Below are 72,089 nucleotides of genomic sequence, written 5' to 3'. Positions count from 1 at the left end.
GTGATATCTCAGCCGATGAACCGGATGAATGGGAAGAGGATGGGGAACTTGAAAAGCACGATGAACCGGCTTGGACCAACCTTCCATCTTGTTGGGCCCAGACTGGCGAGAATGGTTTTTTTTATTTTTGTATTTTTTGTTATGGAATTGTGCCTCTACGAAAAAGAGAAATCCTAGTTCAGATACTAAGAGTAAATTTTATTTGAAAAAAAACTTCCAAAATCAAACAATCAAGTTCAAGTTTTTTTTTTATTATCTTTTTTTCCTTTTTTTTTTTAATTTCATTTCATCATTTTTATTTTCTTTTGTATTTTATTTTTATCATTTTTTTTTGTATTTTATTTGGCTCAAGTAATCGAAGTTGTTATCAAAACTTCTGATATTGTAGAAGTTCTCTCAGACCATACTTCGAATGCCATCGTCACCAAAACATTTTTTTTTTTTTAGAAACAAAAAGAAGCATACAAAGAAAATAACCTAGTTGTCGGGTTCCCTGATGATCATTTCTTGAGTTAATACGAGATGCCATTATTTCGAGGGACACGTAAGGTTCCATCTCATGGAAGTGGGCTTCCATTTTTCTTCGAGGGACCATCGTGGGACTTTGGAATTCCTTACTTTGGGCGACATCTCGCACCGAGACAAGATTGATCTTCAAGGGACCTTAAACTTGGTCTTTCTTACAGCTAACAAGGGTTAGTTTGTGTCGCACCCTAATCGTATATGGTCTATTTTCCTATATGATGCATGTAATGGGTAGGCTTAATAGGACAGAACAAGGTCACCCTTGACAGAACCGATATACCTATTGCTCGTGGACGCGAATTGCAGGTACGTGGTTCTTTTAATATACTTGGCGAGTAGGTCACACAGTCTTAGAGTAACCAGGCTAGTGCCTTTTTTGAGTGGCTAAAGCACCCCACAGCACACTAGTGAATACCCTCGCTGGCGATTCTAAACTTGTACAGTAAATATCAAGGGTTGTAGCTTCACCACGAATTACTCATGATTACTCATGGGGTCCAACGACTAACTACGGGGGTAACAGGGGTTCCCATGCAGTGTGTGTGTGCAAATAAGTGGTACAGGAAGCGGCTATCATCCGATCTCAGAGTACCTAGTATGACGTGCCTCACCTCCCCAGGGGTAAAGGCACAAGGAGTACCCTCGCCGTTTGATTTCACTTTGAGCACTATGCATGATGCAGTTAGTACACATAGGGATTAGCCAGACAAATATATTATTGTATTATTTTTTTTTTTTTTTTTATATATTTTTTTTGTTTTACACAAAAATTCGGAGAGAATATTTTAGCATTTGTCGGTAGCATCTATGTTAGAAAGCTTGACCTCAAGTGGATGTCGGTCCACTCAATCCCCAGTGAAGTCGCCACTGTAAGTACCATGGTCCTTGCGGTCTACGAGGTTTTCGCAGCCTCTTTGGCGATAGATATATTAATATGGATAATATTGTCAATGTATAAGAATGATATCTGGGGATTGGGATCATGTATCAAAATATATTGAAATAATGTGAAGTCGCCACCTAAAGTCGCCACCTAGGGTTAGGGCCTAGGACCCATTAAGTGTAGCCCTACCCATTGTGAATAGAATCGGGCTGCGTGACTCCATATGGTCTGATCAGAGATTTGGGTAAGGGGTCAGGTTACGAGTGTGGGAAGGCGTTAGGCACCCACCTCGCCCGGCCGAAACTGGTCTCTCTGTAATAGATGCTACAAAATGATAAATATTTTCTCTTATTTATTATGGGGGAAACATCATGTGTACTACATTATGACATCATGAACTACATTGTATCTATAAAATATGCAGTAAAATGATGAAACGATGAAGAACTACATTGAATCGATAAAAATGCAATAATTTTACCTGTGTGGAGGTATTCCCTTGGCTCAGGAAAGACGGATGAATGGATCGACGTCGATTCCTTTTGGGCAGAATAACGGCTCTTTTAAGAGGCTTGGTGGTGAACAAATGGACAGGATAACGTTTGTCATGAAGGGTTTCACTTGTTATCCGTGCACTGACGGGATAACAAGCTCCAAGAGCGAGATCGCTCTATTATCGAACGGATAATCGAAGGATTTACCCACGCCCAAAGACTTCACTCACTCACATACTCACAAGAGGGAAAAATGGGGAAAAGAGGGCAAAAAAGGGGCAAAACGAGCTCTGGAGGGTCTCCCTACCCGAGAGAACTGCTTTTGAGGGGATGACATCATCTGGCTGACGTCGAAAGTGGTCTCGACACCATGGAAAAGTACATATGTGCCGTAGGACCCCTCCACAGTGCCGTGGGACACTGTCCACGGCGTTGTGGATAGTGTACTTCCCCTCATTTAATTTTTTGGGCCCAAATGGGCCATTTTTGGGTTCCAAATGGTCTCTCGGCTTATGGGTTAGGTGATTTAGGATCTAGAAAGGGGGAAGGTGTTTTGCCCATCGTCCGTGTCCCGTTGTCATCCTCGCCAAAGGTGGTGACAAAAATTGGTGTCTACAGTATGGTTCATAGGTTCGTAGGTTAAGATTAAGTATTATATTTAAGTTTGATGGCTTTTTATGTTCCTTCCTTATTTTTTTATTAAGGGTAATTTACACATACCACACCTGAGGTTTAATGAAAGTATAATTATACCCCCCAGTTTTGGATAATTCTGCGTACCCCCACCCTGAGGTTTACAAACGTTAATACATACACCCATTCCGTCAGTTTATGATTTACAACAATAAAAACATGGGATGAAATAACAAAATTGCCCTTGCAAAGAAAAAAAAACCTGCAACTCATCTTCCCCAATCGATTTGGGAAGATGAGTTGCAGGTATCTTGAAAATCTTCACTCTTCGTTGGATATTATTGATTTCTGAAGAGGAAGGAAAGACAGGTATGAACTCGACCCATCTTCTAACCTATCTTTTTAATCGGAGCTGAACTGTGATTATTATTTATAGATTGGATCATGAAGAACTTACTCTTACTCATAATCGTAATTGGGCTTATCCTAACATCTCTGAAAGCGCACGGATGCAAAATCTGAAAGGCACAACAAGAACCCTAGTTCATCTGGAGCTCAAGGAAGGAAGTTAGGAGGCCATGGCATCAGATTTGGCTGAGTAAACTAGTCAGTCAGAAGATCCCACAGTTGGGTATCCGGTGGTAGTAGGAGGAGATTTAGTTGAATTAGGGTTCTTGAGAGAGTCCAAATTAGGGTAATAAAGAGGCGAGATGTAAGAGAATGGTTAGGTATTGGGGTTAGGGTTTGTTAGGGAGAAAGAAGAGGTTAATGGGGAAGAAGAAGATGGAAGAGAAAACAGAGGAGAAGAAGAAGTTGAAACAGTAACATTGGCAAACTTTTTTTTTCTTCTTCAATCGCATCTAGAAAAGGCTACAAAGTGAATCTGATTGAAAGTATACTCAGTCAAGTAAGTCATGACCGACTCTTTCTTTCTTTCTTCCAAACAAACCTGAAAATTTAGAAACATTACCTCATTGACAAAATGAAGCACAATACCTGAAATTTTACAAGGAAACAAAGCATTTGTACGGAAATATTCATGGACGGATCAATTCAAAAACTTAAAATTCAGAAACATTTTCAAAATTGAGCGGATAGAGAGAAAAAGAGAGGATGAGGCCAGGTTTTACCTTCAACATTTTTGGATTTTGGTGCCATTAATTGATCGATCAGGGTTGCGTGATTCAAAAGTTGCAGAGGAAGGAAGATGGAAGAAGAGGGAATTTCTTCATCCACTGGTTTTCCCCTCTTTCCTGCACCTCTCAAAACCCAATCCCCATATTAGCCTTCAAAAACTCGAACAATTCAATATATGGAACAAGGACAAGAAGGGAAAATAAAGAACCCATTAAAACTTGACAAGAGGGAGATGTTAGAATTATATTTTAATAAGGATTACTATTCTACCTAATTATGGACTCATATTAATTATCCTAAAACTAGGCTAACTTCATTGGTCTAATAAAGGGGATTATTGAGTTTTATTAGGAGTCTTATGTGGACTGGCTTTAGTGTGGGCAGACAGATTTCTATTGGGACTATGATGAGTGAGGCCCTATATAAAAAGAGCTAGGTCTCCCCTCTATCCATCACAACTAATTATTCTCAATCTCTATTGAGGAGTGCATTTAGATAGGGAGGGAGATATCCAGTGTTCATCATCCCTGTTCATACGGTATTCTCATCAAGCCAATTATCTGGGAATAGAGGGGAAGCACCTAAATCTTTGGTCTTTATTTTCCGCTGCGATCATCATCACTATAGATGTGAAACAAGGTTAGTGGTTCTACCCCTATTCTCTATTATTTATTTGATTGTGTTCTTGAACACCCTATGAAGATCTTGGCTTTTATTGTTTTATCCCTATTCAGATCAAACTATTCTAACATAAGGTATCAGAGCCTCCATAGATCCATTCTTGAACCTATATGGATTCAAAACTAATAGATCATGCTAAGGGAATCGAATTTTTTTGTTTTGAATCAAGGTTTTTAGAGTTTTTTTCAATTTTGGGAAAACCCATACAGACTTTTTGGACATTGCTGGATATTTTATCTGATGAAACTCAAAATAAATTACATTGTCGCATAGATCTCGGAAAAATAAAAATTTCGGTGGGTGGATCACCGACGACGGCCTCCGGACAGCAGCGGGTGATCTCACTCTCTGGTGGGGTTTAAAAAAAAAAATTCCTGGGTTTTGCTAACGTGCACCATAATCGTTCAAGCCTTTACTAATGTGCATCGTTGGGTCGACCCGTTTAATGACCTGGCAACCCGACCCGGTGGCCTAATTTAGGCCCACCTGAACCCGATCGAAGCGAACAAGCTGAACCGTAAATGAACCAGATCGGGTTGAACCGATTGGCCCATACCAGTTCCTGGCCAGAACCGAACCAACCCAGGCTAGCCTGTCCAAACCTGGCCCAGACCCAGCGCGTGAGCGAGTGGGGTTTGACCAGGGCACGTGATTCTCACGCCCCACCATACCTACGATCTTTAATCGACACGTGGAGCGTCGGATGAGGCTCTGGTTTTTTGTGTTGATTCTATTTTTTTGAGATCTACAATATGGTACAAACTGTTTTGATCAAATGTGCATATTGCAATGTTTTTTTTTTTAGTATTCTTATCATGCATACTTTTTGCGATTTGTCAGTTCGATCTATTGGGAACCGAACTGGTTTTCTGACTTGCTGGAATACCTACCTTGATGAATAGAATTATTGGCATTTTGTGTTAACTTTGAGACATTTAAGCTCCTTGTCATAGATTATAAATAGCACAACTTGTTTAAGGATGTAAGTAATTTTTGAAAAATCCCAAGAGAAGGTTTCATGGGTTCACCAGGATGCAATCGCCAAAGCGACCTTCCTTGTTGGATTTGTGAAACACCGATCTCATACAGTTGTAGAATGTCCTTCAACTCTGATGTGTGATCATACACCCAAAGGTGGTGATCATGTGTTTGTACTTGAAGGGGCACATATACAATATGCATGTGAATAAGCCGACCCTAGAATTTTGCACACCCAAAGTGGTGGATTTTAAAAGTTGAGTTGTATTCCCATGGCCGCTGATATGTAGGGATTTTTACAATTGCATGTTGGGAATTCAGCCCAAAGGTGTTTTCACAATGATGTGTGTAAAATTCTCATTTGCTTATAAGGTTTTAAGCTATACTTGCATCATGCTAATTATTGTACTGTTCATTGTTTATAATTTCAGTCACCTTTTCTCTCAATAATAACATGGTCACTATTAAGATTCTTACTGAGTCAAACTTTAAGAAGTGAAAAGAGGACATTATATTTACCATGGAGATGGCAGATGTGCACACGTCCCTTGTATGGATAAACCAATAGATCTAACTGTTGATAGTACTGAGGATAAAAAATTCGTGTATGCTGCATGGCAAAAGATTAATCGACTCAGTATACTATCCATAAAGAGTCAATATTGGAACACCTAAAAAAGTGGTCTGCCTGACCATTGTACTGTCAGGGAATTGCTAGATACAATTTCTAAGAGATTGGGACACTTCTGCAAAGGCTTTTTAATATGGAATATGATGGTTCTGGGGGTGTTAGGGATTACATTATTAGGATGGTTGCTTACCAAACTAAACTCAAGGCCTTGAACATTTCTCTTCCTGATGCCCTAATTGTCCATCAAGCCCTTAATACCCTACATTCTGAATTTGGCACCATCAAAATCAACTACATTTCCCAAGATGGAGACTGGAGTATTAATGACCTAATTTCTAGGGTTATGTCTGAGGAAGAGAAACTAAAGAAAGACAAAACCCATGCTGCCCTTTTTACTTCCAAATCCCATAATAGTAAAAAGTCTAAAAATCATACTCATAAGTCTGTCAATAAACAGTTTGATCGGACTAACAATCTGGGAGCCAAGAAAGAGAGTGATCGCTGCTTCTTTTGCAAGAAGCAGGGTCACATAAAGAAGGACTGCGAGAAATACAAGGCTTGGTTGACCAAGCCCAAGCAACCATCAGGTAATGATTTTTTGGTTTTTGTTTGTGAATCCAATCTATCAGAAGCCTCATCCAATTCTTGGTGGTTAGATAGCGGTGTACCTAACCATGTTGCTTTTACCATACATGGGTTCATAAACCGGAGGAGACCAAACAAGGATGAATCAAGGATGATCGTAGGGAACGATGGACATTCTGACGTAGAGTTCGTGGGAGATGTCATTTTATTATTAGATTCTTGTTTTAAATTGACTTTAAAGAATATTTTTTACGTACCGTCGTTCAGGTGGAATTTAATTTCGATTTCAGTTTTGGACATTAGTGGTTACCATTTTGAAATAAAGAACAGTATGATTAATTTATTTTTTAATTCAAGTAAAATTGGTTCCTGCATTATGTCCAATGGATTGTACAAATTGTGTTTATCTTCCAGTGATATCTACACCTCCTATAATATTGAAAACATTGTTTCCAAAAGACCCTTACCTAAATAACGATCTTTCACATTGTCGCACAAGAGACTAGGTCATATTTCTAAGCAAGAGTGGAAAGGAGGTCATATTTCTAAGGCAAGAGTGGAAAGGCTGATAAAGTCTAAAATCCTACCTATTCTTGAAAGTGAACTCAAAACTTGTGCAGACTGTTGTAAAGGAAAGATGACCAAGATAAAGAAGAAAACTGTAGTCTGTAGTTCTGACCTGTTGGAGGTCATTCACACTGACATCAGTGGTCCCTATTCAGCCACATTGTGTAGAAATTTTTATTTCATCAATTTTACAGATGACTATTCCCGATATGGCTACCTGTACTTAATTAAACAAAAGTCTGAATCTCATAACAAGTTCAAGATTTTTAAGATTGAAGTTGAGAAACAATTAGGGAAAGTTATTAAAATTGTTAGATCTGATCGTGGAGGTTAGTATTATGGTAGACATGCGGATGCTGGACAACTTAAGGGCCCGTTTGCCAAATACCTAGAGGACTCTAACATAGTTGGCCAGTTTACTATGTCAGTAAGTCCTAAACAAAATGGGGTCGCCGAAAGGCGTAACTGCACCCTTATGGACATGGTGAGGAGTATGGTTAGTCTGACAAATTTACTGAAGTTTTTATGGGGAGAGGCTTTGAAAACTGCTCTTTATCCTTAATCATGTATCTACTAAAGTCGTTCCACTTACCCCTTTAGAGTTTGGGGGTGCCCTGCAGAAGTGAAGTTATATACTTCGACTTTAAACAAGTTGGATCCCAAGACTACTCGTTGCTACTTTGTCAGCTACCCAGATCACTCGAACGGATATAAATTTTATAATCCCTGCGGAGGCACTAGGATTGTGGAGTCACAGACAGCGAAGTTTCTGGAATTTGATGTGGCCTAAGAGAATGATTGTTCTCAGACTGTTCAAGATAATGGCATGACTGGTACAATAGTACCTTATCTTCTACCTATTCAGACGGATGTGGGGCTTACTACGCCATTGGTTACACCTGCTGGAGTTCAAGAGTCTGATATTGATATGGTCCCTGACATTCATGCAACATCTGATGAGATTCCTTTTAATCAAGATGCGGTTCAGGATCCTATCATTGATGCAGTTCCAGCTGAGATTCCTCAGATTCAGGGTGAGACAGTGGTGGCACCATTACGGAGATCCACCAGAGAGAGAAAGTCAGCTATACCATCTTTCTATGAGGTCTATCTGAGAGAACATGACTATGACATTGGTTGTATGGTTGATCTAGTTACTTATTCATGCACTGTTTCTAGTCCTCAATCAGATTTGTGGTTAGATGCGATGAGACATAAGATGCAATCGATGAAACATAATTATGTTTGAGAGCTTGTTGATTTACCTGAAGGTTGTAAGCCCATTGATTGCAAATGGGTGTATGAAACTAAGATGGATTCCAAAGGAAAAGTTGAGAGGTTTAAAGCCAGACTGGTAGCCAGGGGATTCACTCAGAGAGAGGGAGTAGACTATAATGGAACCTTCTCTCCAGTCTCTTCAAAGGATTCTTTCAGAGTGATCATGGCATTGGTAGCTCATTTTGATTTGGAGCTACATCAGATGGATGTAAAAAACGTCTTTCTCAATGGAAATCTTGATGAGGAGGTTTATATGTTTCAGCCTGAGGGTTTTGCAGTGGATGGTTCAAATCATCTTGTGTGTAGACTCAAGAAGTCTATCTACGGTCTCAAACAAGCTTCTGGGCAATGGTATCTAAAGTTCGACAGCGTTGTGATTTCATTCAATTTTGTAGAAAACAAAGTGGATCAGTGTATATATCACACGGTCAATGGGACCAAATTCTATTTTCTCATTCTTTATGTGGATGACATCCTGCTTACTAGTAGTGACCTAGGAATGTTGCATAACACAAAGCAACTATTATCTAGGGAATTTAACATGAAGGACCTTGGTGAAGCTTCCTTTGTCCTTGGCATTGAGATCCATAGGGATCGTTCTTGCCGTATATTAAATCTTTCTCAGAGGGCTTATGTTGATCGTATTCTGAAGAGGTTCAGTATGCTGGATTGCATACCTAAAAATGTTCCTGTTCTCAAGGGTGACAAGTTGAGCTCGACACAGTACCCGAAAAATAAAGCTGAAAGGAATGAAATGAAGAAGGTGCCTTATGCTAGCGCATTTGGTAGTATCATGTATGCTCAGGTCTGTACTAGACCAGATATTACCTTTGCGATGAGACTTCTTGGCAGGTATCAGTTAGATCCTGGTTTTAGCAACTAGGTTGCTGCCAAGAAAGTATTGAGATACTTAAAGGGGACAAGAGATTGTATGCTGACATACAAACATATTCCTGAACTCAAGCTAGTGGGTTATACAGATTCTGACTTTGCTGGCTATGAGGATCATAGGAAATCTACATCAGGTTATGTTTTCTTGATGGTAGGAGGGGCAGTATCATGGAAGAGTAAAAAGCAGACATTAGTGACCACTTCGATTATGCAGGAAGAGTTTGTAGTATGCTATGGGGCTGCTACTCAGACTATTGGCTCAAGATATCTCATAAAGGAGTTGACCATTGTAGACTTTGTGGATAGACCCATCCAATTATACTGTGATAATAGCTCTGCTGTGTTGGTTATAAACAACAATAAAGGATTTAGAGGGTCTAAACACATGGAGATCAAGTATTGACCATAAAGGAGACAGTAAAGAAAGGTGACATTGCAGTGGATCATATTGGTACAGATGATATGGTTGCAGATCCCCTAACCAAAGGTCTTCTTCCTTGTGTTTTTAAGAGACATGTCATGAGCATGGCTTAGTTGCATCATGGGATGCAGTTGTTTAGTGGGAGTTTGTTTTATTTTATTTCATTGTAATTTAAAGTTTCTTTTCATCTATATTTTTTACCTTATGGTAAACTTTGGCTTATATATATCAGTTGTCATCGCATGCAAATTTCTTTTGAACACGTAGGTGTTTTATTTATTGACATGATGTATATATTTCTAATTTTAAAGTCTTAAGGAATGTGTTAACCTTAAGCAAAGGCTGGGGCATTAAGTTATTAGCCTAAAGGTATGTCTTGTGACACATAAGCATAACTCGAGTTATTTCTGATGAGACATATAGATTCGTTGTAACATAAAGATTATTTCTCTATTGAGTCTGTGCCACTTAAAGAAGAGAAATTTTGGACTGACAAATGGATAATACATAAGGAATCACTATGAGGAATATTATCTCGTTGTCACACTATCACATTACATCCATGTTAGTAGAGTTGAGGGCTCTCGTGACCATGGAAGGCTCTGTGTCGCTTAATCACAGATGCAGTTACCGCCATGATTCGGTGTCTAAAACTCTTTGGGGCAGGATTGACTTTCTGATACGACCTCTAGACCAATTCAGTTTTTTCAAAAAATGTGCACATAAAGTTTTCTTAAAGGGTTGTTAGCCTGTGATTTGTTTTGATCAAAACTATTTTTAAATCTTTTAAAATAAAGAATTTAATATAAGTCCAAGTGGAAGAATGTTAGAATTATATTTTAATAAAGATTACTATTCTACCTAATTATGGACTCATATTAATTATCCTATAACAAGGCTAACTTCATTGGTCTAATAAAGGGGGTTATTGAGTTGTATTAGGAGTCTTATATAGACTGACTTTAGTGTGGGCTAAGTCCCCCCTTTACCCATCACAACTAATTATTCTCAATCTCTGTTGAGGAGTGCATTCTAGAAAGAGAGGGAGATGTTCAGTGTTCATCATCCCTGTGGATACAGTATTCTCATCAAGCTAGTTATCTGGGAATAGAGGGGACTTTAGTGTGGACAGATAGATTCCTACTAGGACTATGATGAGTGAGGCCTTATAGGAATTACTATATAAAGAGAACTAGGTCCCCCCTCTACCCATCACAACTAATTATTCTCAATCTCTATTGAGGAGTGCATTTTAGAAAGAGAGGGAGATATTCAGTGTTCATCATCCCTGTGCATACAGTATTCTCATCAAACTAGTTATCTAGGAATAGAGAGGAAGCATCTAGATCTTTGGTCTTTATTTTCTGTTGCGATCATCATTACTATGGATGCGAAACAAGGTTAGTGGTTCTATTACTATTCTCTATTATTTATTTGATTGTGTTCTTGAACACCCTATTGAGATCCTGGCTTTTATTGTTTTGTCCCTATTCGGATCAAACTATTCTAACAGGAGAGAGAGAGAGAGAGAGAGAGAGAAAGGATACCTGCAACTCATCTTCCCCAATTGATTTGGGGAAGATGAATTGTAGGTTTTTTTTTCTTTACAAGGGCAATTTTATCATTTCATCCCATGTTGTTAACATTGTTAGTCATAAATTGACAAAATGAGTGTATGTGTTAACGTTTGAAAACCTCAAGGGGGTATGCAGAATTATCCAAAAGTGGGGGGTATAATTATACTTTCATTAAACCTCAGGGGTGGTATGTGTAAATTACCCTTTTTTTAATGTTACAAAAGGCGATGGGGGGGACAAAGGAGGATAACGGGGTATAAGGTGAGGAACAAGAGAGTTGAAACTGAGACCTCTTGGGAGCATGGCCTTGTCCTCGGATTTTTATGTTCCATTATTGTTGGGTTTCTAGTTTTTTCCTCTTGGACTAAGCCCAATTTTTGTAACTCAGTGTGACCCAGAAATGATTCGTAAAGAACAGATGTGATTATGACTATTTCTAAAGGTGACTCAGTTTATCATCATTTTATATTTTATGCACTTTGTCTCATGTTCCAAAGGAGGAAAATAGTGTTGTTGATTCCCGGGCAAGGATGGCACTGTTGGTTATGTGTACAACAGTTTGGCCAAATTCTGATCTATGGATTTTGGAGTTAATAAAGTTTATCTCTTTCTACAAAAAAAAAAAAAAAAAAAAAAAAAAAGCAACTCAGTTTTTTTAATTGTTTGTTTACATCGGCTATGATGAAACTATGATTCGATTTTGTGATTGAATGATTCTTGGCCCATTGGATTTTCAATTTTTCGAATATGTTACTAAAATGGGTAGACACATTAAACTACGTCTACCAATGGGGCCAAAAAATACATTTTTTTTTTTATGGATAAAATTTAGGACCACGTTTCCCTCCACCTACAGTGAATGAGATTCAATTCACTGCGGGAATGTGATGGGCGGGAGAAGGCATCATGAGGGTTTTTTGGAAAAATACTAAAACACTATAGGGGTTTGTGAACCCTAGGAAGATGGGTGAATCGTCCTGTCAAGGTGGAGAAAAACTTTCTCCAAAGATTTATATTCAATGACTGCAAAAGAATACAAGGTAGCCCCCCCCCAAAGAAGGGAACCCACTTAGAAAAACCACCTTCAAGGGATATTCCTATTTGTAGTATGCAATTGGATAGGAAGATCCCAAGACTGAACAACAAGCCTATTTCTAGGAGTATCCAAGCGTGAAGTATCAGCAGCCATTTGAAGTTTAATATGGTCAGATGAATCTTACCCAAAAGTGAAAATTTCTATCACTCCTTTGCACTTACACTCTATTTACTCAAACTCCCTAGTGAGAAGTTTTACCTCTGATTCCCCAAAAAAGTGAACTCTACCTCTTCTTCTCCCCTTTTATTTTGAAATAGCTAAAATACCCTTCCATTAACCTATCGACCGGTTCTCATCACCTATTAGATTTTATTCTTTATTATTTTATTATTGTTTTCTTATTTTATTTATTCAATAAAGAAAATAGGATTGAATGAATAAAATAATAAAATAATAAAATAAATAACAAAATAATAAAGAACGAAAGTTTCCAGGTGATGAGAACCGGTTAATAGGTTAATAGAAGGGATCATTTGGCCATTTCAAAATAGAAAGGGAGACGAAGAGGTAAAAGTTCACCTTTTTTAGAGGAATCAGAGGTCGAACTTTTGACAGGGGAGTTTGAGTAAATAGAGTATAAATGCAGGGGAGTGATAGAAATTTTCCCTTTTTTTAAAAATAATAATCTCTCTCTCTCTCTCTCACACAAGTTCCCTGCTCTCGTAATCCCTCTCCTTCTTTTTCTCCCTCTTTCTCTCTCTTCTGCACATTTTCTCTCCTTTCTCTTCCTCTTCTCAGATTTTCCAGATTTGAAGATTTGTAAGCTCAAAAAAAACCAAAAAAACAAAAAAAATAGAATTTAACAAGAAACACCTACCTGTTGAGGGAAATCTCCTAAAAAATCTCCTCTCAAATCCTTCTTCACCCTCTCTACGATTTTCTCCTTTTCCCTCTCTTACAAAATCGATTTTTCCTCCATTCTAGTTTTCAAAATACTCAACACAAGGAGTGGCGGTTGAGTTCATGGTTGAGAGGTTTTTGGCCCTCCTTTGCTTAGTAGAATCCATAATATGGTCTTTGACATCTCTCTTCTTAACCAATACCCTCACAAGCAAATAAATTGACTAGGGTATCCCATCTCCCAAAATTACAGTCCTAGCCTTGTCTTGACCCATTTATTCCCATGGAACCAAGTTGACTAAGGTGAGTTTACCTTAATACCTTTATGACTCACCCTCTATTTACTATATATACCAACCAATGATCCACCCTCCATTTGGAATCTATCATTCCAAGTGGCGGCCTCATTGACACATAAGCATCCACATCACCTTATCCCTCCATGTGGCATCCATGTACATGCCACTTAGGATGACACATGTCCCAACCACATTTCATGTATTTTTCTTTTCTTCTTTGCCCTTGTCTCCTACGATGACACATCATCAGGTGAGACCCACTTATAGGTGACAAATAAAAAGTTCTAAAATTCCCTTACATATCATACGATTACTGGGGATTGAAGCTAGAACCTCTTGCATCTATTGAAAAAGCACAAACGATTGGGATAAGCCACTAATTTGGTAAATTTTCAAAACTAAATATTTTATTCTATTCCATCACCTAACACAATTTCAAATAAGGGTTTTCAAATTATTTATTTAAAAATCACAGAAGGTTTTATAAATAAACTACATTTGGGTGAAAAATACTAAATCTTTGGGTTTCGTTGTGGATCGAGGCGATCAACACCTGACGATACAAAAAATTTGTCGTAAGATTTCAGGTGAAATTCCAGGGTGTTACAAGTGGCGTCCATCATCTTGAACGTGTCATCAGTTGGAAGTTTTCCATGATAGAGTCTCCAATCAAAAACAGAGTGACGAAGCTGTAGAGATTTAGACCAAACCATCGAAAACCAAGGCACCTTAGGATTTCTTTTTCTGATCACCTCCCAAGGTTATTTTACAGAGAACACACCTGCAGTGGTATGGGGCCAAAAACAAGTATCTTCCATCGGGGGGAAAGGTATTCTAAGCAACTGAGTGGATTCAAAAATCTCTTTCTAGAACCCTGATTCCACCTATGGGAAATTCCACTGGTCATGAATAATAAACTCGGAAACCGTGCTACTAAAACCCTGAAAAAAGGAAGGATTTAAATTTGAGAGTTCCACAATAGAAGCCGATCCCAGCCATTTATCAAACCAGAAATGAATCTTCTCACCATTTCCTACCAACCATCTCTCATTACTTGAGACAAAGTCCCACAACAGTTTCACCCCCAGGCCATATCAATGATGATTTGTAGCTCCGTTTCACCATCCCATCGTGGTTAACAAATCTGGCCCTAGTGACTCTGCCCATACCTGACTTTGTCCATCTTTATTTGCCAAACAAGTTTGCATAATAGGGCCTTGTTCACATCCCTCATCCGCCTAATTCCCAGCCCCCCTTTAGATTTAAGATTGCAGACCGTTTCCCACTTAATTGTTTTTTTTTTTGAGGAATCAACATTGTCTAACCATATGAAGTTTCACATCCATCTCTCTGGTTTTCACAAAGACTCTTGCCACCAATACATAGAAAAATTATGAATTGGGATGCTAGAAATCACCGATTTTACCAGCTCCACATGCCCAGCCATTGACAGAAGTTTGCCTTTCCAACCCATTAGATGCCCCTTAATCTTATCCATCAAGGGGAGAAGGTGGCCATGTTTAACTCGACCTTTGATGATCTCCACACCCAAGTACCAAGTGAGAAGCGAACATTCTTGGACACCCAATATATCTAAGATACGATAGCGCCTGTGAAGAGACACACCACCAAAAAGTAACTTGCTCTGTCCAGATTCTCCTGCTGGTCCGAGAAATTCTGGTACTTGATCAGGAATGATTTGAGATTCAATACGTACCTGCTAGAAGTTTTCTTAAATATAAAAATATCATTAACAAATAACAAATGACTAAGGGTTTGCACCCCTCTAGGGTCGGGAAGAGCTTTAATTTTGTTGGTAGCTAACAACAATTTTAAGCCCCTACACAGGACTTTTTCAGTCAGAATGAACAACATAGGAAAGATTGGATCTCCTCGACGAAGGACTTCTTTTGTTAGTTCTTTATATTAGTGTACTGTTATTTTTTAAAGTCTAATTAAAAGCCCCTCTTTGGTTAGAGATCTTTCAGTGAGATTTTGCTGAGATATGTTAAATCTGGACACTGAAGAATTCAGATAATTCTTCAAAAAGTTCTCAGAGGATGCGCCCAGTTTATCATTCGGTGTACTGTGGGCCACTACACTTGCAGATTAGAACTAGTTATTCTTGTCCTTGTCCTGCATGACCAACAACCCAAAAATCCTTTATGTCGAACCAATTACAATTTTCACTATGCAGTTGGAAAACTACTAGAATGAATCAATATCAGAATTTACATTGAAGTAGTCATACAGTCAAACATTTTGAAAAGATAATCTTAATGTACTAAATTGAAATAGATAGAAGAGAAGTAACTGGGAACAAAAAAGGATCAATGAGACGCTTGTATCCCTTAGTACTGCAACCAATCAAATTCATCAATCCTCATTGCAACAATGGTCCTAGAAAGATGGTTCTCAATGCAACTGATTCAGGCCCATGGTTTGATAACCAATGAAATAAAGAAATATAATAGAAAATTTTACAGAAAATACCAAAAGTGAGCTACCTCAAAAAAAAAACCTCATAATTTTTTACTTTTGAAGGATCAAGAATAGCTAGAGGAATTGAACATTCCATTTAATTGAACACCCAGAGNANANANANANANANANTNCNANANGNAGAACTGAAAGAAGATGCCAACACCAATTCAACTGTATATCATAGAGAAAACAAATTACTAGTCACATATTTAAGGAAAAATCAAATTGCTTGAAATGCACAAAATATAACACAGTAAAAACAGAGTTTCTTCTGAAGAAGCAAAAATGCACTTCTTAAAGATCCACAACTAATGGGAGCAGCAACATCGTTGACGCTTCCAGTATGAGAGATAACACAAAGTAGTTCCAAAAAGGTCTTGGTGTCTCATATGTCTTGACAGCTGAGGAGAAGAAGAAACTGGCAACAACGGAAAGGAGACCCTGAGGGATGACATTCTGCATTGCTTGTCTACATCAATACAGGTCAAAAAACATAAGCAGAGGGGGAGGTAAATCCTGTAGCGGCACTGACGGCCGATGCAGAAGCATCAATGGGGTCAGAATCTTCAGGATTAGAATTAGAAATCATCGATTGAAGCCTCTCAATTCTATAATGAAAGTGGAATCTCAGTGGTTTCTCCATCTCTGCACAACCATAGATGCATAAGTCTTTCAATTCTAGAATGAAATTGGCATTTCAATGGCTTTTCCATCTCTTCACAACCATAGATGCATAAATCCTGATTCTCGTGAACTGCACAGAAGAACATAACAAAATTCAGCAAGGTCACATAGTGGTTGCAGTGTGGGTGTGCACACGACTGTCTATTGACTGTGTCAGTATCAATTGGGCCGTTCAGTTTGGCCAGTCAAATAAAAAGAAAAGGCTTTGAATTCACTGATTCAACCCCCCCCCCCCCACCCCCCAAGTGACAGCCATTGTCCAACAAAGAATAGTTAAGCTTAGCAAAAATTCAATGATTTAGTTATCTTCCAGATCATGTTCGTAATGTCCAAGGACTGCACTCCTAGTGTCCTTTTGGTCTTTTGTCATCAATCCATAGTGAACCATATCAGTTATAGATGCTGTAACTTGTAGACCTTTGTTTCTCTTTATTTCAATAGTTTTCCTTGTCTAATTAGGAGCATTGAGTCCATTGGGCAGTGTGTTTTAAGAGTTCTATCAGCTCCCTTCAATTGATTTGTAGATAGAATGGGAATTGAATAATTTTAGGTCTATAAAAGGGAGGTAAGCAGGGGCATAGTACATCGGTCCATGTTTCCAGAAGTAAAAGCTTATCTCATATTCAGCTTTCTCTCGTTCTTCTGCTCTTTTTTATGGTTTTCGATTTAAAAAACCTTGTTTATTTGTTGCTTCTACATTTTTTTGGATGGGGATTACCAGATCACCTTTCTTGTTTTGATTACTTCGTGGGGAGATATGAATCCTTACCTATAAACATTGGCTAAACATTGTACTTGTCCATTGTACATCGATGCAACATATTTGTCCAGTCAGCTTCCCTCTGTTTTGTACGTAACATAATTTTTAGAGCCATTCGTTCTGGTACAATTTGATTTCACTATTTCATAAACCTATTTTAAGTAAGCTTCATCTAACCATATTAAACTTCAAATAGCTGCTGATACTTGCATACCTGAGTACATTCTCGTTTACCTGACAAGTAAAAAAATAGATACTATCCAGTTAAATGGCAGTGTCCTATTGTTGAAACTCAAATTGGGCATCAAATCGGTCTCCATGGCTTCTGATCCTGTTCCAATTTGGATCAGTTGGAATCTGTCAGGACTCAGTCAAAACACTCTTTTTAGAATCGGATGAAATCTGGATTGAGATTGGCCATTCTGACTTGAATCGGGCGATTCACCTGACCCCATTCTGTTTCTTTAATCTTTGACAGATTTTTGTTTTGTTAGTAGTCTGTTCATAAAGTTTTTACCTTATTAGTGCATTAGATAATGGGCAACTAATTAGCACACACCCATCCTGCAAGCAAAGCACTTCAATATATACATACAACTCAAAAGTGCACACACACAACACAGGATGTTTACGTGGTTCGGCGAAAGCCTACATCCATGGAGTAATGCCTCAAAAGGTTTCGTACATGCTACACTACTGCTTTGGTCAACTACAACTGACAAGGGGCAACAACCCCGGTTCACCTAGCATACAACCAGGAGGGCACTACAACGCCAAAAAGGTAAGGTAGCTACAACTACCAGGGAGCTACAACTCCCGTGTCCAACACCCATTGAACACCCCAGATATAAAATCTAATGGGCTTATAAATTTACCTTAAAATGATGAACAAGAAGACTATGATATTAATAGTATACAACCTAGCTAGCACATGTGGATACAAGAATACAAATTAAACTACCAAAAGGTAGAAACCCTTACAACCATGCTCAGATTTTATTCTTGATATCCGAAGGAGAATTTAAGTGTTAGCAGACCTGAATTAGAGAGTAATTGCTTGAATAATCAATATGATCAACCAAGCATTGTATTTATAATATGAGAGATTACAGACTAATGACCAAAGTACCCGTAGTTTAGCCAACTTAACTAGGAGGTACAAAGAAGTAAAAAACACAACTATAAAATGACCAGAATACCCCCACGGTATTCTGGTGTACATAATTCAACACTTCCCCTCAAGTTGGAGCAAATATGTCAATCATGCCCAACTTGACTAGATTAGGATGGAACAATTTTCCAAACAATCCCTTGGTGAAAATATCAGCAACCTGATCAGTAGACTTCACAAAGGGAACACAAATCAACCCTTCTTCCAACTTCTCCTTGATGAAATGCACATCCACTTCAACATGCTTGGTGCGATCATGCTGTACCGTGTTGTGTTCAATGATGATTGCAGCTTTGTTGTCACAGTACAGCATCATAGGAAGATGAACAGGAACACCAAGGTCTTGTAGCAAGCCTTTAAGCCAAAGTAACTCACAAATGCCCTATGTCATAGCTCGAAACTCTGCTTCAGCACTAGAACGAGCCACCACATTCTGCTTCTTGCTACGCCAAGTGACAAGATTGCCTCTTACAAAAGAACAGTACCCAGAGATAGCCTTCTGATCTGCAAAACCAGCTCAGTCAGCATCGGTATATGCCTCTACCCGTAGGTGACCATGAGGAGACAGAAGAATGCCTTTTTCAGGAGCTGACTTCAAGTAGTGAAGAATCCGAAGAACAGCCTCCATATGAGAAGAATAGGGGTCATGCATGAACTGACTCACAGTACTCACAGCAACAGCAATGTCTGGACGTGTGTGTGAGAGATAAATCAACTTCCCCACTAGTCTTGGGTACCGGCCTTTATCAACAGGTTCACCCTCCTTTTCTTTGAGACAGACAGTAGTCTCCATAGGGGTATCTGAAGGGTGACACCCTAACAAACCAGTTTCAGCCAACAAATCTAGGACATACTTCCTTTGGGGAGAAAGATGCATTTAGAAGATCTGGCAACCTTAATCCCAAGAAAGTACCGTAGCTTCCCTAGATCTTTAATCTCAAACTCCTGCCCAAGAAACTTCTCCAACTGGCTGATCTCATCACCATCTTTCCAGTAACCACAATGTCATCCACATAGACTATAAGAACAATGAGTTTTTCACCAGCCCTCTTTATAAAGAGAGTGTGATCAGCATTACTCTGCTTATAGCCCCCAGAAATCACAGCCTTGTGAAATCGACCAAACCATGCTCGAGGTGATTGTTTCAGCCCATAAGGTGCTCTCTTCAATTTGCACACTTTCCCTTGATTACTGTCACAAGAAAACCCTGGTGGAATATCCATGTACACCTCCTCACCAAGTTCTCCATTTAGGAAGGCATTCTTCACATCCAGCTGTTGTAGATCCCATCCAAGATTGACTACACAAGATAGCAAAACCCAAACTGTATTCAACTTTGCAATAGGAGCAAAGGTCTCTTGGTAGTCAATTCCATATGTCTGAGTGAAGCCTTTTGCAACCAGACGTGCTTTATATCGATCCATAGTCCCATCAACCTTTTGTTTGACCACAAACACCCACTTACATCCCACTGTTTTTTTCCCTGGAGGAAAGGTTACAAGATCCCAAGTATTATTTTTTTTCAAAGCTCTCATTTCTTCCAACATAGCTGCCATTCACTTTCCATCTGTATAAGTTTCCTGCCAATTTTTACGAATAGAAACAGAAGAAAGAGAGGACACAAATGCACAAAAAGACAAAGAAAGAGAACTATAAGAAACAAAGCGCGAAATGGGATGCAGGGTGTAAGTCCTAGTACCCTTGCGATGAGCAATAGATAGGTCAGAAGGAGAGGTCTCACCAGAAGGAGGAGGATCTGGATCTTGAGCCGACAATTGGATAGGTATTGGTGCCATAGTGGATTGATGCTGCCCTCTTTTGGAGCATCTCTTTTTGTAGGTGATGATATTGGAGTTGTTGATTCTCTTCTGAAATTCACTGATGGTTCTCTAGACTGGAGTCAACTCCCCCTGACTAAGAACATCACCACCATTATTTTCTACAAGCTCCCCCTGTAAAGGAATCCCTTCGGAAGAAGGGGCAGCAGCCAAAATATGCTGGGCAGCAGCCGAAGGAGGTTGGTCAGCAGCTATAAGAGCTGAAGAAGGCTGGACAGCAGCCAAAGGAATTGGGAGAGGAGGAACTTCAAGGGGAGGAAACACAAACACATCTTCAATAGAACTAGAACTCTCCCCCCGAAGATGTGGGGATGGATAATAGAAAAGGCTCTCATGAAAAATCACATCCATACTGACCAGAGTACGACGGGAAGGGGGATGGTAACACTTATAACCTTTCTGGGTTGGAGAGTAACCCCAAAATATACACCGCAGCCCATGAGGTTCAGTTTGCCATGAGATTTCGTTTCTCTAACATAGCACACACAACCAAACACTTTGGGAGGAACCACAAAGGTGGAATTCCCATGTAAAATGTCAGCCGGACTGCGGGAGTTAAGAACACGGGAAGGCAACCGATTAATAAGATAGGTTGTAGTGAGAACAGCATCCCCCATACATTGGGAGGGAACATGGCACGAAAACATCAATGCCCTGGCTACTTCCAACAAGTGTCGGTTCTTCCTTTCAGCCACACCATTTTGGGCTGGGGTATCAACACAACTAGTCTGGTGAACAATCCCATGATCAGCAAAATACTTTTGAAATTGATTTTCCCTATACTCAGTGCCATTATCACTTCTTAAAACCTTGAGAGTATCCTGGAACTGAGTTTGAACCATTTTATGAAAATGCGGAAAACAGGTAAAAACTTTACTTTTGGTGTGCATAAGATAAACCCATGTGTGTCTAGAATGACAATCAATAAAAGAAACAAACCAACGATGACCAGAAAGTGAAGTTTTACAACTAGGGCCCCAAACATCATAATGCACCAATTGAAAAAGTGAAGAACTCCTTCTATTTGAAATTGAATAAGTTGAACGTGTTTGTTTAGCCAGAACACAAGCCTTACAAAAAAAATCGGTCTTATCACATTTTTTGACTAGAGTAGGAAATAAAGATGCTAAAATCCCTAATGGAGCCATGGAGGATGACCTAATCTAGAGTGCCATTGGTAAATTTCAGAAGAGACTAAGGAGTTCTGATGTGGAGATGATAACGGGGGTGGAGTGAGACGACCATCATCAAGCAGGTACAAGCCACCGTGCACTTTACCTAATCCAATCGTCTTCCCAGAGGCCAGATCCTGAAAAACACAATGGAAAGGAAAAAAAGTTACTTTGCAGTTAAGATCACGAGTAATACTACTAATAGAAAGAAAGTTAGTAGTAAAATTAGGAATATACAAAACAGAAGACAAAGGAAGACAGGAAGTGCAGTTGATGATTCCTTTTCTAGAGATGGAAGAAAGGAAACCATCAGCTACTTTGACTTTGTCTTTCCCAAAAGTGGAGAATAACGATGGAAGAGGCTAGAGGACCCGGTCATGTGATCTGTAGCTCCAGAATCAATGATCCAAAGATGGAAAGCTACTGAACCACAATGACCACCAAATGAAATACCTGACCAAACAAAGTTTGAACCTGAAGGAATGGGTGAATTGGCACTAGCTGATGTAGTAGAGGCAATAGCAGCGGAAGACTTGAGCACACGTAGGAATGCCTGTAGATCCTCCTGAGATAGGCTAGTATCAGTAGTAGGGGTTGTAGCAACAGACTCAGAATGATGGGCCTTCTTGTTTGGTTTCTTCTTGGCAGCCCGTTTGGCTTCAAAGTCAGTTGGTTTCCCGTGAAGTTTCCAACATTTGTCCTTGGTGTGGTAGGGCTTATTACAATGCTCACAAGTGACAATGCCCTTGGTAGAACCATCACCAGAAGGGGAGGAACCGGCAGTCATAGGAACAGCCATGGAAGCAGTCTGAAGAGCTGATCTCTCAGTAAGTGGAGGATGGAGCATGGCAGCCCAATGGTTCTCTTCAGAGGAGACCAAGGCATAGGATTGTTCAAGTGTGGGAAAAGAAGAGTGGCCCAACACTTGAACTCTAATCTGATCAGAATCCACATTTAATCCAGCCAAGAAGTCATAGACCCGTATCTTGTCAACATGCTTCTTGTAAGAGGCAATATCACCAGGAGTGGAGGGATGGTAATCAGAAAAATGGTCCAACTGTTGCCAAAGGCTGTGAAGAGTAGCATAGTACTTGGAGACAGTCAATTCCCCCCGAGTGGTATGAAGGACCTTCTTCCGGAGTTCATAAACCTGGGCCTCATTGCCAAGTTGTCCATATGTTTCCTTGCAGGCAAACCATATCTGAGCAGCATTATCAAGAAGAAGAAATCCACCCGCAAGGTCTGATTGCATGGAGCCAATAGATAAGACATGAGGATACCATTATTGGAGATCCACCTGTTCAGAGAAGGGCCAGCTTCAGTTGGCATAACAGTAGTGCCATCAATATGGCCAGTAAGCCCACGGCCAGCAATGGCAAAGTAGGCAGAGTGAGACCATATCAGGTAATTGCTCCCATCCAGTTTGATAGGATTAGGAAGAAGATCACGGGTGTCATTCCTACTGTACCCATCAGCAGCAGAAGTGCCAATAGAGACTTCAGAGTCACCCATTATGCAGCAGAAAAAACCAAATTGCAAAGAGGGGTGTGGTGATGAGAAACCCAATAAAAACTCCAAGATAAGGGCTGAAAATTGGAGGGGAGACCTCTTTAAATATAAGAAGAGTTGTCTCCAAAAACCAGCAGCAACTGACAATGAAATCTTGTAGATCGACTTTTTCAGGGTTTTGGAAAAAACCTTGATTTTGGAGAAATCAATGGAGAGCAGATTGCAGACAAAAAACACCAGAAGGAGCTAAAACTTGGATCGAGTGTGCTTCTAAGAGTACTGAATTACTCATCCAAAAATCAGCATCAACAGAGAATCACAGAGCCAAGATCGATATTTGCAGGTTTTTGAAAGAAAAAAAACAAGAGGAGAGCAAAATCGATCAGGGAGAGGAGCCACAGTATGGCAGGAGATAGAACCTTGTCCAATATAAATCTGCTGCAGATCTTGAGCTTCAATAATGTGGAGAGATCCTTTGGCAATGTAGATGAATCCAGAAAACTTGAAGTCTTCAAATATCGCAGGCAATGTACAAGCTTCTACCGATCTAAAAAAATTGGGCAGCAACTGGATCTGTAGATCACCTCATCAGTGCTGCCCTAGTGGGAGGATGAAGAACAAGGGGAAAGAGAGGGGAAGAAGAGCTCGAGAATGAAGGGAAAGAGAGGGAAAATCGAGAATGGAAGGAGAGGGGACTGCCCTAATTCGAAACCTACTCTAATACCATGTTTTTTTTTTTTTTTTTTTTGGGTGAATCTCTAATACCATGTTAGCAGACCTGAATTAGAGAGTAATTGCTTGAATGATCAATATGATCAACCAAGCATTGTATTTATAATATGAGAGATTACATGCTAATGACCAAAGTACCCCTAGTACAGCCGACTTAACTAGGAGGTACAAAGAAGTAAAAAATACAACTGTAAAATGACCAGAATACCTCCACGGTATTCTGGTGTACATAATTCAACACTAAGTCATCAACCGATGCTTTATTGCTTACTGGAATCTTCAACTACCCCTTTGATAGAGAACTTGAATCTTCAAGTGTGCATGCTAGTGGGACCTCCCTTTTCTCTTCTCTCTCTTCATTTGTTGCAAAAAAAACCCTTAGGAATATCTTCAAGGCTCGACTACCATTCAAAAGCCTTAAATGAAGCATTTACACACCTAAAAAATGGTTGGTAGAAGTGAATTAATGCACCATTAATATTCCCTACCTTCTTCCCCTTCTTTTTCTTCACTTTCTAGGGCTTGAAATCCTCTAGGGCTTGAAGTCCTCTATCAGTCCACCTCTTCCTCGTGTGCCCCTTCTCCTCCTCTATATGGTTTGGCATCCTCACGAAGTGCTAGCTTAGAAGTAGGAGTCTTCCCTTTCATCAAGAGTGGCTTTGAGTTGTCCCGGCTTTTGCAGTGAATACTATTTGTGATGCAATTGGGAAACTTGCCTTTAATGCAGCAATCTCCCACATTTGGATGGAGTGCAACCTTTGGAGATGGACCTCCAACTCTAGATCATTTCGACAGATTTGGGATTCCATCTCCTTTGAAGTTTTAAGCAAATTTTCTAAGTTTCCCCCTTGTTGTACTCCCATCCCAAGGAACATGCATATTGTTGTCTCATGGGGCCTCCCCCCTCTCCCTCTCCCCCTTCTCTTAAGAGGTGCCCCCTTGTATTCTTTCATTGTTTCCCCTTCAGAGGTTTTCTTGTCTTTTCTCTTTTGGTAATGAATATCTATTCACCCAAAAAAAAAAAAAAAAAAATTCAGTCCATAATGGCCAATTGAATGTGGACCCTAAGATCGGATTAGGGAGGCAAGGACCAGATGCCTTCAAAATGGAATCTCATGACCCGGGGCTCTGTCACAACCTGGCGGCACAAATCCTGCTCGTTGGATCAGACATACAGAACGTGGGGCTCATATCAGCCCTTCGATCCTCTTTATTGCATCTCGGGGGAGCAGGGCTCACCAGAGACAACAATGATTTGTTGTTGGTGATGGTGGTGGTGGTGCTGTCCTCCATCGATCAATATATTGCTGAGTACATTCACACACTAGAAGGAGGTCGGATGCTGCACAGGTGGGGATTAGGGAGAGCCAAAATCTCGCAGAAGTTGGTGGGCCCATTCCAAATTGGGTTCGGTTGAGTTGAGTCCATCTCGGATCTACCATAAATATATTGCTGAGTACCGGTGGTAGTAATAGTATACTAGTGGGGGAATTTAGTATGCACAGTGGATGGCTAATAGCTGAATTAGTTAATTTTAACCCAAAAAAGGAAAGAGCAGAGGAGAATACCGAATGAATATGAGGGGGAGGATACTGGAATTTATGCGAATGCGATGCTACTCTCAAGCAGTGGCGGTAGTACGGTGGGAACACATTAAGATTTAACAGGTGGTTGTTATTTCAAGGCCAAGGTGTTGTATCCATGGTTTCAGGCTATACTTTTGATGCCCAAATTTGGGTTTATCTTAGGGTGCAAGTTGTTGTCACCAAAGAAGTGAATTAAGAAGTTGTAACCTTCTTTTAATTGCCTTCATGTTTTATTCCCAAAAGTTGTTTAATGTAGCATTTAATAGGGGAAAAAAGGATTTTCGAAAAAAAGGATCCTGCACAAGCACAGGGGCCAATAGGAGCGTGCATAGGTACATTGACCAGTGTTAACAACAATGACAACCAAACAACAACAATCTCTCCCTTTGGAGTTGTTGGCAACACTGACCACGACAACATTTAACATTGACTATTCCAATAGAGCAATAGACTCACTTATGAGCGCCCACCACATCTTTCCAATCCCCATAAAGAGTGAAGTTTCTAAGCTCTACTCACCCTGTCTGCACCACTGGGACTCCTCTCCCTATTCCTACTCTCCCTAGTCCACTGGAACAAGTAGCAGAAAAATCATCATAGTAATCTAATTCCTGTCACATACTTCTCAACTCTGAATAGTACTGGGAAAGCGTCATCTCTTTCCATTAAGTGTCATGGATCTTCTTGCGCAGCTCATACACCTGTGAATCATTGCCGACCTGAGAATAGGTATCCTAAGCAGCCTTCCAGATCTTGGCAGATGTATCTAGCAAAAGGTAACCCCAGGCAATATTAGGGTACATGGAATTGATAAGGAAAGAAATGAAATGGGAGTAGTCTGAACTCCATTTCCTCTGAGACGGGCCAACAGCAGTAGGCTTCTCAGATTCCCCGGTAAGATAACCAGAAAAACCACGGGAATCAATAGAAAGGAAGCAAGAGTGAGACCACATCAAGTAATTGCTCCTACTAAGTTTGATGGAGCTGATAGGGAACGAAGGAAAGGCACAATCGCTGACTCTGTCCTGGACAGTTCATGTGGTAGTAATGTTTGACATAGCTGCTGGTCAGAAAGAATCATGAACAAAAGACTCTAACAGCAATAGAGCAAAACCATAATCTTTAAAACACAAACAGATTCCGGAAAAAACATCACATAGAAAACTGATCTCGGAAATGAGGCCTGAGATCTCTTCAATGCATCATAAGGGACCCAAAAAAGGGCCCTCAGTGGGAAAGAAAATCACCTCCGAGGGTGAGAAAAAAGAGGCTGAGAGGTGGTGGTGGCACTAGAAAAAAACCGAGAAGGGAGAGAGAGGCAGAGAGAGGCGAAGAGAGAAGCAGAAACGAGAGAGAGAGAGAGAGGCAAGGTGGTGCTAGGGATGGGTGGCGGCTATAGGCATTAAGGCGTGGATCTTGAGGATGATCCTAGCTCTGATACCATGACAGAATTTTAGGGATAATGGCTTGTGTCTTTATGACCACAGCCCCGCTTTATTTATAATAGATTAGAGAATGTTCTAAAATAGCTACATGTACAAGAAAAAAAGGGCGTATCCAGTGCACGAGGCTCCTGCCACTGCGGGGTCCGTGGACCTTGGTGCAACAGTAAGGTTGCTCCATTGTGACCAAATGGTCACGGGTTCGAGTGTCTGGAAACACCGTACAAGAATACCCCTAAAAATAAATAAAGACAAAGTAACACTTGTACACATATTACAACACCTAGTTTATTTAGGATCAGTCTAAGGTTAGTCCTAGTCTAATTTCCAAGTTGTAATTCTATTTCCTAGTTTTGATTCCTAGTAGGATTAGGAATCCTTCAATGTAGTCAGTCCACTTTTCCTTCATTCATCTTCTTCTTCTCTCATCTCACTTTTCTTGGTTCTCTGGTTTGCTACTTTGGTAGCTGTTACAATGACACTTGCTGCCACTGCCATTCTCAGCCACATCTTGCCACTGTACACTGTACACAACTCAAACTGATAGTGTGGATAACAATGACAACCATACAACAACATTCTTATCCTAGAAACCTTGGTTTGATACCTTAACTCTGTATCATGGGTTGCTATTGATGCTACATAATAAAACTTTCAAACAATTACCTGAAACATGGTTTAAACACTAGCAATATTGCTGGGTTCCATATCTCTTGGTACATTCTGTAAGCAAATTGAGCTAGCCACGTTAGCTCAGGTCAATATGAATAAAATAGATGGCCAAATCAAATGTCTTAGAAAGATGCTAATAATACAAAGTAATCATTTTGAACAGGCTAATATTATTCCTGTTCATATCATCCCCCCCTTTTTTGAACTAGCTGAACTAACTTCCAACTTCTCAAATGTACAGTTTAAGTACAAAAACAATAGGTGGTCTCGTATCCTACGGTCTTTAGCTACGTTCTCACTTACTAATAGAACGTTTATCTCACCTTTTCTTTATGATGTACAAACGTTTTGCTCTCTTTAAGTAAATAAAATTTTCTTTTCATCAAAAAAGAAAAAAACTCATTTTGAACAGCATAATGCCAATGAATTTTTGGGAAATGAATGCATTTGCAAGGAACCCATTTAAAATCTACTTAACTATGCAATTACTTTATCTAACATATCTTATAAAAGAAAAGATGATTGAATCCCACAGCTAAAATTTGAACATTGAACAGTCCCTATTGATGCTCCGAAACATACACTTCAGAATTGGCATTCTAATCTGTAAGTTTGACTTGAATGAGCTAGACAATACTCACAAATTGAGTTTGGGCTCAGAACTTACAGGATATCAGTGCGTTTTGGCACATTTCCCTTGATTATATAAAATTGGTCCCACATTTTTGTCCCCCACTCTGGAACAAAAAACGAAAACGTTAGATACATCAAAGATATATATTGTAAGATCTAAGGTTCATTGTAATCTATTATAACCCATGTTAGACTGACATGATTAAGTTGGATTAGGAAAACATTGGCACACATACACTTAATCCAAAACAAAGTTTTTTCTTTCTTTGGGTGAATAGACTTTATTAAAGAGGAAAACGAACTATAAGCACCCAAGAGGAAAAAGAAAAATTAATTACAAACAATACAATAGAGATCGTATCAGAAACTGTAATTGTTGATGATGTCACTCCAAAGAGTCCTCCAGTTACTCCCTTCTTTGCTGAAAGTGAACCAGAGGTGGAACATATTGATTTTATCTTTCCACCCAAATCTTTTGAAGACCATGAACCGAGCTTGCACAACTATATATACGACTTTAGAGGGTTGCCAAAGCATTACTATAGGCTGAAGACAGATATCCAACATATCAAGCTGATTTCTTGCTTGACCAAAACTTGTGGACGAGTTTGTTCTAACATCGGGGGAATTGATGCAGTATCAAGCCTGAAGAAGATCACTTGTTCTGTTTTGGTTCACATCAAAACTAGACCAACCCGCAGGAGCAAGAACCAGCCCCAATTAAGCCCAGTCGAGGGTTAAGTAGGTCAGGGTTAGTCCTTGCGATATTATTCCTGGTGGGGCCTATGAAGTCAACTCCAAAGAACCACCAAACCTGAGTTTAATTTTCTTAAAGTGTCTTTTAATATTCCAATGTGTTTTTCCATTTTCCTAGGCTTAGTTAATGAGTTGATTTCTTTTTCTAGGTGCTTTAATTAGACTTTTCAGTTTTCAAGTTGGGTCTTTAAAGTTTTCTATGTAGGAGTCCAAAAGTTTGTCTAAGTAATTAATTTTACTTGGTATTAGTTTCTAGGTAATTTAATGCTTTATTGGAGTTAGCTTCTAGGTGATTAATGCTCGAGTCCAAGAGTCATTTTTATTTTCTTTATATATACTCATGTAATCCAACAATGAAAGAAAGATTTGAAGAATGAATTGAATTTTAGATTTCATTGGAAATCAGCAGGTGTGTTTGATCACCTTCTATCCCTCCCCTCTCCTCAACGTCTTCTCTTCTTTCTCTCCCCCTCTCAATCTCATCTCTTCTCCTCTCTCTCACGATACTCCCTCTCATCCCCTCTTCTCTCTTCATCGAAGATCAGAATCTGATCTTCAAACCTCGTCTTCTCCCTTTATCCTATCCCTAACCTCCCTATAAACTAGATCTGATCTCTCTATTACAGATCTGAACCTTCCACCTGCGTCAAATTGGTATCAGAGCCTAACCTAACAGAGCTATGGTTGCATGTGAGAATGTTCTTGATTCTCCTCCCTACACTTTCAAAATCAGAGTTGGTCTGCCCAATGGGAGAACAGTTATATTACTTGTTGATGAAAAGCGACAAGAAAACTTCATTTCACAACCCGTGGTGGATATGTTATCTCAAACAGGCGAGATAGTCATCACACCTGACAATCGATTCCTTATTGAATTTGGACTTTCCACATATTATGACAACGCTTGTTGTCGAACTTTTCCTAGTTCAAAGAGAATTATCCAAGTGGGTTGTGATTGGTTGGAAGAGCGCAGAGGTGAAGTTGATCCTCTTAACAACATATGTATCCTAAGGCCTTTGCATCTGTCGAAGACTCAAGTTCTGAAAGGACTACAGCCACAGGTGACTACACCAATGCAAAAACATGAAGAGCCAACCGAGTCAACACCTGAGGCAGATCCAATGAAAGAAGCTCCTACTGAAGTAGTGTTGGTAGATTCTACTGTGGAAGCCACCATTGAAACCAACCCAGAAACTGTAATTGTTGATGATGTCACTCCAAAGACTCCTCTAGTTACTCCCTTCTTTGCTGAAAGTGAACCAGAGGTGGAACATACTGATTTTATCTTTCCACCCAAATCTTTCGAAGACCGGGAACCGAGCTTGCACGACTATATATATGACTTTAGAGAGTTGCCAGAGCATTACTATAGGCGGAAGATGGATATCCATCATATCAAGCTGATTTCTCGCTTGACCAAAACACGTGGACAAGTTTTTTCTAACATCGGGGGAATTGATGCAGTATCAAGCCTGAAGAAGATCCCTCGTGCTGTTTTGGTCCACATTAGAACTAGACCAACCCGCAGCACCAAGAACCAGCCCGAATTAAGCCCAGTCGTGGGTTAAGTTGGCCAAGGTTAGTCCCAGCGATATTATTGCTAGTGGGGCCTATGAAGTCAACTCCAAAGAGCCACCAAACCTGAGTTTAATTTTCTTAAAGTGTCTTTTAATATTCCAATGTGTCTTTTCGTTTCCTAGGCTTAGTTAATGAGTTGATTTCTTTTTCTAGGTGCTTTAATTAGACTTTTCAGTTTTCAAGTTGGGTCTTTTAAGTTTTCTATGTAGGAGTCCAAAAGTTTGTGTGGGTAATTAATTTTACTTGGTATTAGTTTCTAGGTAATTTAATGCTTTATTGGAGTTAGCTTCTAGGTGATTAATGCTCGAGTCCAAGAGCCATTTTTATTTTCTTTATATACTCATGTAATCCAACAATGAAAGAAAGATTTGAAGAATGAATTGAATATTGGATTTCATTGGAAATCAGCAGGTGTGTTTGATCACCTTCTATCCCTCCTCTCTCCTCAATGTCTTCTCTTCTTTGTAGGTGTATTTGATCACCTTCTATCCCTCCCTTTTCCTTAAAGTCTTCTCTTCTTTCTCTCCCCCTCTCAATCTCATCTCTTCTCCTCTCTCTCACGATACTCCCTCTCATCCCTCCTTCTCAAGTTGGGTCTTTTAAGTTTCTATGCATAGTTGGCAAGGAGTCGCCTTGGCATCTAGGCGCCTTGTTCTCGCCTTTTTCTAGTGTCGCCTTATCGCCTGGCGACGCATTTCTAGTGTCGGCTTGATTTTTAACCCCTCAAACACCTTGGTTCAAGTTGGCGACTTAACAACTATGTTTCTAAGTAGGAGTCCAAAAGTTTGTGTAAGTAATTAATTTTACTTGGTATTAATTTCTAGGTAATTTAATGCTTTATTGGAGTTAGCTTCTAGGTGATTAATGATTGAGTCCAAGAGTCATTTTTGTTTTTTTTTATGTACTCATGTAATCCAACAATGAAGGAAAATTTTGAAGAAAGAATTAAATATTGGATTTCATTGGAAATCAGCAGGTGTGTTTGATCACCTTCTATCCCTCCCCTCTCCTCAACGTCTTCTCTTCTTTCTATCACCCTCTCAATCTCATCTCTTCTCCTCTCTCTCACGATACTCCCTCTCATCCCCCTTCTCTTCTTCTCTCTAAGATCAGAATCTGATCTTCAAACCTCGTCTTCTCCCTTTATCCTATCCCTAACCTCCCTATAAACTAGATCTGATCTCTCTCTTACAGATCTAAACCTTCCGCCTGCGTCAAATTGGTATCAGAGCCTAACCTAACAGAGCTATGGTTACATGTGAGAATGTTCTTGATTCTCCTCCCTACACTTTCAAAATCAGAGTTGGTCTGCCCAATGGGAGAACAGTTATATTACTTGTTGATGAAAAGCAACAAGACAACTTCATTTCACAAGCCGTGGTGGATATGTTATCTCAAACAGGCGAGATAGTCATCACATCTGACGATCGAGTCCTTATTGAATTTGGACTTTCCACATATTATGACAACGCTTGGTATCGAACTTTTCCTAGTTCAAAGAGAATTATCCAAGTGGGTCGTGATTGGTTGGAAGAGCACAGAGGTGAAGTTGATCCTCTTAACAACATATGTATCCTAAGTACTTTGCATCTATCGAAGACTTAAGTTCTGAAAGGACTACAGCCACAGGTGACTACACCAATGCAAAAACATGAAGAGCCAACCGAGTCAACACCTGAGGCAGATCCAATGAAAGAAGCTCCTACTAAAGTAGTGTTGGTAGATTCTACTGTGGAAGCCACCATTGAAACCAACCCAGAAACTGTAATTGTTGATGATGTCACTCCAAAGACTCCTCCAGTTACTTCCTTCTTTGCTGAAAGTGAACCAAAGGTGGAACATATTGATTTTATCTTTCCACCCAAATCTTTCGAAGACTATGAACCGAGCTTGCACGACTATATATACGACTTTAGAGAGTTGCCAGAGCATTACTATAGGCTGAAGACGGATATCCATCATATCAAACTGATTTCTCACTTGACCAAAACTTGTGGATGAGTATTTTCTACCATCGGGGGAATTGATCCAGTATCAAGCTTGAAGAAGATCCCTCGTGCTGTTTTGGTCCACATTAGAACTAGACCAACCCGCAACACCAAGAGCCAGCCCCAATTAAGCCCAGTCGTGGGTTAAGTTGGCCAGGGTTAGTCCCTGTGATATGATTGCTGGTGGGGCACTGGGGCCTATGAAGTCAACTCCAAAGAGCCACCAAACCTGAGTTTAATTTTCTTAAAGTGTCTTTTAATATTCCAATGTGTCTTTTCATTTTCCTAGGCTTAGTTAATGAGTTGATTTCTTTTTCTAGGAGCTTTAATTAGACTTTTCAGTTTTCAAGTTGGGTCTTTTATGTTTTTTATGTAGGAGTCCAAAAGTTTGTGTAAGTAATTAATTTTACTTGGTATTAGTTTCTAAGTAATTTAATGTTTTATTGGAGTTAGCTTCTAGGTGATTAATGCTTGAGTCCAAGAGTCATTTTATTTTCTTTATATACTCATGTAATCCAACAATGAAAGAAAGATTTAAAGAATGAATTGAATATTGGATTTCATTGGAAATCAGCAGGTGTGTTTGATCACTTTCTATCCCTCCCCTCTCCTCAACGTCTTCTCTTCTTTCTCTCCCCCTCTCAATATCATCTCTTCTCCTCTCTCTCACGATACTCCCTCTCATCCCCCCTTCTCTTCTTCTCCCTTCATCCAAGATCAGAATCTGATCTTCAAACCTCATCTTCTCCCTTTATCCTATCCCTAACCTCCATATAAACTAGATCTGATCTCTCTATTACAATTCTGAACCTTCCGCCTGCGTCAGCATGATTGATATATATGCTCCAGCTTGAGGGGCGTGTTAGAAGTATCGAGTGGGACCCATTTATGGGTCTCGGAATACCGAGAGCCCTTATGGGTCTTGATTAGTGTGTCTTTTATTTTGGTCTATTCCATATATGCCCCTATCCCTATTTATATTGTATCTCTTTCATTATTGAGAGAATAAGAAGTTACGGCTGCAGTTCTATTCTGTTGACAGACTTAGAATTAGAGTAAGGCTTGGATGAATAATGATCATCCCAAGCTCTTTATTTATATAACTGAGAATAAAGAATAAAAGTACAAATAAGCAATGTGGGACTAAAGCCCACATAATAGAAACATACAAACATAAGAAAAAAGGGTCTAAAGTACCCCTATGGTTCTAACACTCCCCCTCAAGTTGGATCAAATATGTCAATCATGCCCAACTTGACTAGATTAGGATGGAACAATTTTCCAGACAATCCCTTGGTGAAAATATCAGCAACCTGATCAGTAGACTTCACAAAGGGAACACAAATTAGTCTGTCTTCCAACTTTTCCTTGATAAAATGTCTGTCCACTTCAACATGCTTGGTGCGATCATGTTGTACTAGATTGTGAGCAATGCTGATTGCAGCTTTGTTGTCACAGTACAACATCATAAGGAGATGAACAAGAACACCAAGGTCTTGTAGCAAGCCTTTCAGCCAAAGTAACTCACAAATGCCCTGTGCCATAGCACGAAACTCTGCTTCAGCACTAGACCGAGCCACCATATTCTACTTCTTGCTACGCCAAGTGACAAGATTGCCTCCTATGAAAGAACAATACCTAGAGATAGATTTTCGATCAGTAGAACCAACCCAGTCAGCATCGGTATATGCCTCTATCCGTAAGTGACCATGAGGAGACAGAAGAATGCCTTTTCCAAGAGCTGACTTAAAGTAGTGAAGGATCTGTAGGACAGCCTCCACATGAGAATAATAGGGGTCATGCATAAACTGACTCACAGTACTCACAACAACAACAATGTCTGGACGTGTGTGTGAGAGATAAATCAGCTTCCCCACCAGTCTTTGGTACCAGCCTTTATCAACAGGTTCGCCCTCCTTTTCTTTGAGACGAACAATAGCCTCCTTAGGAGTATCTGAAGGGTGACATCCTAACAAACCAGTTCCAGACAACAAATCTAGGACATACTTCCTGATGAGCACATTTATGTGTGAAATTTTAGGGCATAAATTATACATTTTACCACATTGGACAGAGTTACTCGGTGCTTTCTTGTGCTTTTCAGGGTTTAGGTGAATTCTTGTGAAAATGAAGGAGATGATGCTAAGGAGATGTTTTTAAGCTTTTTAGAAGTGTAAATGGATGCATAGCCCATCGAGTCAGCCTCATGATGGTTCAAACGGCGCTTAATTCCGAGTTGAAACGAAGAAGTTATGGCCGTTTTAGTACGATGCGTGAAAATGGTCTGCAGGGTTTATTTATAATTATTGATCGGATGGGAACAAAGTGAAACGGAAGTTCGGATTTTAGGGGCCTTAATGAAATTATCAAAAGTTACTTTACTATACCCGAAAGATTCCATTTGGAAGGCTCGGACAGTCCAACTTCAACTTGAGATATCTTGGGCTCCCCACTCAATTGGATGAAATTTGGGTCTATTTTGTGTGATTTTTCGCATAGGAACACAATGGTGAGACCTATATAAGCACCCCATGCTCCACGTTTTCTGAAGGACAGAATGGGTATTTTATTTATTCTTGAAGGAATCCTAGTCATCACCCTTACTCTCTCTCTCCTCCAACTTCTCAAGGGCACTTCTGAAATTCTACTTGGGATAGATTTATTTTGAAAGATATTCTCTCACCTATGGAAAGTTGAAAAGTCAAAGATGCTTTGATTTTATTGCTTGGAGAAGATATCTACAAAGAAAAGGAAGCACAAGTTAGAATTAGAAATTTACTTTTCTAAAAATAGAAGGTCTATGTAAATAATCTTCTCTTTTTCTTCTTTCTATTTTTTTCTTTTTTTCTTAGGATTCAAGGCATTGTAAAAGAGGAAGGAGAAGAGAATATTCTCTTTTCTTAGGGAATATTTCTCCTACACTTCCCCCTTCTCTCTTCTCCTCTCTTCCCCTATAAATACCCCTTGCCCTTTGGGTTGTAAGAAGTAGTTTTTTAGTTCAGTTTTTTAGTTCAATTTTTAGTTCAATTTTAATTCAGTTTTTTTAGTGTAATTTTTACTTCATTCACTTAGTGAAATTTTCTCTTCTTTTCCTATTTTTGGCTTAAGTTCTTAGTTTTGATTTCAAGTTCTTAATTTTGATTTCATAAGTCTAGTTTAATGGTTGTAATAGTTTTAGTTTAAAGCTTCCTAGTCTAAGTTCCTATGTTGATAACAAGACATGGAGATTTAGAAGAGGAAGCCATGGTGAATTTATTTAAGTATTCAAGCACATCAAGGTATCTCATTCTCTAAACCCTTAATCTCATTCTCCCTCTCCTCTATCTCTCTCTATCTTCTTCTTCTTCTCCCTCTATTTCTTTTATTTTTTTTTATAGGATTGTGGTTTGTGGATGCACTTTTATTCCCTTATTCCTTTTTATGTGGTTATTATGTGTGGCTGTATTTTTATTCCTTTCAATTTGCGTTAGTCTGATAGGTTAGATGCTCATGTGTTAGGACGCCAATTTAATCCCTTAATTTTGTTAGATGCTTATGAGTTAGGATGCATTAATTTTCATTAATTTAATTAGTATAATTTAACACTTTAATTTGGTTCACTTTGCATTACTTTTAAGTTAGTTAAATAAAGTGGCGTATATCTCCTCGTGTTCGACCCGTAGCTACGATTGACCCGTACGCTTGCGGTATTATTTTAACTCAAACACTTCCTTTGGGAGAGAAAGATGCCTTTAGAGACCTAGCAACCTCAATCCCTAGAAAGTACCGTAGCTTCCCTAGATCTTTAATCTCAAACTCCTGCCCAAGAAACTTCTTCAACCGGTTGATCTCATCACCATCGTTGCCAGTAACCACAATGTCATCCACATAGACTATAAGAACGATGATGGTTTTTCAGCCCTCTTTATAAAGAGAGTGTGATCAGCATTACTCTGTTTAAGTGTTTATAACCCATAGAAATCATGGCTTTGTGAAACCGACCAAACTAAGCTCTAGGTGACTGCTTCACCCGTAAAGTGTTTGCTTCAACTTGCACACTTTACCTTGATTACTGTCACAAGAAAACCCTGGTGGAATATCCATATACACCTCCTCACTAAGTTCTTCATTTAGGAAGGCATTCTTCACATCCAGCTGTTGTAGATCCCATCCAAGATAGCAAAACCCGAACTGTATTCAACTTTGCAACAGGAGCAAAAGTCTCCTGGTAGTCAATCCCATATGTCTGAATAAAGCCTCTTGCAACCAGACGTGCCTTATACCGATCCACAGTGCCATCAACCTTCTGTTTGACCACAAACACCCATTTACATCCCACTGGTTTTTTCCCTGGAGGAAGATCTACAAGATCCCAAGTATTATTTTTTCTTAAGGCTTTCATTTCTTCCAACATAGTTGCCTTCCACTTTCCATCTGCGTAAGCTTCCTGCCAATTTTTAGGAACAAAAACAGAAGAAAGAGAAGACACAAATGCACGAAAAGACGGAGAAAGAGAACAATAAGAAACAAAGCGAGAAATGGGATGCAAGGTGCAAGTCCTAGTACCTTTGCGAAGGGCAATAGGTAGTTCGGAAGAAGTCTCACCAAGAGGAGGAAGACGAGGATCTGGATCCTGAGCCGACAATTGGACAGGTATGGGTGCCACAGTGGATTGATGCTGCCCTCTTTTGGAGCATCTCTTTTGGTAGGTGATAACATTCGAGTTGTCAATTCTCTTCTGAAATTCACTGATGGTCTTCTGGACTGGAGTCAACTCCCTCTGACTAGGAATATGACCATCATTATTTTCTACAAGCTCCCCCTGTAATGGAATCCTTGTGGAAGAAGGGGCAGCGGCGAAAGTAGGCTCCAAAATAGGCTAGACAGCAGCCATAGGAGAAGGGGCAGCAGCCAAAGTAGGCTCCAATTGGACTGGATAGCAGCCATAGGCTCCAAAGTAGGAGGAGACTCAGGAGACTCAAGGGGAGGAAGCATAAGCACATCTTCACTAGAACTAGAATTCTCCCCCTGAAGATGTGGAGATGGATAATAGGAAAGACGTTCGGGAAAAACAACATCCATACTGACCAGAGTACGACGGAAAGGGAGATGGTAACACTTATAACCTTTCTAGGTTGGAGAGTAACCCAAAAAAACACACCATAACCCACGAGGGTCAAGTTTACCATGAGATTTCGTGTCTCTGGCATAGTACACACAACCAAACACCTCGGGAGGAACCACAAAGGTGGAATTCCCATGTAAAAATTCAACCAGACTGCGAGAGTCAAGAGCACGAGAAGGTAACCGACTAATGAGATAGGTTGCAATGAGGATAACATCCCCCCAATATTGGGATCACCCTGGTCACTTCCAACAAATGTCGGTTCTTCCTTTCAGCCACACCATTCTGGGTTGGGGTATCAACACAACTAGTCTGGTGAATAATCCCATTATCAGCCAAATACTTCTGAAATTGGTGTTCCTTATACTCGGTGCCATTATCACTTCTCAAAACCTTGAGATTGGCATTGAACTGAGTTTGAACCATTCTATGGAAATGCTGAAAACAGGCAAAAGCTTTACTCTTAGTGTGCATAAGATAAACCCATGTATGCCTAGAATGACAATTAATAAAAGAAACAAACCAACGATGACCAGAGAGGGAGGTTTTACGACTAGGGCCCCAAACATCAGAATGCACCATCTGAAAAAGTGAAGAACTCCTTTTATTTGAAACCGAATAAGTAGAACGTGTCTGTTTGGCAAGAACACAAGCCTTACAAAAAAATCGGTCTTATCGCAAGATTTGACTAAAGTAGGAAATAAAGATGCTAAAATTCCTAATGGAGGGTGACCTAATCTAGAGTGCCACTGGTAAATTTCAGAAGAGACTAAGGAGTTCTAATGTGGAGATGATAAACATGGTGGAGTGAGACGACCATCATCACGCAGGTACAAGCAACCATGCACTTTACCAAATCCAATCGTCTTCCCAGAGGCCAGATCTTGAAACACACAATGAGAAGGAAAAAAGTCACTTTACAGTTAAGATCACAAGTAAGACTACTAATAAAAAGAAGGTTAGTAGTAAAATTAGGAATATGCAAAACTAAAGACAAAGTAAGGGAGGAAGTGCAGTTGATGATTCCTTTTCCACATATGGAGGAAAGGGAACCATTAGCTACTTTGACCTTGTCTTTCCCAGAAGTGGGAGAATACCGATGGACCAGGCTAGAGGAACCGGTCATGTGATCCGTAGTCCCAGAATCTATGATCCAAGGATGAGAAGCTATAGAAACACAAAGACCACCAAATGGAATACTTGACCGGGCAAAGTGTGAACCTGAAGGAGCAGAAGAGGTGGCAGGAGCTGATGTAGTAGAGGCAGCAGCAATGGAAGACCTTAGCAGTCGTAGGAAAGCCTGTAGATCATCCTAGGATAGGCCAGTGTTAGTAGTCGAGGCTGTAGGAACAGATTCAGAGTGGTTTGCCTTATTTTTTGTCTTTTTCTTGGCAGCCCGTTTAGCCTCAAAGTCAGCTGGCTTCCCGTGAAGTTTCCAGCACTTCTCTTTGGTGTGGTAAGGCTTGTGACAATGCTCACAAGTAACAGTCCCTGTAATAGAATCACTAAGAGAAACATGTCCGACAAGGGCAAGAGTAACCTGGACAGCAGACTGGAGGGTTGATCTATCAGTAACAGGAGGGTGGAGCATGGCAGCCCGACGGTTCTCTTCAGAGGAGACCAAAGCATAGGATTGTTCAAGTGTGGGAAAAGGGGAATGGTCCAATACCTGAACACGAATCTGGTCATACTCCATGTTCAAAACAGCCAAAAAATCATAGACCCTGGTTTTGTCCAGATGTTTCTTATATGCAGTGATATCAGCAGCTGTAGTGGGATGGTAATCAGAAAAATGGTCCAATTGCTGCCAGAGACTACGCAAAGTAGCATAGTATTTGGAGACAGATAACTCCCCCTGAATGGTATTATTGGTCTTCTTCCGAAGCTCATACACCTGTGCATCATTACCGAGCTGTCCATATGTCTCCTTGCAAGCAGACCAAATTTGATGGGTTGTATCAAGGAGAAGAAAACCATCGGTAAGGTCTGAGTGCATTGAGCCAATCAAATAGGACATAAGTACACCATTGTTAGAGATCCACCTAGTCAGAGAAGGGCCAGCTTCAGCCGGCATGACAATAGTGCCATCAATATGGCCCGTAAGCCCACGGCCGGCAATGGCGAAGTAGGCAGAGCAAGACCATATTAGGTAATTGCTCCCATCGAGTTTGATAGGATTAGGGAGAAGATCACGGGTATCATTCCTACTATACCCATTGTCAGTAGAAGTTCCATTAGAAATTTTAGATTCAGCCATAAGTGCAGCAGAACAAATCAAATCGCAGAGAAGGCTGTGGTAACAAGAAACACAAGATATCCTCCAAATTAAAGGCTGAAAATTGGAGGAGAATCCCCTTTCAATGTCATAAGACGTGTCTCCAAAAATCAGCAACAGCAGACAAGTGTAGTCCCTATATCGATTTTTTCAGGGTTTTGAAAAAAATCCTGGTAGGCTGAAATCGATATAGGGAAGAATAGGCCCAAAAACTGAATAGTTTAGGCTCAAATTTGGGGCAGATATGTCATTATAAATGGAGAACCAACCTTAAAAAAACCAGCACCAACAGAGCTTCAAAACACTGAGATTGATTTTTTCAGGGTTTTTTTTTTCAAAACCCTGATTTGGTTAAGATCAATGTAGGGAGAGAAACCTGCAAAATTAGCACTGGATTGAGCTGAAACTTGGCTCGAGTGTGTGTCTAGAAGAGACAAAAAACCCCTCCAAATATCAGCCCCTAGATCGATATTTGTCAGGGTTTTGAAAAAAACCCTGTTTTTGGAGAAACCGATCTAGGGGGTCTTCAAGGCCGATCTTAGATAAAAAAAATCAACCAAGGAACTTGCTGCAGTTCTTGATCTTCAATAAGGGAGATTGAATCCTTACAGTTGAGGTGGAATCAATCAAATATGGGAAGCTTCAAATATCGCAGCCAAGGTGTTGTTGATATGGAAACTTATGTAATCATGGAATGAGGTGAGAAAGGGCAGCAGCTGGATCTATGGATCACCTCATCAATGCTGCCCTATTGAAGAACAGAAAACAAAAGAAGAAAAGAGAGAAGAGAAGAGGAGATCGAGAGAGAGAGAGAGAAAAGAGAAAGAAAGAGCTGAAAATAGAAGGTAGAGGACCCTAATTCATAACCTGCTCTGATGCCATGTTGACAGACCTAGAATTAGAGTAAGGCTTGGATGAATAATGATCATCCCAAGCTCTTTATTTATATCACTGAGAATAGAGAATAAAAGTACAAATAAGCAATGTGGGACTAAAGCCCACATAATAGAAACATAAAAACATAAGAAAAAAGGGTCTAAAGTACCCCTACGGTTCTAACATATTCTCTTCTTCTCCTCTCTTCTCTAGTTTCATAGATAACAATTGTCATACATTCTATTAGTTCAAGATAGAAGAAATAAGCCCAATAAACCAACAAAAGTGAGTCATAAATAGTAATAGAGTCTAAATTTTCGTTTAGCTAAAGCATAAGCTTACTTCATCAAAATATTTTAAGAGCATAAAAGCGCAAGATCAACAAAATAAAATCATAATGAAGAAAATGGCAGCAGATCAACAAGTGGCATTCAAAGAAGCTTTAAAAGAAAACCTAGAAAGAAAAAATTTGGGAGTTGAAAGGAGTAAAGAGAGGATAAGGAGAAAAAACAAAAAGAAAGGCAGGAATCTGGATTAGGTCATGTGGAGAGATGATGCAGCCAACCTGAACTATTGGATAGAGAAGGGCAACCCAGATTGGGCACAAGCTCAATTCAGTTTTCCCACTCAACCATATGTCCACTTTGTATTTGACTTTCCCCTTGTATTTTCGGTAATTAAGCTACCGTGTTTCTTTTTTGACATTTCAACCAGTTTTCAAGGCTCTGTTATGCCACATGGAAAGCTCGATTTGCTGGAAATTCTACAAATGGATAAAGGAGGGTAGGGCCTACCATGGATTAAAAACTCAGATCCAGGATCCTGATTTGACCCTGGAGTGGAGTTGGCCAAGTTTGGCTGATCCTTAACTTTGTTTGGGCAGGATTTAGCTGATTTTTTGGGAAATGGATATCAAATTGGGTTTATCGGCTCCACCAACCTTGAGTTGACTTGGCCTAGCTCCCAATCAAATTCTCATAGTTATTAGACCATGCACCAAATTTGGGTGAAAAGCCAAGTAAAAAAGGACAAAGTTAAGCTGCATGTTGTGTCAATCGATGGAGCAACTCCAAAAGATCTCTTATTCTAATGTTTGTCCCATTGGATGGAAAAAATCAACTATTTTTCATATTCTTCTAGATGAAATTCAGAAGATGAAAAATATTCAAGGTCTAACATAAGGGAGGGTCATCCAGTATGATCAATTCATGTGAATTAGAGATCCCATGGGGCATAGACAGTAGACACCATTACAAAAATCTAAGATGCATTGGCCCAACCTCTACATGAGCTACTTCACAAAATCTGCCACTTGAGAAACCTTCAAATTTTGAATTTCCAATCACCCGTTGGGGTGAAACATGAAGGGTCTCCTCTTCAGGTCGGTTCCTGAAATCTAGGTAGAAGAGGCAATGAAACTTGGGATGCAACCACAAGTGCAAAGGTAGTAGTCGATAGGTACGGGAAGCTGGAAACACAAGGATTTTCAAATACAAAATAGATCTGGACTTTCATATGGTGTGCGGAGTAAGCTAAAAGTTACGGCAGCAGATGCCAGCTATGGAGGAGTTCAAGGATGTCTCTCTCATTCAGTTAGAACGAAACTGGAAGATTTTTCATGCTTCGTTCTACTTGTAAGTTTTCTCATATAGCTTAATTATTATGAGCAAAGCCAGAAGTAAATACGGACATACAATGGAAGGTTTGTACTGTTTAGGCCTTCTTATGGCTTTGCATTCCTCTGCCCCAAGTCTTCAATAATAAAATTCTTTTTATCTTTCAAAAACAGAAAAAAAAATGTAAAGAAAGAAAGGAGAATTATCTGCCTTAGAAGTTTGAACATACTGTAAGATATGAAATCCTTCCAAAAGAAAAGGAAAATAAGTCATCAAATATGATAAAAAATTGTTGCCAGCAATTCATAGGCTCGAAGGAATGCATACTTAAGGAGGGTCAAAGGCAATAACAGAGTAAGCACCCCAAGAAAAGACAAAAAAAAGGCAATAAAAGAGTAAAGATAAATTGAGCGATATTAAAATAACAGAAAAACCCATGAAATGAAGTACATTTGAACTTGATAAAAAAAAAAAAGAGAGCAAAAAACATTAGAATTATGATAAAAGAAAAACAAAGAAAATAAGTTACATGGAAAGGAGTGGGTGGGGGGGGGGGAGCCTGAAATAAATTGCAATACTCAAATAGGAGAAGAAAGCCCACGTTTATATGTCAATGTAAGGAAGAAATTCACCAAGATGTCACTCAGGACACAACAGCCAAGCACAGCCACCCCATGAACGACGACTTTGTATCCTAACAAATGTCAGTCTTAACTCCAACAACAAACAAAATATAAATTTAGAGAAAAATGCAGGGGAAAGAAGAAATAAATAGCTAAATAAACACTAGATTTTTTAGCATTGTTTAGAAATGAGTTTTACGTACGAGAAAATGAACCTGTAGCCTGGAGGAGTAAGGACACTGTTAAAATGGGAATAAGATGCATCATCCATGGTCTCCAGGCAAGGACAGTCTTTTATGTTAAGTTTTCGTAACTTTCCCTCTTTCAGCTGTGCTATCACGTTCTCAAAAGATTCCAATTCAGGGCAATTCCAAATAACCAGCTCTTTAAGTGACTGGAGTTTCTCCAATCCGTAAGGCAGGGTTTCTAGTTTCGAACAATGTGAAATGGTCAGCTCTTGTAACGAGTTCAGGGCTTGAATCCCCCAGAAGTCCTCCCCCGGAAAAAGCTTGATGAGGTTATGACATCCCCAGATGGTCAACTTCTCAAGTGCTGAGAGAGATCTCAACCCGCTGGACAAATCTTTTAGTTTGGGACACTCGATCAACCAAAGTACTCGTAAGGATCTCATGCGCAGTAGAGTGTCAGGGAACGATGTCAAATTAACACATCTCTGGATGTACAGAGATCGAAGGGATGAGAGTTCTCCCAAGCCATCTGGTAGAGCTGTTAGATTGGAACAATCAGTTATTTCCAACAGACGGAGGTTTTGGAGGTTTCCCAAGCCCTCTGGTAGAACTTGTAGATTAGGACAACCAATTATAGCCAACACACGAAGGGTTGAGGGGTTCCCAAATTCCTCTGGTAGTCTTTTCAGGTTATCACAGCCTTTTATCTTCAGTGTGTCTAGTGATGTTAAGTGTTGCATCCCTCCAGGCAAAGACGTCAACCTATTGCAACTCGAAATTTCCAATACCTCTAACGAGGAGAGTTTGCCCAGGCCTTCTGGCAGAGCTCTCAAATTTGAACACTGCTCAATCTTCAGCATTTTTAATGACATCAATTCTTGTGTCTCGTCTGGAAAAGAGATCAAGCAATCACATCCATTGATCTCCAATTCTTGAAGTGATGTAAGCTTAGCAATGTCCCTTGGCAAATCCCTTAGATTTGCACAAGTGAAAATACCTAGTTTTTGAAGTGATCTCCAGTGTTGTATCTCTTCTGATAAAGACTCGAGCTTAGGGCACTCCCTAATTGCAAAGTGTTGAAGAGATGAGATCTGTCGTAAGCCCTCTGGCAATGCCTCTAGATTTGAGCAATTTTCTATCTGCAAGTGCTGAAGCAATGAAAGGTTTTCTAAGCCTTTGGTCAAAACCATTCGATTTGCACAAATATCTATGTGCAGTGTCTTCAGTGATTGCAGAAGTAACATCTCCTTCTCGGGTAAAGTTGTAAGACGATCGCAACTTTGGATCCGCAGCTTCACAAGTTTAACAAGATTGGGTATGTTGTGCACGTGCTCTTCTTGTGAAGAACCCACTTGCTCTTCCTGATTTGCCCCCTTCGCTCCAAGAGATTTCAGCTTATCGCATCCCTTGAATTCCAAAAGCTCCAAGGCCATGAGACCCTCGACTCTTGCATACTCCAGATTTTCACAATATGAAATCATCAGTTCCCGAAGAGACCTCAAGCCTGTCAGATCCAAAGACTTTACATGGTGACATGAGTAAATACAGAGTTCACGTAAATTTGAGAGGTGTGAACTCCCATTCAACCATGTAGGGAGCTTGGTCCCACTGAAACGAAGTATCTTCAAAAGAAATAGATTTTGATGATGAGGTTGGAGCTCCTCTAATACGACGTCTTGTTTCCTGCTATCCTCCTCGGTACAAACATGCAAATCCGATTCCCATTCTAATGTCAACTCCTGGAGTCTTCTTTTCTCATTCAATTTTGCTGCTTTAGCATCTGCTCCATTTTTCACATTGCCGAGACCAATTAAACTCAAACTTCCTCCAAGTTGTTGTAGACATCCCAGCTCTTCAATACCAGCTTCAGTTGTAACACTGTTGCCCAACTTAAATACAGTGAAGCAGGTTTGAAGGTTTCTCAATTGCCCTAAACCTCTTGGAGTGTTCAGACTTCTTTCAATTTCTAGATGCCTCAGGTTGATCAGTTTTGTCATTCCTTTAGGTAATCTTTGAAGATATCTACAATGTAACAGCTTCAATGTTTGCAAATAGTAGAGTTTGGAAATGGACGAAGGTAATTCCTTAAACCTACCATAGGAAAGATCAAGATATCTCAAGTGCATTAACTCTCCAATTGAGGATGGCAACTCATCTTTGCTGATGTGTCTAAGTTCTAGTACACGCAGCCTCTTAAATTTTAATAACTGGACAGGAGAAATATTATTAGAACAATTAAGCCATGTCCGAACTTTGTTCATGATCATGGTGTAGAATTTGTCAGGAATTGATTCTGTGTCACTACGAACAAAAAATGATAGATAACGTGTTTCACGATCTGGCTCCACCTTGTCAACATTCTGCACTATCTTGACTTCATTTCCCAAGACAATCCGTGCAAAATAATGTACAGTGTTAAGCATCCTGCACTCTAATGGTTCACCCTTATCATCCATTTTGACAACTTGAAGGAAGCACCTCAGCACCAATGAATTAAAATATGCATTACCTATATCCTCCAGTGATATTACATCTCCATTACTGGATGCTTCTTCTTCTAAGAAACCTTCAGCCATCCATAGTTGAATCAATTTCTTCTTCCCAATTAGAAAATTGGCAGGAAATACTGAACAATATAAAAAGCATCGTTTCCATGGTGACTTCATGTCATTGTAACAAATGATCAGAGTAGAAATATCTTTATTTATATTGCTACGTAGTGCTTTCATAGTATTTAGGACAGTTGTCCACTCTTCTATATCTGTCTTGTACTGCATCATGGCACCAAGAGTTTTTAACGCTAATGGTAAACCTCGGCATTCCTTAACAAGTTCCAATCCTATTCTGACTAGATCTGGACTCTCCACTGCACCTCCTCTACCAAATGCTTTTCTCCTGAACAATGCCCAACTTTCTTCTTCTGATAGTCCAAGTAAAAAAAATGGAGGAAGTGTCCCCATTATTAACGCAACTTCATGACTCTGTGTTGTTACCATAATTTTGCTCCCTTTGGACCCAACTCTTAACAAAGTTATAAAATTATCCCATTTTTCTTTATCTACAGTCGGCTGCACATCCTTCAATACAAGTAAAAACCTTTTTCCACTCAAAATCTCTTCAGAGATATGCTGTAAATTGTCCCAATTTGTTAAATCACCCGTACTTCTTCCAGAAAGTTCAATTATTTCTTTTACAACCCTTTTCACGTCAAACTCCGACGACACATAAACCCAAAATCTCAGATCAAAATGTGACCTTATTGACCCATCATTGAAGATTTGCTGTGCTAGTGTTGTCTTGCCAACACCCCCTATCCCCACCATAGAAATAATTGAAAGCATTTCTTCATTGTTTGGATCAATTAACATATTAGCAATCTTTTCTTCTTCCGCATCCCTTCCATATACCAAAGTATCATCAATATTAGCAGTAGGTAGTCGGTCTATTTCATTTATTTCATGGTTCTCTGCCTCTCTAGAATCGGGGAACTTAATTTCTCGTTTCAGCTCATCTAGCACATTTTGGAAATCCTTGATTTTACGAGACATTCTACAACTGAATAAAAGTGGGTACGACAGTACTGACAAGGAATTAATGCTTACCTTTCTGGTCCTCATCCAGTTTTGAATCTCCATTTGAATTCCCATGGCTCCATATGAGAACTCGTCTAACAAGTCATCTGCTTCGTAATATAATTCTTTAATCTCTTTTAACCATATCCTTGCTGCTACATCCTCTTCACCCTGCAAATGCCGCCTTTCTAGATCCATAAGTATAACTTTGGTCTCGCTTACAGTATCCTGAAGCTTTGTATACTCCTTGTGAATACGTAGTCGTCCGAGAGTAGTAGAGATCAACTCCTTACCAGCTGCATAATCTCTCATAGCCATTTTTTTCTTGAGTAAACAAGAAGCGAAAATCTGTAGAAACCAGAAAAACAAAAGCATAAACCGCAGACAGTATTCTGTTTTCCCAGATGAAATGTTAAAATAGAGAACCTACAAAGACTTATGTTACTATTTAAAACAGGGGAAAGAAATTAAGGGTCAAGAAAGACTTGGATATTGAATCTGGGTCCCAACGTTTGGCGAAATAGCACCTTATCCAATGTTTCGTGAATCACGTTTCACCGACGTTGCATTTGTAGTCCACTACTCCGGGAGGGATTTGGCTCCTGTCCAGCCGTGGCGGGAGCTGGAGCGTCCAGCCCCTGGAAACCACCTAAAAATAGGGGGTGGGTGGTCATTTTACAAGTGGGGTTCAAGTGGGATCCACCTGTGAATTGACCACCCCAATCCTACTTTTACTGTCGTTTAGCTGGGCTGGACACTCCAGCTCCTGCCACTGCAGGAGTGAAGCCAAATCCACGTGGGAGTAATCCATTCCTTTGCAATCGCGTCTCGGTGTAATGCCCCATATTTTCATGTTAATAACAAAATAATGATTTGAAATATTTACTGTTATTTTAATACTTTTAATATTATTCTATAATATTTAAATGATACATTGATACATGGACTATTTTAATATCGTTTCTTAGTTGTGTCAATAATATACTCTTATCTATCATTAGATAATATTTTATTTAAAATGTATATGATTTCATATTGAATTATATGAATAGTGAAATAAGAGGTGGCAGCGTAGTGGTAATCACGATTAGTTAAGGCTACTTATCAGTAATGAAGTGATTAATAGATAATGGGGTTTGTGGGTAGCAGCACCCTATTGGGTCATGTGTGGCAACATGGCATAGCCACCATGTGCATGCATAAGTAGGTGGTGACAAGGCTTGGCCAGCCACATGGCTGGAAGGAGTAGGTGGCCTAAGGTGCTACTGGCTTTGAAGTTGGTGGTGGTCAAATGGTTAAGTCAAAGAAGATGATGGGATGGTAGTGGATTGCCACCATGTGCATGGGAAAGGTGGAGGTGGCAGTGACGCACGGGGTGCTTGGGTTCAGTTGCTCTTCTAAGCTACTGAAAATCAAAATGAGTTGCACTTGTTTAAGAATGCAGGGGTTTAAGAATGCAGGGGGTGCTTGGGTTCAGTTGCTCTTCTAGGCTACTGAAAAACCAAAACGAATTGCAATTCTTCAAGATTGCATTAATGGAGTCCAAGACTCAATCGTTCATTTCATTTTAAAAAATTTTGCTCCTTACAAATAAAAAACTTTGTAAGGAGCAAAATTGCTTGATGCATGAATCCATCGGAGGCCAGCATAAAATTGGCCAAGAGGCAACGTCATTATAATGACTCCAATAGGGGCTCTTCATATCAGGACAAGGGACTGTCGGTTGCGGCATTCCACAACTCATATCTTCAGATTTAGGTGATGCTGGCACACCATCACGTGGCAAGAAATCTGAAGCAAAGTTGAGTAGGATCTCCTCATCCAGGTATTCATCAAATATCAACGGTGACTCTAAAGTAGATCAATCCTCTGTATAAAATTGTAGATGTTCCAATAAGGGAAAAGAAGAAGAATGAGCTTCAGTTATTACCTCATCTAGGTGACGACGATGGGAAACACTCCTCAAGAGCGGCAACTTGTTGCCGGAGTTCCCAAATCTCTCCTCTAGTGTGTGTGTGTCATCCACATGAGCTGTCAGGCTTCCTTTACGTGTGGGCAACATGAGCTGCCTCTGATACCAGATGATGCAGGGGGTACTTGGGTTCAGTTGCTCTTTTAGGCTACTGAAAACCCAAACAAGTTACAATTCTTCAAGATTGCATTAATGGAGTCCAAGACTCAACCATTCATTTCATTTCAAAAATTCTGTCTTTTATAAACAAAAGACTTTCCTTAAATAAATGATTTCCCTCAACCCAATCTTGGCTCCCTTATAATCCTATGGCCAAGATTACAATTTATTTTAAGTAGTTACTAATTGAGAACATAATCTCAATCAATCTCCTCCAATCTCTCTTTATTTAAAAGGTTACTTAAAATACTTCAATTCTCTCCCAATCTCTCCTTATTTCAAAAAGTAACTCAAAATAGGGAGGCTTCTTCAACGTTTCTAGGCTGCATCAGGCAACCACATGCATAAGAAAGGAGGTGGTGGCAAGTAAGTTAAACATCAACAATAAGGGGTTGCTGAAGTTGTGAAATACTACAGAAGACTTAACTTTGGATGGATTTGTTACTGAGGTAGTAGATTAGAATGAGAAGTTAAAAGAAGATGTTATTGAGTGTTGAACTCAATTCTAAACTCTGTTTTAAAAACATGCTAACCCAAAATTTCAATGTTAGAACTTAGTTTCTTTTGTTTAGGATTTTGATCTTAGTAAGACTGCCATGCAATTTGAAGGGGATTGGCTTAATCTATGAGATCTGAAGATCTATTCTCAAGTCTGATTGAGCCACATGAATCTTGCTGAACCTGGGTTTCCTTGGCAGAATTTGATCCTCTGTAGTTTCCTGATTTATTCTATCCCTAGAGAAGGGCAATTGATCCCTATGGTGGCCCTATCTCTTTTTCTTACTGCTGTCTCTGTAACCCTTTATTCGAACCAGGTTTAGGACCCCTGTTTGACATGCTATTGCGTCTCCTTTAATTCCTCTGTGCCAATAAGGGTCTTATAACTCTGTCTTATTGATTTAAGTCCTCCTAATTACTGCCGCTCTTACCCTGAACCCCCACTATGAGTTACCTGGTTTATCTCCCTATTCAAATTTTACTCTCAGAATTGATTGTTTAATTTCTTCTACCTAAATCTGAGTTTTCTCACCTGAGTTTATTGGAGTTTGAAGACTAATTTTGGAAATGTTATCTCTAATAACCAGTCTTACATTAGAAAGTTTGTGCAAATTAAAAGAGGAAATGGGAAGTTGGAATTGATTGCATAAAGGATTCATTCTCTAATTGGAGCTAGAGGTGAGATATAAGTGAGTTGAAGTCTGATTTGAGAGACGAATTGCAGAAAAATCAAGAGAAGAAGTGATCAAAATAAGTGGACACAAAAAGGTGAGGGATACATATACTGTACTGTACTAGGGATTGTAACGTTGTTGGGTATATGTTTATATATGTGATGGATTTGTATTCATGTGTGTATTGTATTCTTGATTAATATATATGCTTGAAAGTTAATGTGAGGGGACCATATATACTAGTATTGTAACAAGTTGAGTAAATGTAATGTATGAGCATGATAAAGACCTATGCATGAATGACATGTGCAAATGAGATATGATATGAGAGAAAGAAATATGTTTGCTAATTAAGTGTTTGCTATGATATGTATTAAATGATATGGTTGTAAGTAATATGAAATGATGATAAGTTTATAATGAATGCTACATGGAAAGATGTATGTTCTTGTGTCTTAATATGAGAAGTGTGAACATGTGTATAGCGATGCAATTATGTATACAAGATATGTGATAAGGAGTACAAGCTATGTGAACAAGTATATGAGAATATATACAAGAGATGTAAATGTGAGAATGTGAAATGTGCCTATGTGAACATGGGTATGAGTTATGTGAATAAGAAAATGAGTTATGTATATATGTGAATGTGACAGGTAATGGTAGAAGTTTGAGAACATGACCTTGTGAATACCGTCCCTTTCCAGTAGGAGGTTAGGTATTGGATGAGGTTTCATACGAGCTATCCTTTGGCATTACAATAATACAAACTATCCTTCGGGACTACAAGAATGAGAGTACAAGTACAAGCCATGTTATTCCTCTGCTTTACAAGGATGATTTATTATTGCAAGCCGTATTATCCCTCTAGGGTATAGAGTAGACTTATTGGCACGAGCCGTATTATTCCTCTGGGGTTCAGAGTTGATTTATTAGTACGTGTTGTGCTATTCCTCTAGATCATAGAGCTGATTTATTAATACAAGTTGTGTTATTCCTTTGTAAATCACAGAGTTGATTTATTAACAAGAGGTAAACCATGTTATTCTTTTTTAAGAATTGATTTATTAACATGAGATGAGTCGTGTTATTCCTCTTAAAGAGTTGATTTATTGATACGAGACCAGGCTAACCTCTTCTATATAGTGCACTTCCGGTATTTCACAATATTGACTAAGACTTAACCAAGCAGTAAAATGGTGTATGCATATTTGTACATTGTTAATGAAGCACATGAGCACTTGATTGTATTGTAACATATTTTTCTCACTGAGCTGTTGGCTCATCCCTGTTAGAAATATTCTTTTCAGATGATGAGTTCAGAGAAGAGATGTGTACAGCTCCAGACTCTTTGGATTGTGAGTGTACATGGTACACCAACCTAGGGAATAGGATTGAGAGAAATGTTTGTGAACAGTAGGAGTTATGATGTGAATAAGACAAGAACATCTTTTGCAATAAAGTTTAAATTCACATAGCTTTGTAATACTTGTTCAATTGCCATTAGTGTTACATATATGTCATATTTTACCCTAAAAAAAAATTATATATGTCATGTATTAGTCTTAATCCCAATTATAGTAGTGTTAAGTCTTCCGTTATGTATGTATGAATTCTATGGGAGTTGGGTTATTTATACAAATGTAAAAGGTGATTTTTAATCAATGCCCGCAAGGGCAGACTTTTTACCTTGTCTGGGTTTAGGGTCGTTACACCACCCTCTTACTTGCAAACCCCTACCACCCCTAATCCCCCTCCCTCTCCTCCGCCCCACCCCGGTTGCAAAATCCGCCTCCCACCCATCCCAATCTCCTCACTCTCCCCCGCCACACCCTTGTCGAAATCCCCCTTCCATCCTTATTGCAACCCCAACCGCCGCCCCCATTATAATTTCCTAGAGAAAACCTTCGTAAATTCATAGATTTCTTATAGATCTTGAAACTCCCATTTCCCATAATTTGTGACTTGTAGATAAGAGCACAACATTATCCAAGAATCAAACCAATAGGTAGGCCAATGAAAACTTGAGTCGGTACCAACAGCTACCTAGTGCAGTTGGTGAGCGGTTGTGCGCTTCATGCCCATGCTCACTAGGAGGTCTCGAGTTCGAGTCTCCTGGCTGGTACCTTACCCCCTCTCTATCCCCCCCCCCCCTCACCCCAAAAAAAAAGTTATATATATATATAAAGCTCCCAATTTCACCCAAAAAATAAAAAACTGAAGTCGAGAGTAGAAATAAAAACGGAAGAGAAATATAATCGAAACTTGTGAGTTGCGAACAAAACCACTAGATCCTTACCGCAAAATCTACACTCTCGTAATAGACTGAGAACACAGAGCAAAACTACATACATTCTAAGAGGCTTCTCACGAAACTAAACCGAGTGCTTCTTCCAAATCCAAATGCAGAAATGCCCATGAAATCGTAACAAAAACAGTAAGCTTTGAACTTGAAGTTTACAGCATCTCAAAGGGTGTACCTGTGAGATACTGAGAAGTGAGCTCTAAATCTAGGGAAATTGTTGTTTTACTACCGTCGTGCTTTGGTTGTGGCGGCAGTGGTGGTGATAGCGGCAGTGATGGGGTAAATTATATATTTTTTTTATCAAAAGAAAAACATTTCATTTATCAACATAAAGATATACATCAGGGTTAGGGGCCAGAAGCGAAGTATGATCTTTCAAGGCTTTGAAAGCAAAATCACCCAACATGTTAGAAAGAGTCGTCTGATATGTATGTTTAAACAAAGACCCTTTGACTTAGAAGTAATTTTAACTAAACATGGAGTGAGATGCATGGGCCATAGGGTCAAAGCCGGATCTGGTAGCCATTGATCCGCATATGTACACTTGTGCCAAACATCCTGAAGATGAACTCCCAATTCTTCAGCCTGATCAAGTTCGTGTTCAATACTCTTCAGTATCTCTACCTCTTGTTGTCCTATGTCCAAAAAGCCTGCAGTTACCAACAAAAGTCAACCATCTACCAAAAAACAATAACTCCATCCGGATCCCTTTAAGACTGGGTCCATAGTCCCTGCACTTATTAAAATAGAAGAGTGTAATACTGGGAATTGCATCTTCCAATCAATGGGAGCTAGACTAATAGATTCACAAAAATTCATAACTTGATCATCTGGACAATTAACAGGTGAGGGATACAGATTCAAATCATTCACCCATTGTGAAACATTAACTAAAACCCAACTCAGATCAGGTTTAAGAGTCCCAAGTACTACTTTGTTCCTAAGATTCCAAATATAATAACAAATAATAACAATAACTGAAAAAAAAACCATTTAAGAGAATGTTTGTCAATGATCTTGGAAGTAAAGAGATGGATGCAAAGAAATTCCATGGAAGATGCGGTGAGATATTCCGTTCTCAATTCCAGAGGACCCGCAACCCATATCAACTTGATCCATTCACATGATAGAAAAATATGCCAATAGGATTCCTCATGGGATCCACAGAATACACAATGAGAATCAATGTGTAACTATTGCAAAATATGAGCCTTGATTGGGATAACTGCATTTAAAACACACAAAAAAAGCATTTTAAATTTCAGATGAACCAGAAGCTTCTAGAGAAATCGCCACCAGGATGATTTAGGATTAGGAAAATCAGTAAACTTGTAAGACTGTAAGAAATTAGAGGCTAATTTGGTAGTGAATTTACCATTCTTGCTCAAAGAACAAATCCATCTATCAGAGTCAGAAGTAACAGAGATAGACATTATCGACTCAATAGTGGTAGACCGGAGAAAAGAGCTAAGCAAATTAAAATCCCAGACATTGTCATGAATAAAAAGTAAAAGGAAAATTTACGCTTAGCACCCCTATGGTTTTAAACAATTACGTCTATCACCTTTAAAATTTCATCTATTTCATAAACCTCCTTGTATTTTGAAAGATTCTTACAAACGTACCCTTATCGTTAGATGAGAAAAGTTAAGTGATGATGTCATCGCCCAAATATAATCTAAATGCCCATAATGCCCTTACAAACATACCCTTACATAGTATTTTTTTAAGAGAAGCAGTTTTCTGTCCGGGAGTGCTGGCGTAGGGAGTGTGGCCTACGCCAGCACTCCTATGTGTCTATCTCTCTCCTCCTTAAAACAAGGGGGCAGAGGTGTCTTTTCACATGGGGAGGAAAGAGATAGACTCATGGGAGTGCTGGCGTAGGCCACACTCTTGGACAAAGATCTTTTTCCCTTTTTTTAATCCCCAAACTAACCTGGATCCATGTAACATGACCCTTTTACCCCCTCCCCCCTCCCTCTTCTTCTTCTTCCTCCTCCTCCTGCAACTCCGCCCCCACCTTGCTCCTTCAACCTCTACCGAAGTGGTGAAGTGGTTCAATGCCCAGAAAGGTTTCGGATTCATCACTCCGGATGATGGAAATGCAGAGTTTTTCGTTCTATGAATCGTTAGAAACCTAGAATTCCTTTCTGATATAACTTCTCTATTATACAAATTTCAATTCAGATTTTTCTTGCCCTTTTCTGTGTTGTACTTTCCAAAGCAAGAACAATGGCTAACAAGGGTGAGGGTCCGGCTATCGGGATTGGTCTCGGGACAATATATTCGTGTGCCGGAGTGTGGCAACACAATTGTGTTGAGATTATAGCCAACGATCAAGGAAACCGTACTACTCCGTCTTATGTTGCCTTCACTAACACTGAGCGTCTGATCAGAGATGTGTCCAAGAACCAGGTCGCAATGAACCCAACCAATCAATACCGTCTTTGGTGAGTAATATTGCTTCTGATTTTAATTTTGAGAAATCCCTTGAATCACTTGCTTAGAAATTTATTAAAGGGTAAATTATAGATCAGCCCCTAGTTTTCAATCGAAACTCAGATCACCCCTGGTTTTTGAAAAAACTCAAATCACCCCCTGGTTTAGACCCCAAAATGCCAAATTAGTCCCTGACGTTAGTTTTATGTTGTTAAGTGATGATGTCACCCAGTTAAATAAATTTAAATCCCTAAACTACCCTTAACCAATTTATGATTTTACCCTTGTAACTGAAAACCCCAAATTCATCATCTTCCTCACATGACCTGCAACTCAATCTCAAGCAAAAGTGCGCCGGAGAGAAGGAAAAAAGAACAAAACCGAGAGGCAGTGAGGAAGAACAGACAATAAGCAAGGCTTTGCTTCTACCAAGCAAGGCTTTGCCTCTACCAAAAAAAAAAAAAAAAAAAAAAGCAAGGCTTTGCCTCAACATTTCTTTTGGTCGTCTCTTCAAATTCTCAAACCATTTAAACTGGTAACATATCTTCTTTGATAGATCGTCCCCATTTATTTTTCTTCCATAAATTTCTTTAACCCTTCTTTGATTTCAAGTTTTCTCTGTCGTGCCTCGGATGTAATCTGAAGGTACATTTTCTTTATTTTATTTTCTGGGTTTTATTGCAGAGATTACTTTGTAGATTTTAATCAAACAATCCCTTAGAACAAATATGGACAAGGGTTCCTGAGTGACCTGTCGAAGCTAATGAAGCTGCATAGTACAAAGATGAACAAAATGACCAGAAAGCAACTGAAAACCCTCTGTCGATTTACTTGGAAGATCCACAATGTTCAATTTCCTCTTGAAGAATCTTCTCCCAATCGGGAGGACCGTGCGAGATTCAACAGCGCAATTGAGTTTTCTTCAAAATCCTTTGTAAGTACCGTGGTCCTCGGGACAAGGGTTCCTCAGCCTTATGGTGACAAGAATTGACTTCGATGAATAAGGGCGTATCATTTCGATATATCATCATGGGGATTAGGATCATGCTTTATAAAGAAATGGAGTTGTCACATAGGATTAGGGCCTAGGACCCAATGGGTGTAGCCCCATCAGGGGTTAGCGGAAAGGGCTACATGATTCCATATGGTCTGGTCAGAAATTCAGGGTAATTAGTCAAGTTACGAGGGTGGGAAGGTGTTAGGCACCCACCTCGCTCGGATAAACCGGTCTTTCTACTAGATGCTGGTTTTCGAATATTTTCCCTTAATAATATATCCTACACTAATATGTAAGGCTAAGTTATGATGCACTAATCAGACAAAGAAGGAAAAATCATTTACTATGTACACTAAAACGAGTTACTTTAATTATCTACATTATGCCAAAAATAATAAGAAGAAAAGAGATAGATACCTGTCAAGAAATACACGAAATAAATGAAAGCGCACCGAGTGCAAAATATGTGATGTCCCACGGCTCAAGTGGAGATGGACGATCGGCTTGTCTCTCTCTTGGACAAAGTAAGGACTATATGAGATGGGTTTCGCTACTCAAACTTTGGGCAGAGTAACGGCTATATAAGGGATTCTTGTTATCTGTATGCAGACAGAATGACGACTGTGAAGAGGATTTTTCGTTATCCGTACACTGACGGGATAACGAAGTTGCGGGATAAGAACCGTTCTTTACTCAAGTGGGTAATCGAAGGATCTATCCATACCTTTGGAGTCTCGCTCCAACAAATGCTCAAGAGGAAAAGAAAAGGGTAAAAAACGAGCTGGGAGGGTCTCTCCGCCCAAAAACCTGTGTAAAATAAGGGAGGGGGACCCTCCTATTTATAGGGGAGGGGGGACCCTCAACCCTGGCCAGATAACACTTCCACGGTGCCGTGGGGGACTTTTCCACTGCGCCGTGGGTGACTTCAGCAGGCTGATGTCACACCTTTGTGGCACCGTGAAAAAAGTACATTGGTGCCGTGGGAGCGCAGTGCCACTTTTCCTTGATTTTGGGCCTTAAATGGGCTCCTCTAGTATTGGGGTTCTGTCTGGGCCTGTGGGCTTGCTCTTTTTGGGTGGGGGAGGGTGAGCAGTACCTCCTTCAGCGTTTAGTAAAAGGGTTTGATAAGTCATTTTAGGGATGTTAGGGGTGATTTGATTCAGATGTAGGGACAAGAGTCCTTCTTGAGAGAGATACCGATGTCTGTCTGTGTCCTGTTGTCATCATCGTCGGGGGGTGACAAAATTCAGCGTCTACACCCTCTATTTCTCGGATTCATCTCCTCAAAACCCTCTTAATCAACCAACAAAGCCACTGGAACAGCCGGATGAACACATTCGATACAGCAAACAAACCCTGATATTGGCTACTCAATTCATCCGGCGAACCTTCTAACAGATGAGCAGGGCCGATAGAAAGAGCGTGTTCTTGATTGTGAAGACCATGGATAGAGTAGCTTAAGCCGACATTGATTTTTGGGTAAATTACAAATGGATCAAAATGGTAAAACTTACAACTCCAACATTGACGATAATCAGACTAAATTTTGATGCTCAATCTTGTATGTTGACAACCCCTCCATTCAACCCGATTTGCTTTAATCAATAAAATGCCCCATTTCCGTTGCACACTGTAAGAAGGGAAATAGTGATATCGTGACGATAATGTTGGAGTTTGAACAAAGATATTTTGGGGGATGAACAGAACGAGCACCTCTATACTTGAGAAACATAGACCTGCAAGCGATTGGGTTATACTCTTGTGAGTGTTTGTGTTGTGTTTAATGGTCCATAGCCATAGATCAGTCCCTCAGATCAGTTGCACTCACAGTACAACGGCAGCATCTCCATCTCCGGCAACTTCTTTGAGAGTGGGAGAGAGACAGAAGAGATTATCGTGAAAGAGGAGAGCGATGAAAAGTGAAAATTAAAAAATTAAAAATAAAAATGAAAAGTCAAATTTGAGGTTAAATATGTCATTTCAATTTTAAATTAGATTTTAGTTAACACCGTTACTATAGAGGGGGATATTTGAGTTTTTTCAAAAATCAGGGAGTGATCTGAATTTTGATTGAAAACCAGGGGGTGATTTGTAGCTTTTTAAAATTCATGGCATTAGATTTGGTGGTCGCGTGATTTGCTTCTAGTTTTTGAAATCTCATGTGTATCTTCTGTTTCATATATGTATTTGAAGATATGATGATGGCACTAATGTAGTCTCTTTTTTCTCCAGATGCAAAGCGTTTGATTGGTAGAAGGTTCAGTGACTCCTTAGTTCAGAGTCATATCAAGCTTTGTCCTTTCAAAGTCATTCTTGGACCTGGTGACAAGCAAATGATAGTGGTTAATTACAAGGGTGAGGAGAAACAATTTGTCGCGGAGGAAATCTCATCCATGGTTTTGATGAAGATGCATGAGATTGCAGAGGCATATCTCGGTTCCACAATAAAAAATGTCGTTGTCACTGTTCCTACCTACTTCAATGGAGGAAATGGAGGGGCAGATAAATGGAGATATAAAGATCCCAATGACTCCTAGCGTCAGGGTCAGGCTACCAAAAATGCTGGAGTTATTGCTGGTCTCAATGTCATGCGAATCATCAATAATTTGCTACTTTTTTTATTTTTGGTAAAATAATTTGCTGCTTCAAGACCTTGAAGATGAACACTAACATGGGTGGGGTGGAGTGGGTTTATTTCTTTAAGAAATAAGAAAGAAAAAAAATTGTCATTTCTTTCTAAAACTAACAGAGTTAGTATTCAAGGGTACAAAAGTAATTTTTTAAATTACAAGAATGGTAGATGTTATTGTTTGAACCACAAGAGTGATAGACGTAAATTTCCTAAATTAAAAAGATATTAGTGGAAATATAATTTTACCAACGTTGGGTATCGGACGAATTTTGCTGCTACACTAATAGTAGGAATGTTCCTGCTACAAGGCTGGCAGCCAAGGAAATGGGATCTTAACTCTTAAGGGGTATTTTAGAAAATGCTAAAACCTAGAAGAGTATTTATGAATCCAAAAAATGAAGTGAATTATTCTATTTCCTTTGCTACTAGCCTTGTAAAAGCCTTATAACAGGAACTGCTATGGGCGTAGCAGCAAAATTTTTCACGTTGGGTTCCTTATGTAAAATTTCTATGAACGTTACCCACAAAAACAAAAACAAAAAAACAACAGCCGAGTAGCCGATGACGGATCATACTTGAATCTTAAAAGCAAATCCAAAAGATGCCTTTGAGGAAAAGGGAAAGTTTTCCTTAGCCGCATGGATTGACTTCTACTCTCTGTTTCTTCTTCGCTGGAAAATGGAAATAGCCAGTGTTTCTCATCTATTGCCTGTTGCTCTCTATTTTCAACTTGCAGATGGAAGCTTAAGACACTAATGGATCCGGTCGGGCTTAACTTCAACTCAATTTGAAAGTGTAGTGAAACACTTTCTCTCCCAAATTCTAAAATGTTCTGAAATTCTGGTCTTTCGCCTTCTCTGGTACTATGATGTTTCTTCCTGTCCCTTCAAACACCGAGGGAGGGAGATTACGAGAGACCGAAGTTGATGACATCCGTCTGTTCCGAAGCTATTATTGATTTGCTGGACCTGGAACTCTACGCATGTCTTCTTAAAGCGAGTATTACCTATGCTGGGTATTTGTAAGTTGTTCTAATTGTCCTTATCTTTAACTTGTTTCATTACTCTCTCTCTCACCCTTCTTTCTTCTACTGTAATTTTGTCTACTGCAAGATCATTTCAATTACTAGATTACAAATGAGCTGAAGAACCTTGATTTAAAGTCGCAGATTATCTGATCTTCTCTTGATTAACTATATATTAGTCACTGTAGCTCAAATAAACTTTTCACTTGCTAACTTCTTCCTCTGTCTCCTTCTGCAACTAAAATTTGTGGGTTTTCAGTCATTAGCAGTTTGCTCTTTATAGAGAAGAGGAGAAGGATCGCTGAGGCTTTCCCAGAAAGGGTTCAGAAGCTCTGGAATGAATGGGAGCTACGAGTTCTGGTTGTTGTTAGCCTCCTACTACAAGTCATCCTCATCTTCTTCGGCAGCCGTAGAAAGTACAATGTTAGTGACTGGGTGCAGATCACTCTTTGGTTATCTTACTTGTCTGCAGACGCAATAGCAATCACTGCCCTTGGTGCCCTCTCCCACAGTCAAGGAGAGCCTGGCAGCAGTGAACTAACGGCTCTCTGGGCACCATTTCTTCTGTTGCACCTTGGTGGCCCCGACACCATCACTGCCTACTCCTTAGAAGATAATGAATTGTGGCTTAGGCACTTTCTTGGACTATTGCAACAATTTGGTATTGCAATTTATGTTTTGATCAGGTCTTGGGCTTATAGCCGAGTCTCCATTCTTACGGTTTTCATGTTTATCCCTGGAATTGTCAAGTATGGGGAAAGGACATGGGTTCTCAGGTTGGCAAGCAAGGGAAATTTCAGAGAGACTATGCTCGGTTCTCCAGATCCAGGCCCCAATTATGCCAAATTCATGAACGATTATGATTCTAAGCAGGCCAAAGGGTCTCGAGTCACCGTGGGAAGAATTGAAGATTTTCAATTGCAAATGGATGTTGACAACTCACATACCCGAACCGAAGAAGCTCAGCAGAAATCAAATCCGTCATATAGTGCAGGCAACGGATCCAACCTTATCGATGAAGAGATTTTGCCTAAAGCATATAATTTCTTTGAGATATTTAAGCGTCTCTTTGCTGATCTCATCCTAAGTGGTGACGACTGGAAGAAGAGCAGAGTGTTCTTCCAAGACAGTTCATCAAGTACAGCTTTCAAAGTGATTGAGGTGGAACTCGGGTTCATATATGATTTACTTTACTCAAAAGCTGCCTTGGTTTATTCTCTTGTGGGTCTGATTTTGCGTTGCATCAGTATCTTGTCTATAATCACTCTGCTCGTGGTCTTCTGAACTGGTGATAACCATCACTACTCGGATGTTGACATAAACATAACTTACCTCTTGTTCATCGGAGCTTTTGTTCTGGAGATTTATGCCATCTTCATTCTGATTTCCTCTGACTGGGCATTCCTTTGGCTAAGGAAGCACAATGCGCACCGTATTCCACAACTAGTATCAAATGCTTCGAAGAAAAGACTATCTTCCAGGAAAAGGTGGTCTAATTTATTGGCACAATATAATTTCATAAGTGTTTGCGTGAAAGATAAACCACCCAAAATCTTACCTAAAGTTCAGAGGCTCCTCCATGTTGACAAATTACTAGAAAACTACTATTACACATACTCTAAGGAAGTTCTCTTTAAGTCGAAAGAATTGATCTTCAAAGAGCTCAAGAGAAAATCAAGAAAAGTTGCCAAGATTGAGGATATCAAGAATTTGTGCGCAAGTAGAGGTGATGGTGTATTGGAAAACAACAGTCATCTCCGGGATAAGCTTCAGTGGAGTCTGAATGAAGTAGAATTTGACCAAAGCATTCTTCTATGGCACATTGCAACAGATCTCTGCTACGAGTGCGAAAATAATATTTCGCCTTTCACAAAATTGCAACGTGAAACAAGCAAGTTATTATCAGATTATATGTTGTATCTTCTTATAATGTGTCCTTTTATGTTGCCCGAAGGGATTGGCCAGATCAGGTTTCGAGATAGTTGTGCAGAAGCAGAGGTGTTTTTCAAAGAAACAGATTCGAAATTCGACAAAATTAAAGCTTGTGAGAAGTTGCTTGAGGTGAACACAGATATTCTACCGGTCGAAGTGAAAGGAGATAGAAGCAAGTCTGTACTATTTGATGCATGTAGGCTTGCAAAAACTTTACAATCAGTTGAGGGAGAGAAATTCGATAAATGGGAGATAATGAGTCATGTGTGGATCGAGATGATGTCTTATGCTGCAAATCAATGTAGAGGGACTAACCATGCTCAGCAACTTAGACGAGGCGGGGAATTTATCACTCATATATGGCTTCTAATGGCACATCTTGGTATTGCACAACTGTTTCAAATTTCGCAAGGGCATGTGAGAGCCATGTTGATTTCTGGGTAACTAGGCTAGAAGAAGATGTCACTAAATAATTGAGAGTGTACTCCAGTATTTTTTCTTTCCCCTCTTATGTTTCATGTTCAAAAAATATCCGTCGTTATTTGTCCTTAAAGCCAGATTGTGTTATTGTTCTTGTACTTTTACCAACAAACCTAATGAGTTCTTGTACTTATTAAACTTATTGAAACCACGTATAGTTCGTAGGTTAAGATTAAGTTATATATTTAAGTTTGATGGCTTTTTTATGTTCCTTCTTGTTGTTTTTGTTGGATAATTTGATAAAGATAAGTCAATTATCACATCACTGTTAACTTCATCGGATTTAGAATTTAAAATTTAAATAACAAGGATTTAACTATTTACCTATATGACTGAATGCCAATTATTCCATCCATGTAGCAGTGGATGCATTTTTTTTGACAATGCTCAACCATTAAATATAGCAAAGAAGTTGTGTGTGAAAGCAATTTTTTTATCTGGACATGAAATTCCTTCACTGTCATTCAAGAAGAATTGAATAAGTAGCTGCAACTGAATGCTTAGCATGAACTCTATCCTGCTAAAAAAAAAGCATGAATTGAATAAGTAGGTACAACTGAACATTTGAAGATAGGATAGATAGGCACTTCAAGATGGAAATTATAAATTAAAAGGCTAACCAAATGATGTCCCTGACCAAATCAACACACCATGTAAGTCAGTAGAAAGAAAACAGATCCAGTAAACAATAAATAAACAGATTTGGGTATATGCAGCAGACTAGTCAAGAACACTATCCTACAATTCTCCTAGCTACCATCCAAGAAAACACAAGAACACTGAAAAAGATAATGTCAACAGACTGAAGCTACGGAGAGTTTTAAGGGACTCCCAACTATAAAGGGCTTGATCAGAAAAACCAGTCTAAGAGAGAGAGGATAGCCTCCATAAACCATATATCCTGAGTTCTAAACTACTATCGGTGTTTGAGGTACCAGTCCAAGGCACAAGATAGACACCATAGACCATATATCTAGACCAGATATTTCAGTTTCTACCATGAACAAAGAAAAAGCCATGGATTTTATGCAAGGCTTAAACTTTTAACAGTAAAATTTGGTGCTTTTGGAGTTTATTTTCTCACCCATATCTTCAGTTCAGTTTTTCAGGAAGCATTAACAGAAGAGCTATGTTTGATGACTTTGTTGACTGACCTAGACGGCTCCCATTTTGTCAAGAATTATTTCGTTAGTTCTTTATATTAGTGTACCGTTATTTTTTAAAGTCTAATGGAAAGCCTCTTTGGTTAGAGATCCTTCTGTGAGATTTTTCTGAGATAGGTTAAACCTGGACACTTCAGATAATTCTTAAGTTCTTGGAAGAAGCACCCAGTTTATCATTCAGCGTCAATGTGGGCACTATACATGCAGATTAGAACTAGTTATTCTTGTCCTGCATGACCCACAACCCAGAAATCCTTTATGTTGAACATATTACATTTTTAATATGCAGTTGGAAAACTACTAGAATGAATCAATATCAGAAATTACATTAAATTAGTCACATACAGTCTCCAATTTAAAACGATAATCTTAACTGTACTAAAACGAAATAGATAGAAGAGAAGTAACTGAAAAAAAAAAAAGGATCAAAGAGATGTTCGTCTCCCTTAACACTGCAACCAATCAAATTCATTTATCTTCATCACAACAATAGTCCTATAAAGATAATTCTCAATGCATTGACACTGATTCAGGCCCATGGTTTGAGTACCAATGAAATAAAGAAACAGAACAGAAAATACCAAAAGTGAGCTACCTCAACAAAACAAAAAAAAAAACTCGTAGTTTTCTACTCTTGAATGAACATCAAGAACATCTAGAGGAATAATTGAACATTCCATTTAATTGAACACCCAGAACAAAAACTTCAATAGGTAAGTAGAACAAAAAGAAGATGCCAACACCAATTCAGCTGTAAAGTATAGAGAAAACAAATTACTAGTCACATATATAATGACAAATCAAATTTCTTGAAATGCACAAAAAAGAACATAATAAAAACAGAGTTTCTTTAGAAGAAGCAAAAATGCACTTCTTAAAGACCCAAAACTAATGGGAGCAACAACATCGTTGACGCTTCCAGTATGAGAGATAGCACTAAAAGTTGCTCCAAAAAGGTCCTGGTGTCTCACATGTTTTGACAGCTGAGAAGGAGAAGAAGAAACTGGCAGCAACGGAACCGGAGGGAAGACATTCTGCATTGCTTCTCTACATCAATGCAGGTCAAAAACCAGAAGCAAAGGGGGAGGTAAATCCTTCAGTAGCACTTTTGGGCAATGTAGAAGCATTGATGGGGTCAGAAGCTTCAGGATTAGAATTAGAAACTATCAATCAAAGTCTTTCAATTCTAGAATGGAAGTGACATCAATGGCTTCTCCATCTTTGCACAACCATAGATGCATAAATCCTGATTCTTGTGAGCTGCACAGAAGAACCGAATAAAATTCTTCAGAGAAGAAAACAAAACATACAAAATGAAGGGAGAGGTTTTGTGAACAACCAAGATGGAGGTTGCATTGTTCTAGATTCCCTTCAAAAGATATGAGGAAGGACTGAGGAGGGCTTAACAAAGGAAGGGGTTTTCATTGGGAGAAGGGGGAAAGGCAAGAGAGGAGGGACAAGAGGAATAGAAAAAAGAAATATCGTATAGAATATAAGCTAGTTTCTTATAATTTTCTTTTTTCCCAGAAGTATTTGGATATGTTAAAAGAAATATCATATCTCTCCAACACTAGATGCTCGAAAATTAAACCATTTCTTGTCCATTATCTAATGCATTCATCAGGTACATACTCTATGAACAGACTACTGTTTGAGTTAAAATAATACCGCAAGCGTACTGGTCAATCGTAGCTACGGGTCGAACACGAAGAGATATACGCCACTCTATTTAATTAACTTAAAAGTAATGCAAAGTGGACCAAATTAAAGTGTTAAATTAAACTAATTAAACTAATGAAAATTAATGCATCCTAACTCATAAGCATCTAACAAAATTAAGGGATTAAATTGGCGTCCTAACACATGAGCATCTAACCTATCAAACTAACGTAAATTGGAAGGAATAACAAAAACGCAGCCACACTTCATAATCACATAAAAAGAAATAAGGGAATAAAAGTGCATCCACATACCACAACCATATAAAAAAAAATAAAAGAAATAGAGGGAGAAGAAGAAGAAGATAGAGAGAGATAGAGGAGAGGGAGAATGAGATTGAGAGTTTAGATAATAAAACCTTGATGTCCTTGCATGAATGTAACTGAAAAGCTTGAATACTTCATAAACTTACCTTGACCTCCTCTTCTAAATCTTCAAGTCTTGTCATCAACTTAAGAACTTAGACTAGAAGGCTTAAAACCTAAATTAGAATTAAGAAATTACAACCCAATTGAAGACTTAAATTGAAATTAAAGCATAAACTAAACCTATTACAACCATTAAATGAAAATCAAAAAGCAAACTAGAACTTAGAAAAGCCAAAAATCATAACTTAGAAGGAGAAGAAGAAAAGAAATTTTACTAAGTGAATGAACTAAAAATTACACTAAAAACTGAATTAAAATTGAACTAGAAACTAACTAAAAACTGAACTAAAAAATTAACTTCTTACAACCCAAAGGGCAAGGGGTATTTATAGGGGGAAGAGAAGAGAAGGGAGAAGAGGGAAGTGTAGGAGAAATATTCCCTAAGAAAAGAGAATATTCTCTTCTCCTTCCTCTTTTACAATGCCTTGAATCCTAAGAAAAAGAAAAAAATAGAAAGAAGAAGAAGAAAGATTGTTTACATGGCTTCTATTTACAGAAAAGTAAACTTTCAATTCTAACAAGTCTTCCTTTTTTTTGTAGATATCTTCTCAAGCAATAAAATCAAAACATCTTTGATTTTTCAACTTTCCATAGATGAGAATATCTTTCAAAATAAGTCTATCCCAAGTAGAATTTCAGAAGTGCCCTTGAGAAGTTGGAGGAGAGAGAGAGTAAGGGTGATGACTAGGATTCCTTCAAGAATAAATAAAATACCCATTCTGTCTTTCAGGAAACGTGGAGCATGGGGTGCTTATATAGGCCTCACCATTGTGTTCCTTGCGAAAAATCACCCAAAATAGACCCAAATTTCGTCCAATTTGGAGTTCGGGAGCCCAAGATATCTCAAGTTGAAGTTGGACTGTCCAGAACCCTCCAAATGGAATCTTTCGGGTACAAGAAATGTAACTTTTAATAATTCTGTTAAGGCCCCTATAATCTGAAATTTCGCTTCACTTTATCCCCAGCCGACTATCAATAATTACAAATAAACCCCTATAGACCATTTTCGTGCTTCGTTACGGAAACGGCCGTAACTTCTTCGTTTCAACTCGAAATCATGTGCCGTTTAAACCGTTGCGAAGCTGACTCGATGGGCTACACATCCAAGCCATTAACACCTTTAAACAGCTTAAAAACATTTCTTTAGCATCATCTCTTCTATTTTCTCAAGAATTCACCTAAAACCTGAAAAGCATAAGAAAGCACCGAGTAACTCTGTCCAATATGGTAAAATGTATGCTTTATGCCCTAAGATTTCACACATAAATGTGGTCATCAGATTCCCCCACATTTGAATGTTACTTGTCCTCAAGTAAAGCAAAAGAAAAACTAATCTAGAATGCAGAAAATCCTAACTCACTTTCGTAGGAATCACGGTTGCACTTAGCTTGTGCAACAAGCCTTTGAACCCCTAGGTTACCCCTAGTGGACGAGTTGTGTCTCGTGGGTGTTTGCAGTGAATATACACCCAAAATTCAATTGTAAATGAATGCTGCAAATTTTAATCATAGCATAAGTAGGACAGTGTACATAATCCCAAAAAGTGTTCAACTAAAGATCAAGGAGCCAAAGGTTCCCCCACACTTGAATTTTATCACCCCACATCAATTCAAGTAACAAGTATGCATCAAGTTCAAGGGATCTCCTCATATTTTCTAAACACTACTCACCTTCAAGTAAACCCCCCATAGCATCGATGGAACCAAAGACTTAGGCATTGAGTATTGTTGACCATACTTTTTTTTTTCCAGGCCTTAAGGCAAAAGTTTTTTTCTTTCTCAACCACAAACTCTATTTCTACTCCACTACTGTTCTCTGAATGACATGGTGGAGCATACACTAGACACCCAAATACTTGGTAGCTTCGCTTTTTGCATATATCCATAAGACATTGAGACATTGATGCAAGAGTTTTTTTTTTTTTTTTGAGTTTCCTTCCAAGGAATTTCGATCAAGTCACCCTGCTTCATGAGGCACAGTGCCCTGTCTAGTCCCAAGGAATTCCACTTTCTTTTCTATTCCTTGTTTTTTTCTTTTTTTCATTCACTTCCACTTTCATGCCTTGCCTTGCCACAAACAAATTGGTCTCAACTACTAGCCATAAGATCAAAGGGTCCATAAAACACATAGAGGAATCTAGCCATCAAATGAAATAACGCTCATATTTTTCAATTCAATCCCTCTCACCGGATACAAACTAATTACCGTACTTGAAAATGCATTTTTTATTATTTCGCATGCTAGGATACCTAATTCCCTCTTTCTCTCGCTTTGCAATAAAAGAGACATATGCACAAAACCAAACTATTGTCACAATCAAAATTCACCAATTAAGCCCAACATCTCCCCCACACTTAATTCATGCAGTGTCCTCAATGCATGCATAAAAGAAAGAATAAGGACAAGGGAGGAGATGAAGGGGTTTACCAGATATAATCAACAAAGAGGATCATGAAGAGTCATGAGCTCTACAAAAAGTGCTAGGAGCGACAAGAAATCTCAATCCATGGCCAGTAAATGGAGAAATAGCTTGGACCCTGAAAAACACTCGACCATGAATTTTAGTAAAGCGAGAAATAATATGGAAGTTAAGCACAATTGAGAAATATCCAATAGAAAAATCTATCCTCATGGGACAGTGGAAAATGAAGGCATTAAAACTCAGGCCATAAATTCTTCCCTTCTCTCCCATTTGCAATGTAGAACACCTATCATTCTTTGAAAAATCAATCAAAAACGGATCACAATAAGCATAAAAAGGATTATGAATAACCTCATCTAAATAATCATAAAAAATTGGAGGCTTACTCAAATCAATCCTAGCAATACAACTATCCGCTCTTTGCATAACTTGGTTTGCCAAATAAGGATCATGGAAATATGCTTGAAAGGCATTATGACTAACATTGTCCTCCTCAATAAAATCATCAAACCTAGGAGGTTTGGACAAATCAACATGTGAGACAATGGAATCCTCAAAATGACAATTATCTAAGTTTTCCAAAGAGAGAGGGGGATATCGAATTTCCTGGGTTTCTATGTTATCATAAAAATCTGATTCTCAATCAATAAAAACACTAGGCTCACTAAAATAAAAAATTTCAGGAAAAAGTTGGACTTCCCCAGGTAGCTCATCAAATCTTGCTTCACTAATATCCTGAGGAGACTCAATCTCAACAAATAAATCATCATGAAAAACAGCTTGTTGGGAATGACTCTCATTAACCTCAAATTGGGATGGTGAACTTTCAATATCATTAAACTGGGGATGGGGCGGTTCAGGTTGACTAGGTAATGTACCCGTTTCCTCCTCTTGCACCATGGTTATCAGTTGAGAGAGTTGCTTCTCCATGGTATTTTGGCTTGTTGTGAGAAGGTCTATGTATTTCTCAAGCTCATTCAGTCTGGCCTCCTCACCCATGTTTTGAAACTCAAGGGGTTGGTGATATGATTCAAGGAGAGGTGGCCCATTGAGATTTAATGGAGGGTTGGGCATTGGAGGACCAAACTGACAATGATATTGGAAATTGGGTGGTCCAGCTTGGTTATTCCATTGATCCCACGAGAAATAGGGATGATCACTCCACCCGTGATTGTAAGTGCCAAAAGAATTGTATTGAAATTGAGGACTCACATTCTCATCACCATTGCTACCTCTATAAAGATTAGGGCATCCTTCCATAACGTGGATAGTCTGGGGATGTGACCAATCAAAATTTTTCGAAAGCCCATAGTTAGGTTGGGGAGCAAAATTGTACTGGGGTGGTGCAAATTTGTTCTCTATCTCACTACTTTTGGCTTCCCTAATCTGTTTAAACATTTCCTCCAAAATCATGGTTGCCTTAGCATAGGTCCATCTTTCCCCCAAAGTCTTATAAGGAAGTGTATCTCCCATTATTCTAAATTAACCACCTATCCCAAATTGAGGTCTCCCATAAAAAAAAGTTTAAAGAAAAATAAAAGACTAGAAAAAAAATTACTAAAAATAAGAGGGAGCCCAAGGTAGATAATGCATCTATCTCTCAGAAATCGAAACAATGGTTCCAAAGCTGTAAGGTTGCCATATAGGTTGACAGCAAGGGAACCCGTATAGTCTTCACGAGCCACCTACGGGCGACTCCAAATAGATTCTGATGTAGGGTGGAGGACTACTATACGTTTATGTTTCCAACGCTCTCACTATGTCGCTTTCCTGTTATCAAGAGTGATCACCTCCACAGATAAGTCACATGCCAATCCAAACCACCCAACGAATCAAGGGGCACCAAGATTGGCTGGGTTTGGGCATATGAAGGACTTTAGATTGGGTGCACACTATTGAAACAGAAAAGAAACAAGAGGAGGTTTTCAAAAATTTTTTTTTTTTTGTTTTTTTAAAAAAAGAAAGAGGAGAAAGAGAAGAAACTAAAACATTTCAAATTACTTAAAAATCAAAAAAATAAAGTGGTCAATAATCTCCCCGGCAACGGCGCCAAAAACTTGTTTGAGTTAAAATAATACCGCAAGCGTACGGGTCAATCGTAGCTACGGGTCGAACACGAGGAGATATACGCCACTCTATTTAATTAACTTAAAAGTAATGCAAAGTGGACCAAATTAAAGTGTTAAATTAAACTAATTAAACTAATGAAAATTAATGCATCCTAACTCATAAGCATCTAACAAAATTAAGGGATTAAATTGGCATCCTAACACATGAGCATCTAACCTATCAAACTAACGTAAATTGGAAGGAATAACAAAAACGCAGCCACACTTCATAATCACATAAAAAGAAATAAGGGAATAAAAGTGCATCCACATACCACAACCATATAAAAAAAATAAAAGAAATAGAGGGAGAAGAAGAAGAAGATAGAGAGAGATAGAGGAGAGGGAGAATGAGATTGAGAGTTTAGATAATAAAACCTTGATGTCCTTGCATGAATGTAACTGAAAAGCTTGAATACTTCATAAACTTACCTTGATCTCCTCTTCTAAATCTTCAAGTCTTGTCATCAACTTAAGAACTTAGACTAGAAGGTTTAAAACCTAAATTAGAATTAAGAAATTACAACACAATTGAAGACTTAAATTGAAATTAAAGCATAAACTAAACCTATTACAACCATTAAATGAAAATCAAAAAGCAAACTAGAACTTAGAAAAGCCAAAAATCATAACTTAGAAGGAGAAGAAGAAAAGAAATTTTACTAAGTGAATGAACTAAAAATTACACTAAAAACTGAATTAAAATTGAACTAGAAACTAACTAAAAACTGAACTAAAAAATTAACTTCTTACAACCCAAAGGGCAAGGGGTATTTATAAGGAGAAGAGAAGAGAAGGGAGAAGAGGGAAGTGTAGGAGAAATATTCCCTAAGAAAAGAGAATATTCTCTTCTCCCTTCCTCTTTTACAATGCCTTGAATCCTAAGAAAAAGAAAAAAATAGAAAGAAGAAGAAGAGAAGATTGTTTACATGACCTTCTATTTCAGAAAAGTAAACTTTCAATTCTAACAAGTCTTCCTTTTCTTTGTAGATATCTTCTCCAAGCAATAAAATCAAAACATCTTTGATTTTTCAACTTTCCATAGGTGAGAATATCTTTCAAAATAAGTCTATCCCAAGTAGAAATCCAGAAGTGCCCTTGAGAAGTTGGAGGAGAGAGAGAGTAAGGGTGATGACTAGGATTCCTTCAAGAATAAATAAAATACCCATTCTGTCCTTCAGGAAACGTGGAGCATGGGGTGCTTATATGGGCCTCACCATTGTGTTCCTTGCGAAAAATCACCCAAAATAGACCCAAATTTCGTCCAATTTGGAGTTCGGGAGCCCAAGATATCTCAAGTTGAAGTTGGACTGTCCAGAGCCCTCCAAATGGAATCTTTCGGTACAAGAAATGTAACTTTTAATAATTCTGTTAAGGCCCCTGTAATCTGAACTTTCGCTTCACTTTATCCCCAGCCGACTGTCAATAATTACAAATAAACCCCTATAGATCATTTTCGTGCTTCGTTACGGAAACGGCCGTAACTTCTTCGTTTCAACTCGGAATCATGTGCCGTTTAAACCGTTGCAAAGCTGACTCAATGGGCTACACATCCAAGCCATTAACACCTTTAAACAGCTTAAAAACATTTCTTTAGCATTATCTCTTCTATTTTCTCAAGAATTCACCTAAAACCTGAAAAGCATAAGAAAGCACCGAGTAACTCTGTCCAATATGGTAAAATGTATGCTTTATGCCCTAAGATTTCACACATAAATGTGCTCTTCAACTACCAAGAACACAAAAACTATGTCAAAGATTTAAAAATCAGAATCAGGTCAGGTGAATTGTCTAATTCGAGTCAGATATGGTAAACCTCGACCCGGATTTCATCCAATTCTGAAAAAGGTATTTTGACTGAGTCCAACCAAGTTTGACTGAGTCCTGAAAGATTCCAACCGATCCAAATTGGAATAGGATCGGAACCAATGGAGACTGATTTGTTGCCCAATTCAAGTAGCAAAACTTGGCCACTGCTATTTACCTGAATAGTATCTATTTCTTTACTTGTCAGGTAATCAAGAGTGTACTAAGGCATGAACGTATCAGCAGCCATCTGAAGTTTAATATGCAGATTTTTTTTTTATGAAATAGTGAAATCAACTTATACCAAAACAAATGGTTCTGAAAATTATGATTTTAAATGTAAAACAGCGGAAATCTGACTGGACAAATATGTTGGATCGAGGGACAAGTGCAATGTGTAATCAAGGTTTAAAGGTAAGGTTTCATGTTTCCCCTAAGTTTTTTTTTTTCTTGATGAAAAATAAAAAAGGATTAGGAAAAAAAGAAATTACAGCAGTCTGAATAGGAACCACAATATGTATTTACAATCTTAGATAAGCGAGCTCTGTTAGCTAAA

The 72,089-nt window shown here is 39.0% G+C and overlaps 2 protein-coding genes across 2 annotated transcripts; one reads left to right on the top strand and one right to left on the bottom strand.

The window, feature by feature from the left end:
* Positions 1-43,187: 43,187 nt before the first annotated feature.
* LOC122663189 (putative disease resistance protein RGA3) lies at positions 43,188-53,816 on the bottom strand. Its single transcript, XM_043858892.1, has 3 exons — positions 53,759-53,816; positions 52,939-53,033; positions 43,188-47,123 (listed from the first exon to the last, which is right to left on the bottom strand). Exons 1-3 carry the CDS (start codon positions 53,814-53,816, stop codon positions 43,188-43,190), a joined length of 4,089 nt encoding a protein of 1,362 aa, XP_043714827.1.
* Positions 53,817-56,452: 2,636 nt separating this feature from the next.
* On the top strand, positions 56,453-61,555 carry LOC122661877. The gene is made up of 4 exons (XM_043857385.1): positions 56,453-56,458; positions 58,824-58,827; positions 59,448-59,472; positions 59,735-61,555. Exons 3-4 carry the CDS (start codon positions 59,460-59,462, stop codon positions 60,757-60,759), a joined length of 1,038 nt encoding a protein of 345 aa, XP_043713320.1. The 5' UTR covers positions 56,453-56,458; positions 58,824-58,827; positions 59,448-59,459; the 3' UTR covers positions 60,760-61,555.
* The last annotated feature ends 10,534 nt before the right edge of the window (positions 61,556-72,089 follow it).

The sequence above is a fragment of the Telopea speciosissima genome, chromosome 5 (assembly GCF_018873765.1).
Source record: "Telopea speciosissima isolate NSW1024214 ecotype Mountain lineage chromosome 5, Tspe_v1, whole genome shotgun sequence".
Taxonomy (NCBI): domain Eukaryota; kingdom Viridiplantae; phylum Streptophyta; class Magnoliopsida; order Proteales; family Proteaceae; genus Telopea; species Telopea speciosissima.
This window is presented reverse-complemented; position numbering and strand designations above follow the sequence as displayed.

Excerpts from the sequence above, each read along its gene's own strand:
- LOC122663189 (XM_043858892.1), bottom strand. The coding sequence starts at position 53,816 with ATGTCTATCTCTGTTACTTCTGACTCTGATAGATGGATTTGTTCTTTG. Across the intron at positions 53,034-53,758 it reads TTGTTCTTTGAGCAAGAATG|GCTTTTTGGACATAGGACAA; the intron begins GTAAATTCACTA and ends TGGTAACTGCAG. Across the intron at positions 47,124-52,938 it reads TGGGAGTTCATCTTCAGGAT|ATTTTCGCTTCTTGTTTACT; the intron begins GTTTGGCACAAG and ends TGGTTTCTACAG.